Source organism: Lupinus angustifolius, chromosome LG11 (genome assembly GCF_001865875.1).
Source record: "Lupinus angustifolius cultivar Tanjil chromosome LG11, LupAngTanjil_v1.0, whole genome shotgun sequence".
NCBI lineage: Eukaryota > Viridiplantae > Streptophyta > Magnoliopsida > Fabales > Fabaceae > Lupinus > Lupinus angustifolius.
In genome coordinates, this window is record NC_032019.1 from 859182 (window position 1) to 929562 (window position 70381).

General features: G+C 32.3%; 11 protein-coding genes and 1 non-coding gene across 21 annotated transcripts in view; 5 read left to right on the plus strand and 7 right to left on the minus strand.

Annotated features, from left to right (window-relative positions):
* On the plus strand, positions 861 to 3819 carry LOC109359448 (probable magnesium transporter NIPA6). Of its 2 annotated transcripts, none has more exons than XM_019604118.1 (9): positions 861 to 1172; positions 1274 to 1330; positions 1663 to 1748; positions 1823 to 2015; positions 2105 to 2232; positions 2348 to 2485; positions 3047 to 3139; positions 3236 to 3356; positions 3431 to 3819. In XM_019604118.1, exons 1-9 carry the CDS (start codon positions 1043 to 1045, stop codon positions 3559 to 3561), a joined length of 1077 nt encoding a protein of 358 aa, XP_019459663.1. In that variant the 5' UTR covers positions 861 to 1042; the 3' UTR covers positions 3562 to 3819. The 2 variants fall into 2 exon arrangements, with proteins under 2 accessions (XP_019459663.1, XP_019459664.1); XM_019604119.1 differs by having other exon boundaries at positions 862 to 1172; positions 1663 to 1753; positions 1855 to 2015; positions 3431 to 3818.
* On the minus strand, positions 4560 to 6861 carry LOC109359598 (subtilisin-like protease SBT4.3). The gene has a single exon (XM_019604300.1). The coding sequence runs from the start codon at positions 6778 to 6780 to the stop codon at positions 4594 to 4596; it is 2187 nt and encodes a 728-aa protein (XP_019459845.1). The 5' UTR covers positions 6781 to 6861; the 3' UTR covers positions 4560 to 4593.
* On the minus strand, positions 8616 to 10805 carry LOC109359619 (subtilisin-like protease SBT4.3). Its single transcript, XM_019604320.1, has one exon. It carries the CDS (start codon positions 10803 to 10805, stop codon positions 8622 to 8624), a length of 2184 nt encoding a protein of 727 aa, XP_019459865.1. The 3' UTR covers positions 8616 to 8621.
* On the minus strand, positions 14964 to 17141 carry LOC109359620 (subtilisin-like protease SBT4.3). Its single transcript, XM_019604321.1, has one exon. The coding sequence runs from the start codon at positions 17139 to 17141 to the stop codon at positions 14964 to 14966; it is 2178 nt and encodes a 725-aa protein (XP_019459866.1).
* Positions 22823 to 22894, minus strand: TRNAE-UUC. Its single transcript has one exon. It is a non-coding gene; the product is annotated as a tRNA-Glu (tRNA).
* LOC109360575 lies at positions 23608 to 32371 on the minus strand. 2 transcript variants are annotated; one of them, XM_019605559.1, is made up of 10 exons: positions 32017 to 32371; positions 31852 to 31903; positions 30943 to 31029; positions 29907 to 29996; positions 29331 to 29411; positions 28985 to 29179; positions 26753 to 28894; positions 25349 to 25495; positions 24545 to 24933; positions 23608 to 24083 (listed from the first exon to the last, which is right to left on the minus strand). In XM_019605559.1, the coding sequence occupies exons 1-10, from the start codon at positions 32028 to 32030 to the stop codon at positions 23951 to 23953; spliced, it is 3330 nt and encodes a 1109-aa protein (XP_019461104.1). In that variant the 5' UTR covers positions 32031 to 32371; the 3' UTR covers positions 23608 to 23950. The 2 variants fall into 2 exon arrangements, with proteins under 2 accessions (XP_019461104.1, XP_019461105.1); XM_019605560.1 differs by lacking the exons at positions 30943 to 31029; positions 31852 to 31903; positions 32017 to 32371 and adding an exon at positions 30359 to 30508.
* On the minus strand, positions 34483 to 39770 carry LOC109361332. 3 transcript variants are annotated; one of them, XM_019606787.1, is made up of 8 exons: positions 39581 to 39770; positions 37926 to 38045; positions 37181 to 37840; positions 36266 to 36345; positions 35660 to 36103; positions 35471 to 35551; positions 35263 to 35351; positions 34483 to 34817 (listed from the first exon to the last, which is right to left on the minus strand). In XM_019606787.1, the coding sequence occupies exons 1-8, from the start codon at positions 39585 to 39587 to the stop codon at positions 34748 to 34750; spliced, it is 1551 nt and encodes a 516-aa protein (XP_019462332.1). In that variant the 5' UTR covers positions 39588 to 39770; the 3' UTR covers positions 34483 to 34747. The 3 variants fall into 3 exon arrangements, with proteins under 3 accessions (XP_019462332.1, XP_019462331.1, XP_019462330.1); XM_019606786.1 differs by having other exon boundaries at positions 35471 to 35554; positions 37926 to 38042; positions 39581 to 39763; XM_019606785.1 differs by having other exon boundaries at positions 35471 to 35554; positions 39581 to 39763.
* Positions 41155 to 43812, plus strand: LOC109360546 (pentatricopeptide repeat-containing protein At5g01110). 2 transcript variants are annotated; one of them, XM_019605513.1, is made up of 2 exons: positions 41155 to 43471; positions 43572 to 43812. In XM_019605513.1, exon 1 carries the CDS (start codon positions 41204 to 41206, stop codon positions 43403 to 43405), a length of 2202 nt encoding a protein of 733 aa, XP_019461058.1. In that variant the 5' UTR covers positions 41155 to 41203; the 3' UTR covers positions 43406 to 43471; positions 43572 to 43812. The 2 variants fall into 2 exon arrangements, with proteins under 2 accessions (XP_019461058.1, XP_019461060.1); XM_019605515.1 differs by having other exon boundaries at positions 43612 to 43805.
* On the plus strand, positions 45358 to 48359 carry LOC109360548. The gene is made up of 4 exons (XM_019605517.1): positions 45358 to 45546; positions 45664 to 45779; positions 46435 to 46539; positions 47414 to 48359. Exons 1-4 carry the CDS (start codon positions 45466 to 45468, stop codon positions 47997 to 47999), a joined length of 888 nt encoding a protein of 295 aa, XP_019461062.1. The 5' UTR covers positions 45358 to 45465; the 3' UTR covers positions 48000 to 48359.
* LOC109360547 lies at positions 50733 to 52552 on the plus strand. Its single transcript, XM_019605516.1, has one exon. The coding sequence runs from the start codon at positions 50998 to 51000 to the stop codon at positions 52327 to 52329; it is 1332 nt and encodes a 443-aa protein (XP_019461061.1). The 5' UTR covers positions 50733 to 50997; the 3' UTR covers positions 52330 to 52552.
* On the plus strand, positions 61181 to 64812 carry LOC109359055 (hydroxyproline O-arabinosyltransferase 3-like). Of its 2 annotated transcripts, none has more exons than XM_019603565.1 (9): positions 61181 to 61497; positions 61815 to 62285; positions 62738 to 62805; positions 62890 to 63091; positions 63242 to 63339; positions 63479 to 63548; positions 63664 to 63735; positions 63859 to 63972; positions 64458 to 64812. In XM_019603565.1, exons 2-9 carry the CDS (start codon positions 61896 to 61898, stop codon positions 64527 to 64529), a joined length of 1086 nt encoding a protein of 361 aa, XP_019459110.1. In that variant the 5' UTR covers positions 61181 to 61497; positions 61815 to 61895; the 3' UTR covers positions 64530 to 64812. The 2 variants fall into 2 exon arrangements, with proteins under 2 accessions (XP_019459110.1, XP_019459109.1); XM_019603564.1 differs by having other exon boundaries at positions 61182 to 61535.
* The window catches only part of LOC109360455 (protein SMG7-like), a 6483-nt gene continuing 1577 nt past the window's right edge, over positions 65476 to 70381 (minus strand). The window contains exons 3-9 of one of the 4 annotated variants that reach the window (XM_019605371.1): positions 70099 to 70381; positions 69851 to 69973; positions 69115 to 69347; positions 67322 to 69000; positions 66541 to 66864; positions 66319 to 66439; positions 65476 to 66053 (exon numbers count right to left, since the gene is read on the minus strand). The exon at positions 70099 to 70381 is cut by the window's right edge and continues 320 nt beyond it. In XM_019605371.1, coding sequence (XP_019460916.1) covers positions 66563 to 66864; positions 67322 to 69000; positions 69115 to 69347; positions 69851 to 69973; positions 70099 to 70381 — 2620 coding nt within the window. In that variant the 3' untranslated portion in view covers positions 65476 to 66053; positions 66319 to 66439; positions 66541 to 66562. Of the gene's footprint in view, positions 66054 to 66318; positions 66449 to 66540; positions 66865 to 66892; positions 69001 to 69114; positions 69348 to 69850; positions 69974 to 70098 lie in introns of all 4 variants that reach the window. The other 3 variants (XM_019605368.1, XM_019605369.1, XM_019605370.1) reach the window with 3 other exon arrangements.

The following is a 70381-nucleotide window of genomic DNA, read 5'->3' on the forward strand; positions in this document are numbered from 1 at the left end:
TCTTTCTCTATTTTAATCAAGGAGACACTAATTTTTAGGGGGTTTAAGCAAATATCTCTTTCACTAGTATTTTAATAAAATCAATTGATTTAGTTCCTCTAAAACTTCATCTTAAGTCAATGACCCTAAATTAAAATAATTTGTGTGTATTTTTTTTAATAAAAAAGGGATAATCCAAAACAGAAAACAAACTAATTATATGTAGAAAATGAGGTGTTTGTGATATCAAATAAAATAATAATAACATGGAATACTATCAAATATTTTAGATATATATGTATTTTATCATAATCTTATTATTATGTCTATAATTAATAATTTATATTTACTATCTACCCCTTAGGGTACATCTATATATCCTTTAAATCATCTGAATCAAATATATGAATACTTTATATTTATACTATATTATTTTTCCCCTATATATTAAATGGGGCATTAGAACTTGGCAATATTCACATTAATATGGATATATTGTGTAAAGTTTTTTAAATACATTGTATACATAAAAGTGATCAATAATATTTATTTATTTAATATACAGATGATATGGTAATATTAAAGTGAATAAAAAGTGGATTCAAATTTAGACTTTGTGACTACAAATGAATATTTAGTTTAAATGATGAATGTTTGATTCTCTTTAAGTAAGGGTTTGAGTCTTGTAGACAAAAAAAATATTCACGAAAGAGTTAGTCCCATTATATAAATTACTTGTGTGAATATTTCTAGCTCGAACATGATTTCTCTGAGAGAATACACGTAGAAAGAAATAAAAAAAAAAGTTAGACTTTGTGACTGCAACTTGAGAATATATAATATAGAAAGTTGATGAATAATGGTGAGTAAGGCGTTAACATGTGCTCACATATACTTAGTCTGTGCTCTTATTACACTCTGTTCTTTACACATTTCCATGTCACAATCATCATTATCAAAATGAACAAATTTTATGATCTGAAAAACCGGGTTTATCTCAGAGCTAATCAATGAAGAGAAGAAGAAGATATCAAAAATCAGAAGAAAGATTCGATTTTTCGAGATGGGTTTTTCAGAGGAGAATCTAATAGGTGTAACTCTAGCATTGGTGTCAAGTGGGTTTGTTGGGGCAAGTTTCATTATCAAGAAGCAAGGTCTCAAAAGAGCAGCTGCTATTTCTGGTGTCAGGGCTGGTAATAATTTTTCAATCTCTCTTTCTTCTTTTCAGAATTTATAATTTATAATTCAGAGCTTATTTTGATTATGCATGGTTCTGTTTTTCATAATTTTGTAGGTGTTGGGGGATACTATTATCTCTTGGAGCCACTCTGGTGGGTGGGGATGATAACAAGTAAGCTTCAGTTTCCTTCTGTTTTGTTTTAATGTTTTTGATCTTGTATAGTTTTCATAATTGGTTTTGATCTGAACCTATCATTGTATGAAACCAATTGGATTTATAAAAAGATGATTTTTTTAATCCTTTAAGTTGGTTGGATTAAATTTGGTTTCCATTGTTTTGCTTGAATCTGGATTTAATGGTTTTCTGAAGTTTTTTCAGTTGTAGTAGATTCAGTAATAGTAGTATAGATGCTTAATTAGAATCTGCAAATTTTAGTTTACCAGGGGCAATTTTTCTTCAACTGATTTCTTTCAAAACCTGTTTCTATGTGGTTTCATGTTTAGTGATTGTAGGGGAGGTTGCAAACTTCGTTGCGTATGCGTTTGCTCCTGCGGTTCTAGTTACCCCTCTTGGAGCATTAAGTATTATCGTGAGGTCTTTCCTTTGCTTTTCTTCCTCGAGTGAGAGTTAAGACAGTATTAACTTGTGACATTGTTAACACAGCATTTCAATGATGTTTACATGGTATCCTGTAGTGCTACTCTGGCTCAACTTGTTCTGAAAGAGAAGCTACACCCGTTGGGGATTTTGGGCTGTGTAATGTGCATTGCTGGTTCTGTCATCATTGTTGTTCATGCTCCTAAGGAGCAACCTATTAAATCTGTTCTAGAAATATGGAATATGGCTACTCAACCAGGTTTGAATGCACCAAAAAAATTTACGAAAAAATTGAAAATGCATTTTATTGTAATTCCTTGATGATTTGGGTAGTTTCCTTGCATGCAGCATTTCTAGCATATGTGGGTTCAATAGTAGTCTTGGTTTTCATTCTAGTCTTCCATTTTGCACCAAGCTGTGGATACACCAACGTGCTAGTTTATACTGGCATTTGTTCATTGATGGGTTCCCTCACTGTATGTAAATTAACCGTCCCTCTCTCCTGCTCAATTTTCTCTTCATGATTGATTTAACCTACAAAGATTTGTTCATTCAAAATGCATTTGTTAAGTAACTATTGTAATTTTGCAGGTGATGAGTGTTAAAGCCCTTGGAACTTCTTTAAAATTAACCTTTGAAGGGGAAAATCAGTTACTCTACCCAGAGACGTGGTTTTTTATGTTAGTTGTGGCTATATGTGTCATCATGCAAATGAATTATCTTAATAAGGTTTTTCACTCAATGTCTCTTAAAATTAGCGTGTTGGCCTCATCCTGCATACATTTTTGTCAGTGAATTATTTCGGTGGTAGTTCTTTTAGTTGAAATTTAGCTGTTAATTGTTATCTGTTAGTATAAAGAAGAAACTTATCTCCTTTCTATTGTATGTTTTGCTTCTTTGCTATCTTGATTCGTTGTCAGATGATAGATCACGAGTTAGACAATGACAGTTGCATTTGAATCTTGACTTTTTTTATTCTCATCCTTTAATTTCTGGATATGTGACTTGAAATATGCATCACATAAATACCAATAGCAACATAAATACCAATAGCAACAACTTTTTCACATAAATGTTCGTATAGTTGCGACTATTGCTTTTATCTGAGATACACTAGGTCTTTCCCTTACAAGTAATCGGAATGATTATGACTTTATTTTTGAAATACGTAATGTAATCTCATCCGGGGTTTACTTTTGGCTGATCTATCGACCTTTTATGAGAAAAACTAGCATATCAATAGCAGGAAAATGTTGGCTAAGCCTTACTAGATATACTTTTCTGTTTCAGGCTCTTGACACCTTCAACACTGCAGTTGTATCACCTATATACTATGCCATGTTCACAACACTCACAATCCTGGCCAGTGTGATAATGTTTAAGGTATTATCAACTAATTATGGCATTTAATGTAGGATGGATATGATGTTTCTGTTGTTCATGACTTGTATAATGACATTTTCAAAATAATGCTTACAGGATTGGGATGGCCAAAGTGGTGTAACTATAGTGTCAGAAATATGTGGTTTTATTGTTGTGCTCTCTGGCACGATATTGTTACATACGACCAAGGAATTCGAGAGAATCTCTTCTTTTAGAGGTGTGGTAAATTTGACTAGCCAGATTACTATATAGAACCTTAATTGATATTGTCTCATGTTGAAAAAATTGCAGGTAGTGCACCTTCATCGCCTTCATTATCAGTCCGGCTCTATAATGGAAACGATGACTTCGTTGTTCAGCATGATGAGGAAAATGGACCCCCCTCTGAGAGTATGTGCTCAAGAAGACAAGAATTATATTAGATGGTTTTACATGACACACAAATTTCTTAATTCATCTAATCATGGAGGGAAGGTGGATCATGTTTGTCAGGGGATAACATGCAGCAGCAGATACTAATGAAACCATAGAATGATGGGAAGTTTCTGAGCCATTCTTTGATTATGAGCATCTCAGGAATTTGTCACAGATTTTTTTGGTTCTGGAACTGATTTTCCTTGTAAGTTGTATAATGTACAGTGTATTCAGTTTTTGGTAGCATATGTGCTTTTTTTCATGAGTAGATATATTTTTATGACTAACAATGCATCGGTCTAATCGTATAAGGTCTAGTTACAAAAGTCTGATTCATGTGAGCGACATTTGTCGGTAATACCAAAAATAATAATTGTTATGAATAGAAGTACCTGGCTTTGAAAAGGAGGTTCTATAACCTGGCTTTTTTTGCATTGTTCAAAGAATAATTCTAATATTATGAGAGGATTATGTAAAGTATATTTCGACAAGAACTGTTTTTATTTATTTATGTCAAAATTTTCATATAATTTTTTGTCACTTGGTAGATGTATTCAATAGTTTTTATTTATTTATGGGCGAGCAAATTAAAATGATAGTTTAATAATAATGTGGTGGAAGCAATTTCTGTTCAAGATTTCTCTTTTTTCATATTATTACATATTACTTTTTTTCTTTTGATCTATTGGTCAATCATATTTCTATTTTTTATTTTATTTTTATGTATTTCACATTAATCATTCTTGCAATACAATTACTTAAGGTTGAATCCAAGCCAAAGGGCCTTCAAAACCTTGAATGAAAGTTATAATAATTAGGAGTATAAAGACAAGAATCAAAATTCAAAAGTGCTTCAAATGATATCAGATTCATTTATTATTAAGACATGATGGAAGAGTTGAATAAGAAAATTGGCAACCCAGTAAAAAGGATGTGAGGAAGGTAGATATATGCAGTCTTAACCCGACTAATAGAAAGACTATTTCCGGAATATAAGAGCTGAATATTCAATTTTATTTAGATTTTGACATGAAATCTGATTAAGTCCGCCACTTTGTGACATCGACAACAATGGGACACCTTACATTATGTGTGCCATCAGTCCATTCTAGTGATGAGGAAGGGACACTACCATCAGGGAATTTTCCTCCAACAACTTTGACAACAAAAGACTGTTTTTCATTAAGAGATTTGAATGAGATAACTCGAGGCACCACTTTGATCCTAAGGTGTAAACTTTTTCGGACACGTACCTTATAGGTTGAGTTAGCAAAGCCAACATTTGTGACAGTTCTTGTAAAATTGAACACAAAAGTTTGATTTGGCTGAACATGAGTTGCAAGTGCAGGATAGTTAAAATCTCTCACTGTTGATCTTTGAAGATTTGATGAAGGGCAAGAGCTATTTTCTCCAGATATTTTTCTAATCTTTGGGGTATCATATCCAATATTGCATAGCAAGTTAATATAATCATCCTTAGAGATATCAAAAACTAGGCCAGGATTGATGGCTTTTACTGGATTGACCAAACCTGAGCCATAAGCATATTCTTTATCATCAGTGCCCTTCATTGGTGTTGAAGTGGTCATGATAGAAGATTTGATGGCTGCTGGAGACCAATCAGGATGAAAGCTCTTAACATAAGCCGCTATAGCCGCAACATGAGGGCATGCCATTGAGGTTCCTGATAGAAAAGTATATTTTGAAGATCTTTTATCTCCAACAATCCCTGAGGGTGATGCAATAGGTGGATAGGCAGCTAAGATTTCAAGTCCTGGGGCAGTTATGTCTGGCTTCATAATTTCTGGAATGATAACATTTGGTCCGCGAGAAGAGAAATCGGCAATGGATGGAGCGTTAGGATCATTGATGGTTTCACTTTTTAGTATTTCAGCTTGAGGACTAGTAGTAGAATTAGCATATGAAAGAGCAACTGTGTATGTATTTGTATCTAATATTGTTGTAGGGATTGGAACAACAAGAGATATATTTTGATCATATTGTATAATTGATCCATATGCACCAGATTGGAACCCGGTTTCAAGAGCAGCTGGTGATGAACATAAAACAATTTTTCCTTCAACTTGTTTGGGATCAAGACAACCCATAAAACAAGATGCAGCAAGGGGACCTTTACAATTTGGTTTTGAAACATTCTCTCCAAGAACTAAGGGAACTTTTGTCCCATTAGGTGTGAAAGTATTCACTGATTGTCCTGTTAGTGTAACTCCATTCCCAAGTGATACTTTGTCAATAATTCTACGGTCAGTGCTGCTAGCTGCTACACTAAACAACCATGGTGCTAAGCTAACTGTGGAACCTTGAAGAGGACCATAATTACCTCCAGAATTGACAGTGAGAATACCTTTTTCCATTGCATGAAAAGATCCAATTGCGATAGGGTCTTCGGTGAAATTCCTCGGAGTATTACTTCCTAGTGAAATTGTGATGAGGTCCACACCATCTGCAATAGCATCATCAAAAGCGGCCAGTACTGCAGCATCACTACATCCATTAGCACATACTTTGTAGACAGCTATCCTAGCAGATGGAACTCCTCCTCTTGCAGTGCCTTCAGCAATTCCATAAAAACTTGTACCCTTTACTTTGTTTCCGGCTGCAGTCGATGCCGTGTGAGTCCCGTGACCCGCGACATCTCTTGCAGACACATTATTATCTTTGCTGTAGTATCTGGCTCCAATGATCTTGTTGTTACAAGTGAAGTAGTCTCCACCAGCACATGTTCCTTTCCACTTTTTTGGTGGAGGACCGAATCCTTCGTCGTCGAAGCTCTCTGATTCTGGCCAAACTCCAGTGTCAAAAACTCCAATTATCATATCACTTTCAATTGGACTAGTCTTTGTTGTCTCTTGTAAACCAAGAAAGTCCCAAGACCTTGTTGTATGAAGTTCTAATTGTTTACTTTCAAAGACTGAGACTACTCCTCTCATTCTACCAATATTCTTTACTTCTTGATCTGTTAGTTTGGCTGCAAAACCATTGAAACTTCTTTTGTAATTTCTAACCAAGTGATTTGTGTCAAAATCATCACCTAAAACTTGTTGCAGAATATTTATATGCTCAGATTGAGGAGAGTAATTTTCCTTTGGAAGTGAGCCCATATAAATGATATAGACTTTTCTATCTTCATTAGCACCATTAACCAAAACATTGTTTGTGCCAAGAATCACAAACATGCAAAACAGAACAAGTTTCAAATTGGTCATGGTTTTGTGTTGACACTAGTTCTTACACAAATGTCTCCTCTCAATGACTTTATGTATGAATAAATTGATATAGACTACATTTATTTATTGCCTCATTGTTAAATGAATAAACTAATAATTGACTATATTTTTAAAAGGAAAAAAATCTTGATATAAAATTTCTATTTTTTTTATTTTAAATTATGTATTTTTCTTAGCAAGATAAATATCTGGTCGTTGGATGGAATTTAATTCTTCAAATCAAAATAAGAATAAGTTTTAATAATTTACATAAACAAGCAACCAATAGTAGAAACTAGTACAAAGTTTGAGAAGTAATAATTTTTCAAAAGGAATTTACGTGAATAATTTATTTTGGACATTGTTGAACTTTTTTTGGGACATATGTGAAAATATGTTAGGTCATGTCAAATTTTGTCACCAGATAGAGCCTAAATTGCATATAAGAGTCTTGATTTAGCGTGCTAGTTGTTTATAAAATTTTCAAAGGCTAAAGCCTAGATTGACATGTTAATTTGTTTAAAGACATGTTATAATGTATGATCTTGAAATATACTACTATGTCTATTTTTAACTAGTTTTATCTATCTCTAACAATTAAATTATCTTTTCGTATACATTTTTATATTAAAATTACATATATAATAATATTACTTACATTAAAATAGTATAATATGAACATTATTATATAATATAATTAAATATGTCATACTGTTAAGTTTGATATGCCTTTTAGGAGGCCTAAAATCTGGTCTATTAAGCAAAATATATTTTTTACTTTGTTTGAGGAATATAATTAATATCACTTATTGGAGTTGACTAGTTTATTGTTACAAATGTAATCATTTTATAGAATTGGACTTGCATTGGTAATACGAGTAACACGTGTATATTAATAATGTGAACGAATGAATAACATATATGTTTTAACTATACAAATGTTTGGGTAATATGTGTTTTCTTAATAATGCAAATGTACAAGTAACATATGTGTTTTAACTATTAAAATACATCGGTCACTATTTGTTCTTACCAATACGAATGCACGAGTAACACATATATTTTTAACCATATACGAATGTATGAATAATATGTGTATTCTTAACCATGTGAATGCACTGAAATATATGCATTTTTAATCATGCGGTAAAAAAATACTTTTCGTGCAAATACACGGATAATTATTTAAAAACTTGAGCTTTTAATTGAAAAAGGATAGGATGTTACAAGCATATTAATTATAAAATTAGTGGTGTATTTAAAAGTTATAAGATATAAATTGTATATATACAAATTTGTAGTAAGCTTTAAATACACATGACAAAGTTAGTCAACTGATTTCCAATTATGCTAGCATTATACCTATGCAAATCTCACTTAGGTGTTTGCATTGAAAAATGTATTTAAAAGTTACAAGGAAAGATTTAAGCTTTTAGTTAAATAGAGTCATATATTAATTTAATAATACAACATAAATATTAAAGTTATATGAGTTGAAACCAAAAATAGATATATAAGTCAAAATAGTTAGAATAAAAAAGTATAAAATAACTTTAAATCAACAATTTGAAGTGATAAATCTTAATAACATAAACAACATTATTAAATCTCACTAAATTAAACTTTAGTTTTGAAAATCTTTGTTTTTATTTTTAATATTATATATTTATTTTATAATTTTACTTATCTTTATTTTCTAGTTAGTAAATATATTTTTTAATAAATTAACATTTTGTAACTTAAATTTAAATCTTTATTTTTAAACTTTTATACGATATTCCAATGATTACGAGCTGAATATTCAATTTTATTTAAATCGGCATGAAATCTGATCAAGCCTATCACTTTGAGACATCGACAACAACAGGACACCTTACATTATGTGTGCCATCAGTCCATTCTAGTGATGAGGAAGGCACACTTTTATCAGGGAATTTTCCTCCAACAACTTTGACAACAAAAGATTGTTTTTCATTAAGAGATTTGAATGAGATAACTCGAGGCACTACTTTGATCTTAAGGTGTGAACTTTTTCGGACATGTACCTTATAGGTTGAGTTAGCAAAGCCAACATTTGTAACAGTTCTTGTAAAATTGAACACAAAAGGTTGATTTGGCTTAACATGAATTGCAAGTGCAGGATAGTTAAAATCTCTCACTGTTGATCTTTGAGGAGTTAATGAAGGGCAAGTGCTATTTTCTCCAGATAATTTTCTAATCTTTGGGGTATCAAATCCAATATTGCATAGCAAATTAATATAATCACCCTTACAGAGATCAAAAACTAGGCCAGGATTGATGGCTTTTACTGGATTGACCAAACCTGAGCCATAAGCATATTCTTTATCATCAGTGCCCTTCATTGGTGTTGAAGTGGTCATGATAGAAGATTTGATGGCTGCTGGAGACCAATCAGGATGAAAGCTCTTAACATAAGCCGCTATAGCCGCAACATGAGGGCATGCCATTGAGGTTCCTGATATAAAGTTATATTTGGAAGATCTTTTATCTTGAGGATTCCCTGAGGGTGTTAAAATAGGTGGATAGGCAGCCAAGATTTCAAGTCCTGGGGCAGTTATGTCTGGCTTCATAATTTCGGAAATGATAGCATTTGGTCCGCGAGAAGAGAAATCGGCAATGGATGGAGCGTTAGGATCATTGATGGTTTCACTTTTTAGTATTTCAGCTTGAGGACTAGTAGTAGAATTAGCATATGAATGAGCAATTGTGTATGTATTTGTATCTAATATTGTTGTAGGGATTGGAACAACAACAGACATATTTTGATCATATTGTATAATTGATCCATATGCACCATTTTCGATGGCAGTGTCAAGAGCAGATGTAGATGAACATACAACAATTTTTCCTTCAACTTGTTTGGGATCAAGACAATCCACAAGACAAGCTGAAGCAGAGGGAGTTCCTACACAATCTGAACCTTGTCTTAAAACATTCTCTCCAACAACTAATGGAATTTTTGTCCCATTAGGTGTGAAACTATTCACTGATTGTCCTGTTAGTGTAACTCCATTGCCAAGGGATATTTTGTCGATAATTCTACGGTCAGTGTTGCTAGCTGCTACACTAAACAACCATGGTGCTAAGCTAGCTGTGGAACCTTTAAGAGGACCTTCATTACCTCCAGAATTGACAGTGAGAATACCTTTTTCCATTGCATGAAAAGATCCAATTGCTAGAGGGTCTTCGGTGAAATTCCTCTGAACTTTACTTCCTAGTGAAGTTGAGATAAGGTCCACACCATCTGCAATAGCATCATCAAAAGCAGCCAATACTGCAGCATCACTACATTGACTATCATCACATATTTTGTAGACAGCTATCCTAGCAGATGGAACTCCTCCTCTTGCAGTACCTTCAGCAATTCCATAAAAACTTGTACCCTTTACTTTGTTTCCAGCTGCAGTCGATGCCGTGTGCGTCCCGTGACCCACGGAATCTCTTGCAGACACATTCTCACTATAGTATCTGGCTCCAATGATCTTGTTGTTACAAGTGAAGTTCTTTCCACCAGCACATGTTCCTTTCCACTTTTTTGGTGGAGGACCGAAGCCTTCATCGTCGAAGCTCTCTGATTCTGGCCAAATTCCAGTGTCAAAAACTCCAATTATCATATCACTTTCAATTGGACTAGTCTTTGTTGTCTCTTGTAAACCAAGAAAGTCCCAAGACCTTGTTGTATGAAGTTCTAATTGTTTACTTTCAAAGACTGAGACTACTCCTCTCATTCTACCAATATTCTTTACTTCTTGATCTGTTAGTTTGGCTGCAAAACCATTGAAACTTCTTTTGTAATTTCTAACCAAGTGATTTGTGTCAAAATCATCACCTAAAACTTGTTGCAGAATACTTATATGCTCAGATTGAGGAGAGTAATTTTCCTCTGGAAGTGAGCCCATATAAATGATATACACTTTTCTATCTTCGTTGGCACCATTAACCAAAACATTGTTTGTGACAAGAATGATAAACATGCAAAACAGAACAACCTTCAAATTGGTCATGGTTTTGTGTTGACACACAAATGTGTCCTCTTAATGACTTTATGTATGAATAAATTGCTATAGACTACATTTATTTATTGTCTCATTTTTAAATGAATAAACTAATAATTGTCTATATTTTTAAAAGGAAAAAAATCGTGATATAAAGTATGTATTTTTTTATATTAAATTATGTAATTTTCTTAGCAAGAGAAATATCTACTCGTTGGTTGGAATTTAATTCTTCAAATCAAAATAAGAATAACTTTTAATAATTTATATAAATAAGCAACCAATTGTAGAAACTAGTACAAAAGTTTGAGAAGTTCTAATTTTTCAAAATGAATTTACGTGAATAATTTATTTAATATCTAATCGTTGAATGGAATTTAATTTCTTCAAATAAGAATCAGTTTTTATAATTTACATAAATGTGAATAATTCTTTGTTTTTATTTTTAGTATGTATATATTTATTTCATAATTTTACTTATCTCTATTTTCTAGTTAGTAAATATTTTTTAAATAAATTTACATTTGTATCTTAAATTTAGAATTTTATTGTAAATTTTTATACGAATTTTTTTAATCTATATTTAAAAAATATGTGTAAAACATGGAATATTTGGTGTTTTCTCTAACTTTAAATCATTTACATGTTACATTATTATGAAATAAATATGATTATAGTTCAGTTCTTATAGTAATTTATTTTTTAAATCCAAATATAATTCTTTCAACATTTTTAGATTTAAATAGCATAAAATAAATTACTAACATTTCTCCGATGAAAAATTCAATTTTTATAATTATTGAATTGCCAGTAGTTATTGGTATGTGTGTTTAAGGCCCGACTCCAAGTTGTTCAAGAATAGTGGCATTGAGTTTCTCGATCCTTTGCCTTAGGATTAGTCAGTTACATTTCTCGATGGGGCAAGAGAAAGAAGGGGTATAACTCAGCGGTGTATTAATTATTTATGCAATATGACATTGCATCTGAATTACTACATATTATTTTGATATACATAGTTTATATTGTCCCACCATTATAGAAATTAAGATATATGTGTATTACTGAAATTGAATTTATTAGAAATTATTGTCTTATCTTTATTGAAATTGAATTTTATTTTATTTAATTTATCACAATTAACATACTCATCTATTACTTTATTATATAACATTAAAACCTTAAACCTTGGCTTATTTCTTCTTGTCTTTTTCGAATTCTCCGTTACCATTTTTAACCATTCTCATTTTGAAATTTAATTAGAATTGGCAAATAATATAAACATATTTCATAAGGTCAATAAATAATTTATTGATTTATTATATTCTTTTACTTTCATAATAATTATTATATAATTCATATATAGAATGATATGTAATTAGTTGTTAGCAAAAAAAAAAATATATATATATATTAATAATATATAAATAGTAAACTACGTAAAAGATAAGTAATCTCTTAAAATATTTCCTATTTATATTTTATTTTTAGTATTATATTTATTTTATAATTTTACTTATTGTTATTTTCTAGCTAGTAACTATTTTATCTTCATTTTATATCATTATTTTTATTTTTTATGTGGTTATTTTTATTTATGTTTTTTCTATATTTGAAAGGATTTAATATGTACACACTGATATTGTAAGTGTTTTTTACACTGTCAGCAAATCTCCACCATTCATATGTTAGCTAGTATTGACTTTCAAACAAAATTATTACAAATCAATGGTAGATGATGTGCCGACAGTGTAAAAAACTTTACACTGTCAGTGTATAGATTTTAAACTCTATTTAAAAAATATGTGTAATACATAAAATATTTGGTATTTTTTATAACATTGAATTTCTTATATGTTACATATGATTATGTTTCAGTTATAATAATCATTTGATTTTTAAAGCCGAAAGCATTGATAGTAAAAATAAATTAATAAAAAATTCCCAATGCAAATTTAATATTTATAATTGTGTAATATCAAATATATAATATATTTGAAACACAATTACCTGAGTTTAATTCTTATTATAAAGTTAATGCTAATTCTTATGGATATATCTAAATTAATTAATGGTTTATTCTAAGTTAATGGTTGACTCCCAAATTAATTTATGATTAAAAGAGAAACAATGATTTATAGAGTTAAAGTTGATTCCTAAAACACATTATAAAATTCATTTTTATCCTCTTTTTACCTATACTTTTATATATATGTACTATTAATAAATGCAAAACAAATAATAACTACTAATATGATCATTATATTTTTCACCGTTCGATTTATATTATTTTTATTCTAGAATCAATGATGATTAAATATAAATGATTGATGATACAACGACAGTATAAAAAACTCTTATACTATTAATACATATATTTTTTTATCTTTCAATAAAATCCATTGATTTAGTTCTTCTAAAACAATGAACTATAGTTGTCTATCCTAAAGTCAAGGGTTATAATTTAAATAATTTTATGTGTATTTTTTTAATAATGAAGAGACAATCCAAAACACAAAAAAATTAATCATACGTAGAAAATGAGGTGATTGTGATATCAACTAACAAAGAATAAAAATAAGTCTAGAATAATATCAAATATCTTAGATATAATACATAATAATCTCACTTATTACATTTATATTTACTATTTACCCCTTAGGTACATCTATATCCTTTAAAACATCAAAATCAAATATATGAATGCTTTAAATATGCCATATTAGATGTGGCATTAGAGCTAGGTAATATTCACAATAATATCGATATATTGTGTAAAAGTTATTACACACATTGTATACATAAAAGTGGTCAATAATATTTATTTATTTAATATACAGATGATATAATAATGTTAAAGTGAATCAAAAGTGGATTCAAAGTTAGACTTTGTGACTGCAATTTTGTTTCTTGTAAATAGAATATATAATATAGAAAGTTGATTAATAATGATGACTAAGGCGTTTACATGTACTCGCTGTACTCGGATTACACTTTGTTCTTTAACAAATAACCCTTATCTTTATTAATGGAGAAATACGTGAGTGTTTTTCCTTATATTTTCTATAACAAACATATGATTTTATAATAAATAATAAGATAAAAATGTCATTACATATTATTTTTTGTATATTATTATATGACATTCTATTAATGGAAAAAAAATTTACTCGTTTGTTACACATTTGCATGCACAACCATCAAAAATGAACAATTTTGCAAGTTGATGAGTGTTAAAGCCCTTAGAACTTCATTAACGCTTTGTATAGTTAGAGAATGAAAGTAGAAGGAAAGAAAATAGAAGGAAATAAAACTATAAAAAATGAATGATAATTTTATTGTTTAATATGATTAAAAATAAAAGAAAAAATGAGAGGAAAGAAAATGTAAATTTAAACATATTGTAACATAAATATCTTTATTATATAACTAAATTACATAACTAAGTAATTATTTAAAATGACAATACACAATAACTATATAATATGTCTACTTTTTTAATATTATTTTTTTAATCGCAAATTACATAAATAAATAATTTATTTTTAATAATATTGATTAATATTTTTAAGTCACATATAAACTAAGTTTAATATGACAATTTGTGTTTATAAAATAAAAGTCATTAACATCTTATATCTTTTATTTTCACTAATGTATGTTGTAAGTTGCTTGGTTGACAAGTTAAGATAACATTCCTTCTTCATTTTCGATCTCCTCCTTTCCTATGTTGCAAGATCTTATTATGAATTTCCCTTGGGAGAAAATTCTGTAAAGTGTTTTTAAAATAACTACAATACTGATATTTTGACAAGAACTATTTTTATTTCTTTATGTCGAAATTTTCATATAATTTTTTGTCACTTGGTGGATGATTTTAATAGTTTTTAGTTGACTCCATGGGATCATGATGGACGAGCAAATTAAAATGATAGTTTAACAATAATATGGTGGAAATAATTAGTATAAGTTAGAATAATTAGCAATATAAAGAAAAGAATCACAATTGGAAAGTGCTTTCAAAATGATATCAGATTCATGTAGATTAATTAATTTTAGCGACCCAGTACAAATGACTCTCACTTATTAAGATCGGGGAAAGGATAGATACTATAGTCTTAACCCTGTAAATGGAAAGGCAATTTCCGGGATGTAAGACATTAAATCTGATCAAGTCTGCGGCCTTGAGACATCGACAACAATGGGACATCTTACATTATGTGTGCCATCAGTCCATTGTAGTGATGAGGAAGGGACACTACCATCAGGGAATTTTCCTCCAACAACTTTGACAACAAAAGATTGTTTTTCATTAAGAGATTTGAATGAGATAACTTGAGGCACCACTGTGATGTTGAGGTCTGAACTTGTTGGGACACTTACCTTATATGTTGAGTTAGCAAAGCCAACATTTGTGACAGTTCTTGTAAAATTGAACACAAAAGGTTGATCTGGCTGAACATGAGTTGCAAGTGCAGGATAGTTAAAATCTTTCACAACTGATTTTTGAGGAGTTGATGAAGGGCAAGTGCTATTTTCTCCAGATATTTTTCTAATCTTTGGGGTATCATATCCAATATTGCATAGCAAGTTAATATAATCATCCTTAGAGAGATCAAAAACTAGGCCAGGATTGATGGCTTTTACTGGATTGACCAGGCCTGATCCATAAGCATATTCTTTATCTTCACTGTCCTTCAATGGTGTTGTAGTGGTCATGATAGAAGATTTGATGGCTGCTGGAGACCAATCAGGATGAAAGCTCTTAACATAAGCCGCTATAGCCGCAACATGAGGGCATGCCATTGAGGTTCCTGATAGAAAAGTATATTTCGAAGATCTTTTATCTCCATATTTACCTGAGGGTGGTAGATTAGGTGGATAGGCAGCCAAGATTTCTAGTCCTGGGGCAGTAATGTCTGGCTTCATAATTTCTGGAACGATAGCATTTGGTCCGCGAGAAGAGAAATCGGTAACGGATGGAGAATTAGTATTATTGATGGTTTCACTTCTTAGTATTTCAGCTAGAGGACTAGTAGTAGAAGTAACATATTTATGAGCAAGTAGGTATGTATTTGTATCTAATATTGTTGCAGGGAATGGAACAACATGAGTAACATTTTGGTCATCTTGTATGATTGAGCCAAATGCACCAGCTTCGACCCCGGTATCAAGACCAGCTAGTGATGAACATAAAACAATTTTTCCTTCTACTTTTTCGGGATCGAGACAATTAGGAAAACAAGATGAAGGAATAGGACAATTTGGTTTTGAAACTTTCTCTGCAAGAACTAAGGGAATTTTTGTCCCATTAGGTGTGAAAGTATTCACTGATTGTCCTGTTAGTGTAACTCCATTCCCAAGTGATACTTTGTCAATAATTCTACGGTCAGTGTTGCTAGCTGCTACACTAAACAACCATGGTGCTAAGCTAGCTGTGCTAGTTTTAATAGGACCACCATTACCTCCAGAATTGACAGTGAGAATACCTTTTTCCATTGCATGAAAAGATCCAATTGCGTTAGGATCTTCGGTGAAACTCCTCGGAGTACTACCTCCTATTGAAATTGTGACTAGGTCCACACCATCTGCAATAGCATCATCAAAAGCAGCCAATATTGCAGCATCACTACATTGACTATCATCACATACTTTGTAGACAGCTATCCTAGCAGATGGAACTCCTCCTCTTGCAGTACCTTCAGCAATTCCATAAAAACTTGTACCCTTTACTTTGTTTCCAGCTGCAGTCGATGCCGTGTGCGTCCCGTGACCCACGGAATCTCTTGCAGACACATTCTCACTATAGTATCTGGCTCCAATGATCTTGTTGTTACAAGTGAAGTTCTTTCCACCAGCACATGTTCCTTTCCACTTTTTTGGTGGAGGACCGAAGCCTTCATCGTCGAAGCTCTCTGATTCTGGCCAAATTCCAGTGTCAAAAACTCCAATTATCATATCACTTTCAATTGGACTAGTTTTTGTTTTCTCTTGTAAACCAATAAAGTCCCAAGACCTTGTTGTATGAAGTTGTAATGTTTTACTTTCAAAGATTGAGACTACTCCTCTCATTCTACCAATATTCTTTACTTCTTGATCTGTTAGTTTGGCTGCAAAACCATTGAAACTTCTTTTGTAACTTGTAACCAAATGATTTGAGTCAAAATCATCACCTAAAACTTGTTGCAGTATATTTATATGCTCAGATTGAGGAGAGTAATTTTCCTTTGGAAGTGAGCCCATATAAATGATATACACTTTTCTATCTTCATTGGCACCATTAACCAAAACATGGTTTGTGACAAGAATCACAAACATGCAAAACAGAACAAGTTTCAAATTGGCCATGGTTTTGTGTTGACACTAGTTCTTACACAAATGTGTCCTCTCAATGATTTTATGCATGAATAAAATTTCATAGGCTATATTTAAAGGAAGGGAAATTGTGATAGAAAATATCTACTTTTTTATATTTTAAATTATTAATGTTATCTTTCTAGATGAAATATATAGTATTTGCATAGAATTTAATAGCATGATTTCTCCATATCAAAATAAAAATTAGTTTTAACAATTTACATAAATGATTTTATGTATGAATAAAATCTCATAGGCTATATTTAAAAGGAAAAAAAAAATTGTAATAGAATCTATCTATTTTTTTATTTTAAATTATGAAAGTTTTCTTTGTAGGTGAAATATATAGTTTTTGGATAGAATTTAATACCATGATTCCTTCATATCAAATTAAGTCAGTTTTAGCAATTTACATAAATGATTTTATGTATGAATAAAATCTCATAGGCTATATTTAAAAGGAAAAAATTGTGATAGAAAATATCTATTTTATTATTTTAAATTATGAAAGCTATCTTTGTAGATGAAATATATATTTTTTGCATAGAATTTAATAGTATGATTTCTTTATATCAAAATAAGAATCATTTTTAACAATTTATATTTTATGTATGAATAAAATGTCATAGGCTATATTTAAAAGGAAAAAATTGTGATAGAAAATATCTATTTTTTATTTTGAATTATGAAAGTTTTATTTATAGGTGAAATATATAGTTTTTGGATAGAATTTAATAGCATGAAATCTTCTAGAACCAGTTTTAACAATTTATATAAATATTTTATCGTATGAATAAAATGTGATAGGCTATATATATTTAGAAGGGCGAAAATTGTGATAGAAAATATCTATTTTTATTTTAAATTAGGAAAGTTATCTTTGTAGATGAAATATATAGTTTTTGGACAGAATTTAATATCATCATTTCTTTATATCAACATAAGAATTGGCTTTAACAATTTAAATAAATTATTTTATGTATGAATAAAATGCCATATGCAATATTTAAAAGGAAAAAAAATTGTGATAGAAAACATCTATTTTTTATTTTAAATTATGAAAGTTCTCTTTCTAGATGAAATATATACTTTTTGCATAGAATTTAATAGCATGATTTCTTCATGTCAAAATAAGAATCTATTTTAACAATTTACATAAATGATTTTATGCGTGAATAAATTGTCATAGGCTATATTTGTTTAAAAGGAAAAAAATTGTAATAGAAAATATCTATTTTTTATTTTAAATCATGAAAGTTATTTTGTAGGTGAAATATACAGTTTTTGGATAGAATTTAATCGCATGATTTCTTTATATCAAAATAGGAATCGTTTTTAACAATTTACATAAATGATTTTATGTATGAATAAAATATCATAGGCTATATTTAAAAGGGGAAAAATTGTGATAGAAAATAACTATTTTTTATTTTAAATTAGGAAGTTATCTCTCTAGATGAAATATATACTTTTTGCATAGAATTTAATAGTATGATTTCTTCATATCAAAATAGGAATCTGTTTTAACAATTTACATAAATGCTTTTATGTATTAATAAAATGCCATAAGCTGTATTTAAAAGGAAAAAAATTGTGATAGAAAATATCTATTTTTTATTTTAAATTATGAAAGTTTTATTTGTAGGCGAAATATATAGTTTTTGGATAGAATTTAATAGCATGATTTCTTCGTATCAAAATATGAATCAGTTTTAACAATTTACATAAATGAGCGACCAATAGTAAAAATCAGTGGAGAAGGTCATGAACAAGAAAATAAATAAGAGAAACTAGTACCTGAATAACTTATTTTGGACAAGAATATGTTGAATTTTTTGGGTTGAACATGTCAGATTTTATTTAAATAGATCAAACCAAACCTATATAGTATATAAGAGCTTAGGTCTGACATGTTAGTCTGTCTAAAAAAATTCAAAGCATAGGTCTATCATGTTTAAAACTCTAGTCTGCTCTCTTAGTTTGTTTAAAGATTTGTTATACTATTTGTACTTGAAATAGCTTAAGGGTGACAATTGGATGGATTTGGATTGAATTTTGATCCTAATAGATGGAGGAGAGTCATCCATCAACTCATACTATCCATTACATCACATTTTAACATTTTAAAATCATTCAATTCATCTATATCTAATCGATTCTAATCCATTCATGTATCTATCTTTATTTGAATTAAACATTTTTAATAAAGCATTATTTAAAGGGAAAAACCAAAAATTAAAACTGTTTTAAAAATCAATTGAATTTTTTTATAAAAGCCAATTAAAAAATATTTTTAAAAATCAATTTATAAAATATTATAAAATGATTTTTTTCTTCAAATAATGCTTTATTAAAAATTTTATTTTAATAAACACTTTTTAATAAATGTTTTTGTAACAAACTTTTAAAAAATGAATTTGTGGAGTTTTTTCCAAAAATTTAAAAGAGTAATGAACTTAAAAAAAGTAACTTTTTTGAAAAAAAGAAGGAAGATGTTGAAAAAATAAATCTCCATAAAAGAAGAAAACCTTTTAAAAGAATGTTTTGTTGAAAAGGATAATGATGTGAATCATTTTGTTAGAAAGAAAATCTGTTATAAATCTGTGATTGAGATATATGAGAAACTGATAAAAATATTATTAATTTATTCCAAGCCATATGTATCTTGAGAATGAAGAATAAAAGGTTCACTATACTATTGATAAATAATATCAATATAATATTGTGAACAATTTGATTAATTAAGAAATAATTGCTATTTTGTTAGTAATAAGACTTCAAAACTTTTTTTCACGTTTGGTTCACATGATGTTTTTTGGGAAAATATTTTTGTTTCTATGTTTCTGAATGGAATGAGTATCCATTCAAATAGATATATTCATGAGACATAATCGATAGATTTAAATTTATCTATTATCAACAATTCTATTAAATTATATCCATTTAAATCTATTAATTCTAACAAAAAAATTTAGATTATTTAATTTAGATGGATTTTGAATTGTAGATAATTTTGTCACCTCTTAATATGCTACTATGTCTATATTTAAATAGGTTAATACACCTAATTTTAACTAGATTCATCTAATCTAACAATTAAATTATATTTTTGTATTGAAATTACATATATAATAATAACACTCATATTAAAATACTATAATATAACTAAATAGGTTGGTATGTTATGTTTAATAAGTCTTTTTAGACCTAAAGTCTAGCTTGTTAAACTAAATAAACTTTTTAAAAAAACCACAGACCTAATCACCTAACTCGTTCATGAAAAAAACTTGGTCTAGCCTAGCATGTTATAAGTCAGGTAACCAACCCCTCATAATTAGTTGTAAGGATAACTTGAATTAATTAATGATTAAAAATGATATGTGATATTATATTTATTTAGGAAAAAATAATATATTAGCTATTTGACACCTAGTATCATGTAATCCAAAAAAAAATTATTTTTTTTAATTTGTTAAATTAAATATTATGGACTAAACTTATGCAATTAAGAGTTATATATAATAGAAATATATTTGTTGTATCAAGAAGTGTTACTTCATGTAACACTTCGTATGAGTATTTATTTTTTTGAAAATAATTAATATTACTTGATATTATTGTCTTTGATAATTTTATCCTATTTTAAAATAGTATAATATAAATATTATTATATGATATAATTAAATAGGTTGACTTGTTAAGTTTAATAAGTATTTTAGATAGCTTAAAGTATGGTTTGTTAAACTAACATATTATAGACTACATAATAGGCCCATGATAAATAATTGTAAGGATAATTTAAATTTGTTAATAATTAAAAAAGATATATGACAATATATTTATTTAGTAAAATAATTAATATGTTAGCTTTTTGACAGCTACTGTCATATAAATCCCAATTTGTTTAATTTAATATTATGAATTAGACTTCAAGTTATATATAACAGAAAATATATTTATCATCTCAAGAAGTGTTACTTTATTTAACACTTTGTGTGAGTATTTTTTTGATTAATATTACTTGATATTATTGTCTTTTATAATTTTATCTTATTTTTTATTTTATTTTCAACAATAGTATTTCCTTTGAATACATTTATCTTATTTTTTATCTCACTTATATTAAACTAATATAATATGAATATTAATATGTAATATAACTAAATAATCCGGCTTATTAGATTTAATAAGTATTTTAGATGGCCTAAAATTTGATCACTTAAGTTAAATAACTTTTTTAAAAATCTTCACTTATTTACAAATAAAAGTCTGGTTTGACCTAACATATTATTAGTCTAGTAATTAGCTCATGATAGCTAATTTTGAGGATAATTTAGATTTGTTCATATTAAAAAATATATTAGGTGTTTGACAACCAGTGTCATGTAAATCCAAATTTGTTTAATTTATTATTAATTTAATAAATTAAATATTATGAATTCAAACTTCTACAATTAAGTGTTACATATAATAGAAAATAAATCTACTGTCTCAATAAGTACACTTGGTGTCATTATTTATCCTTTCTAAAATAATTTTTTAATTAACATTACTTAGTATTATTGTCTTTTATAATTTAATATTTTTTTATTTTGAATAATATTATTTTGTTTTGAATAATTCTATCTTACTTTTTAAATTACTTATTATAATAGTGCAATATGAAGATTATTATTATATAATATAACTGGACAGGTAAGTCTATTAGATTTAATAAATATTTTAGAAGGTCTAAAGTCTTGGTCCAATAAAATAAGTTATTTTGGTCCAATTAATAATAAAGTTAAGTTAACATTACTTAGTATTATCTCTCTGGTAACTTATTGTAAGGTTAATTTAAAGTTATTAATGATAAAAAAGATATGTGATATTTTATTTATTTATGGAAATAATTAATATATTATATTTTTTATAGTTGTTGTCATGTAAACCCAAATTTGTCTAATTTATTTTTAATTTAATAAATCAAATATTTTGGATTAATCTTATACAATTAACAATTATGTATAATAGAGAATATATCTATTGTCTCAATAAATGTTACTCCATATGACATTTGGTGTGTATATTTATTTTTATTTTTAAAAATTTGATTTATATTGCTTCATATAATTGTCTTTGATAATCTTATCTTATTTTTATTTCGTTTTTAAACATTAAAATAGTATAATAGGAATATTATTACATATTATAAATAAATAGGTCTGTTTGTTAAGTTTAGTAGGTCTTTTATATGATTTAAAGTTTACATTGTTAAGCTAAGTAGGTTTTTTAGAAAGCATGAATGGCTAGCTTTGTAAAGGCCAAGTAATCATCCTTTGATAGCTAATTGTTAAGATAATTTAAATTTGTTAATGATTGAAAGAAATATATTATATTTTATTTTTTAGGAAAATAATTAATGTATTTGCTTTTTGATACTATCATGTAACTTAATTTATTTTTAATTTGATAAAATAAATATTATGGATTAAACTTCTACAATTAAGAGTCATGTATAATAGAAAACATAATTATTGTGTGTTTTCTCTTTAGAATTTAAAACATAATTTTCTACAACGTTCCTCTTTAGAATGGGCTTATCATTCAAAAGAATAATATTAATATAAGATAGGTTGTGATACAATGCATAAAATGGATAGTTACAGGAACCAAAATGAAAGAAAAAGTCATTCCGTTGCCGGGAATCGAACCCGGGTCCCCTGGGTGAAAGCCAGATATCCTAACCGCTGGACGACAACGGATCTTATGCTATTGTTTTACTTGTGTACTTTAATAATTTTATTTCACCAATCTTTCAAATGTTTTGGACAGCACTTGAATTTTGGCCATCAACTAATACGGGCATACCGCACCCGCTTAAATTTTTGCGGGCATTTGCAGGCGCGGGCTAAACGGACCGGACGGCCTGTTTTGTCATCTCTAAGTAAAAGTATGAAAAAAAGAATTGTGTGGAGATATATGTATAGAGATAACTAATAAAATTGTGATAACACATTAAAATTTAATTATAAATGATGGCACAAAAGAACATAAATACACTTGTCTAATGACATGTTGTATATATGTTATTCTCATGAACAGATGATGATAAAGAGAAATAATGGTTTTCAGGATGAGGTGGAGGACTGTTCCAATAGTTTACTTCATTCTCTCTAACTACTTACAACACCTTAACCAAAAAAATTGCATTGTAAATCTTTCATTAATGGATGAATTTATGTATCTTTCATTCATGGATGATGTAAAAGGTAATTTGTTGGATAGAAAGAAGTTAGAGAAAGATGATATCTGTAGAACAAGTATGTGACCAATTTATATTTTGAAGAATGTTAGGAAAATGCTCCCTTATTTCTGGAATTTATGTAGAATTTGCTAAATCACATGGATGAGTATCACATCATAGCACTGATTATAAAATTGTTTAGGTAAGAATGAGAATGATTAAAACAGAGCATTTGGCAAAGCTATCTATAACAACTATTTAGAGCCACTCCTCCATGGGGTAGAAGAAAATTTGCAAATGTATTTGCTTATGAAATTTACACTGCATCTATTTTCAACCAGAACCTGCAAACTACTAAGAATTTACATTTCTCACCCTCTCAATCCCCACACAAGGTACATATAGGGGGTAAAATGTGAAATCAAATAGAAAAAAAGGAATTACAAAACCACAATCAATCCCTATTCTCCTCATCGACTATGCCATTATATTAGATGGAAGCTAAATGTAATTGATCAGTAGGATATTGCTGCTATTCCAGCCAAATATATGGAAAAACAATTCATTTACAGGTTCAACGGGCCAGGTCTTCACTCCCAACACCAACAGATGACTTGTCAATCATGCGTACATTATATTTCTCGTATACTCTTGCGCGATTCTCAGCCCACCATTGTTCAGCTTGCTTCTCACTAAACCGCTTCCGACTGCAATCACAAATGTAAAATTTCAAATTCATGTTATAATATGGCTATCTGAATTGCTACTTCATTTCCTACAAAACACAAAACTATAGAGAATAAAGCATTGTGGTGGGAAAAAGCTCCTTAGTTACAAGATAGATAAAATATGAAATTGTTTAAAGAAAAGAAACATGACAAAAAACAGTCCTGTAATAATTGCTGACAGTACATAAGCAAATAGTTCGGTGGATTGTTTCATACACTAACGAATAATATAACTAACTCATCTCTACAAGTCAACCACTCTCAACTGCATCAAAATGTCTCAGGGCCTAAAAGAGACTAAATTGCCATTACAATCAAAGGTTTTCAATGACCTAGGACTAATTCTTCAAGGCCTTACTAACATGCATATCATACTCTACACTTCATGGATTAACTTCAGTAAGTAGAAAGAAAAGTAATTTCTAATGTGCATTCCATACCTGAAGCGAACTCTCTTAAGCTCTATTATGCTTCCTGGTAAGGTGGTGAGCGTAATATATACACCAGATTCATCTTGTTCAACCCATTCTGTCTCATTATGGGAATCACTATCCTTCGTTCTGCTCCCATTTCTATTAGTTGCATCTGACTGGATCTGTTTATTGTGACCAGCACTACGGTTACTGATGGTACTTGATCCATTAGAAAGTAACCGGCTATTTGGTCCAGTTAAGTCTGCTTCTGGGCTTGTTGCTTGAATATTCAATCGATCAATGGAAGCATGGTTAACTTCATTGGAACCAGGTGTTGAACCAAATGAAGCAATAGAAGAAGGTGATTTGACATTCCTAGCTGCTCCTACAGGTAGCCTCTCAGCCATGTCCTTCAACTGTTAAGTGCAAGAAATATATAAATGTACAATCAGTTAGGCTTATATAAGCTTATATATTAACAATTATACTAATTTATTAAGCTCAAATCCATTAATTTGGTTTCGAATTGATATTGAGCCTGATTGTAACATCTATGGTTTGCAATTTATATTTGTACTTTTTAGTAGTGTTAATTCAGTGAATCTTGAATGCTTATTGTTTTCTCTGTGGTAATATCTTCTTAGAATAATAGCTGATTTGTTTCAAAAGGAAAGGATTTACGCCCACCACTAGTTTATAAACCCAGTATAATGCAAGGAAAGTTCAATTCTTTAGCTTCTTCCTTTCTCTGTTTTGTGAGCATGTAGGAGATTCAGTCCATGATAGCAGTCTAATTTGTTAAAGTGGTTTTCATGGTATAAAAATTTCTACCTGGGAAGTAAGCGACTTGATCACTTCTTTTGCTGCTTTGCATTTGGCTGTTTCCTCCCCAGCAATTGCTATGGCATCTTTCAGCTGTTTAGTTGTTCTTTCCAACTCAATTTCTTGAAGTTGGGCTTTCCGAGTCAGGTTTTCCACCTAAATGAGAGGAAAAATCAGGCTTAATACAAATAAAATGAGTTAAACTTCCATGGCAGACCTTCAAAAAAATTTGTATAAAGGAAGAAGAAAGAAATAGTTCCAGCCTATGAAAGTAAATTTTAGATGTCAGACAATGCAGAAGTCATTAAAGTTACACGAGGCTCTTACCTATTGAAGTCTGGAGAGGGCAGTTATACGCAATCTTACCCTCACAAGCAAAAGACTATTTCCAGAATTTGAATCCAAGAACTCTAGGTCACAAGGCAAACAAACTTACCATTGTGTCGAGGCCCACTCTAATTAAAGTTTTTTGCAATTAATATGCATCTTGTTTCCAGGATCCTATTTCTTATTCTTTTTACATCCACCTCTTACCTATTGAAGTCTGGAGAGGGCAGTTATACGCAATCTTACCCTCACAAGCAAAAGACTATTTCCAGAATTTGAATCCAAGAACTCTAGGTCACAAGGCAAACAAACTTACCATTGTGTCGAGGCCCACTCTAATTAAAGTTTTTTGCAATTAATATGCATCTTGTTTCCAGGATCCTATTTCTTATTCTTTTTACATCCACCACACCCCTCTTCTATTTTTTATCCACAATTATACTTTACCCCATTTTTTGATCTTGTCTTACATTACCACAACTTAAAACCTGAAACATCTAAATCCCTTGCCTTTTCACCAACCCACTTAATTTCTTGTAAGTACATAAAATTGATCCTCCTCCCATTGTGTCTACTATTTTCATCGATTTACCTGTAATAGTGCCTATATTTCATGTTTTGGTTCCTATCCTAGACTGATTAACTAGCTTCTTTACCCACACCCATTCGTGAAATGTGGGAATCCTTGCTTATTTTTCACTACACCCTGATGGCGATGCGGCAGCCCTTGCTTATTTGACATTGTATTCGAGCAATACATATCGTTCCTTTTGGGCAACAACTTAGCATTAACATTTTCACATCTTGGATCCATATCATAGAAATTCACAAAAAAATTATGTTCACTGTCGACAACCTAACACAATATTCACCTTTTATACGAGCTTAGGACCGGGTATGTATAGAGCATCAAGCATACATAGGTGGGTTTTTCTTCAGAAATAATTCACATAAATTAATGTCATAAAAACAGAATACTTGAAATACTAAAAATGGTGCTACTTGTGAGCCCACTTCATTAAAATTAAGTTCAAACATTAACAGCAAGAAAAGAATTACTGTCAGCCATTGCACAAAATAAGATACCTGTGATCTTAATTTAATAACCTCCTGACTGAGGCTATCATTCGTCTTCTTAGCATCATCCACAACTATCTTCGGTGAGGTAAGACCTCCTAGTGTTGGAGTTGGAGTAGTTGAACGAGGTGGACTAGGCCGTCTAGATGTTGGGGATGTTGCTCGGGAAGCAATTCTAGATCCAGGAACAGAAGCTGAGAAGAACTTCTTTGATGATCCAAAAACAGGATTTAAAGATTTAGAAATATTCAGTGCTCCCCATTGTGAACCCCCATTTGGAACAGGTGAGACACGGCTACTGTTAAATTCCAATTTCTTGTTTTTCTTTGAAGACTTGCTTTCCACTTGTTTAAAGGATTCCATTGAAGAAAATCTGGCAAGTTGATTATGAGATCTGGAATCCAATTTATAGTCCTTATCAATTAACTCAAGTGACCCCTGATTGATACTTCCTCTTCTGCTCACAGACGAATGAGATGAAGAATCAGTTTCTACCGCTTTCCTTAGTTTATTAAAACAATTATCACATACGCGATAGGGTTTGTTAGGGTTTGGTGCCATTGAAGCCTTAAGACACTTCTTACAGCTACATGAATGGCAAAATACAAGTCCACAATTGTAACAATTATGACGTTTTCTTTTGAAATTAAATGGAAGACGACAACCAGAACACATAGACTGGTCAACACCAGATACCCACTTATGCAGACAGATAGCTGCAGTGAAATTAGTACCACAAGCAATACTTTTGACTTGTTTGTCTTTCAGAGCTTCTACCAATGTTGGGGTATTTCTATCATCAGTATCCCCATGGCCTAAACGACCATTGGCACCCTTCCCCCAAGTGTAAACTTCAGTCCTCGATGTTAAAACTGCAACATGATAAGCACCACAAGCTATCTCCTCCACAAAACTCTTGGAAAGCTTTCCTTCTACACGGTTTGGTAGCTTCCCATTGGCTTGAGGATTCCCTAACTGGCCATAAACAGGACTGCCCATTGTATAGACATGGCCTGAAGTTGTAAGTGCAACAGTCAGACTATGTCCACAAGCAACTTGACAAAAATTGGGTTCAACGAGAGCTGCAACACAGGTTGGAACAAGTTTTGCTTCCTTATCACCATGCCCAAGTCGACCCTTGTCTCCATCACCCCAAGTAAACAGCTTCCCTGAAGAGCAGTTGCTTGAACTTGAATTCCCAACCATGACTTCAACAACTGCAGCAGTATGCCAAACCCCACAAGCAGCCCGTACAGTACGAAGACCTTTGAGGGACTCTACTTCCCTTGGTAAAGATACATTTTTTCGGTCTCCGTGACCCAGAACACCAAATGTACCATCACCAAAAGTAAATAATTCCCCAGCAGAGGTTACAACAGCAGTATGCCATGGTCCACAAGAAATAGATGAAACACGTATGCCCTCCAAAGGTCCATTTACTCTTTTTGGGACCCAGTGGCTCACTTGATTTCCATGTCCCAGAAGACCATAATTGTACGTGCCATCACCCCACGTATAAAGATCACCAGAAAGTGTCACAGCACATGTATGATACTCTCCACAAGCTACAAGTTCGATATTTGTATTACCTAGAGATTCTATAAGCTTTGGAAGGAGAACATCAGATTCAACACCATGCCCAAGCCTGCCTCCTGATTCCTCCCCCCATGAGAAAAATTCGCCTTGTTTGGTCACCAAAGCTGCATGTTGCCCACCACAAGCAATGTTCTGTACGTCAAGAACTACTGCAGATTCCAAGGCTTTTGGAAATAGAGAATCCATTTTTACTCCCAAACAACTCCCAACTCGGTGAGTCCCACCACCCAAAACACCATCATCACCTGTGCCTTCCCCCCAAATGAAAACATCCCCTAAAGCATCACCATCATCATGACCAGAACCTTGGCTAGATGAGCTAACAGCGCTTGATAGACTAACTCTAAAAGCATCCATTCCCATTGTTTTCATGTGACCATGCATACTATCTGATCCTCCAGATGATACAGAGTGGACCGAGCCACTGGCAGAATCTGAAGGGAAGAAACCCTTTGGAGGAACAGCATACAGAACCACATCAGAAAATGCTTTGTCCAAACCATTCTTAGGGGGGCTCTCATATGGGCTACGAAGGCGAATGTGATCCCCGCTATCCTGAATAGGACAATCAAAATCCACTAAATAAACATCAACCGAAATGGGGTGAAATAGGTAGAATGTGGGAAAGGGCATAAGAACATATACCTTTTGCAAGCTGTCATTACTACCAAATGGAGAATGTAAAGGTGAACTTCTTCTAGTGTATGTTCGAGGACTACTAGCTTCAGATGGAACACCATCACTTCTTGGCTCGGCCCTCCACTTTCGATGATGGCTACGTGAAATTAATGCTTTCAAACCACTGAACCAAACCTCAGCTTCATCTTTATCCTTGCAAATCTAGTAGGAAAAAATCAGATCACCGGATTATGTTAAGATTCTAAAGACAAAATACATTGATACTGTTCACAATAATAATATATGTACAACCAAAGCAACAAACCAACAGCAGCCAAAAATACCAAAAGGAGGGGAAAGGAGAAATTCATACCAAGTCCAGTGACCTATCATTGTAGATAAGAGAAAAAGACTGGTATTCCTTCTCAGGTCGAGGGTATCTCTGAAATATGGGCTGAAAAAAGTAGGGGCCATGTCTTATCAAATCATACTTGAAATAATTCATTTTAGATGCCCAAAGTCAAGAAGGAACCACAAATATATTTTGATTATTAAACCATACTCAGAGTTCATGCATTTCTAATGTCTTATTAAATAAATATTAACTTACTGGAATAGAGCACCAGAATAGCACAAACATCAGCGCATATATAAATTCCTTAAAGTAAAACAGGACCCAATAATTTGCATAAAAAGCATGTTGGAAAATATTCATAATTCAACAACAGAAACAAAGCCTTTTACTAGTGAATGGATACAAATGATGTCATATTTATATATTTTGACTTTAAGCAAATGGAGGTTACAAGAGTACATATAGAGATATGTAACGCAAACTGTATTAATCTTAGAAACATCAATATCAGAAGAAACATTGTACTGTTTGGCTAAATATGAGAACCAAAACAGTATCAGGATTCCACTAGATATGGCTAAATATTTTACCTACCGTGCGTTGTCCAGATATAATTCTAGAGATATGGCTCAGTTTAAGGTGCTTCTCTTCTTTCCCCGAGAACCATATCAAAACAGATTCATCCTGAAAGCAATAACAAATCAAAAAATTTCAAATTTTGGAAACTGGAATATATCTAAAAACTTAAATGTAATGGAAAAATAAATGCATATAAAAATTGCAAAATAAACTACATGCAATATTATGGATATAACACAAAATCATATCTTATCCTATAAAAGGCATGCATAGCCACCAAATAAGGATATGGTATGTATGGCCAATAAGGTAACTGTTAGAATATTAACATTTATGTTATGATAATATTTAAGCCACAATATTAGCACTTGATCAATGACATTAAGTTGAATATAGAAAGTGGTTGGGCTATAGATTAAGTATTCGTTATTAGACAATAAGTTAGCCACTAATTAACTCATAATTACCATATTGATTACTCTGTTGATTGATTGTGATCAAACTATAAATAGCTTCCTAGCTGATATTGGTGCCTCTCTCAGATGATTCTCCATATCTGATCAAGTTGCAATCATTCGAGTTCAACTAATCCTTTGCCAGCATGTGAGGGCATGTATCACACCATTTCAGCAATTATGGCAAGGATGGTCACCGGTACGTCAAGTTGCGACCATGTGTCCTTCTCAACTGTGCTTTTTTATACACACATGAATCCAGGGGTCTAACCCAGGACCTCATGGTACATTTTTTGTTAGAGTGTGCAATTTTCGAATATCCATTTTTCCACTATTATCTTATAAATTATTAACCGACTTTGGTATTCAGCTTCAAGGACCTTGACTATCTTTCTCCCTACTGCTTTTAGAAGATATGTTTTTACTGTTATGAATAGAACAAAATATAAATAAAGGACAAAATTAGAATAGGAGGCTTTGACGTTGGTTTTGAAAAGAAAATAGGGGCAAAGTAATGCCAAATACAATGTAAAAAATAAAAAGAAGACACACTCTAACAAGGGTTAATTTAAATTTATTATAAGGACAAAACTCACGTTGGAAAGCCGAAAGGGGCAAAACTTGGGCTTTCCCCTTCTTCCATACTTGAGCAAGTAAGCCCCTTTCTTTAAAGCGGTAATGGCCTGTCATTAAGATCACCAAAGGATTTCAATCAGCATAGGGTTTTTATAAACAGAACAATTAAACATGTTGCACAAGACCTGGTATAGCATTGAGCAATCATTCCCTTCGCCCTTTTTATTGGTACATGTTATATAACCCATGTACAAAAGAGTAGTGCTATTTGGTATGAATTAGATTTGTAGGAAAAGCAACAAAATTGTGAATCACTCCACACTTGAAGAGACATGTAATGCAATAAAAGGAGGTTTTAAAGATGATAACCTAACACAATAGTTTTGGATAAATTCGCCAAACAAGGTTTCGTACTTGCAAGTATTTCCTATATAAAAAAGATAAAGTTACCAACAAATAATTAACTAACTTACGTTGGTTATGCACTCCTAGCTAGAAGTTGAAGCAAAATAATGAGTCAAACTACCTTTTTTGGCGAAACTAAGGAAGTTAATTATTTCCACCCTCATCTCAAACTTTTACTAAGCCAATTAATTACCCCCACCCCCTTCATCTGAAGCTTCTAACAAGTCAATTAACTAATTCCTCCCTCGACTCAAAACATCCAAAAGGTTCCACAAATAATGCCCCCTCAACAGTTACAGCAACAACAGCCAAGGAGAACATTGTTAACATCAGTACACTACGTAGATAGACAATCTTCAAATCAAACAGAATAATAGCAACAAAATGCTAAGAATAGCAATAAAATGCCAAGAATAGCAACAACTTAAAACGTTATTAAATCTCTATGATATGGATCAAATGTGAAATTCTAACAATAAGAAAAAAACAAATTAAGATGCTATGAATTCACAGTACCAAAGTACCTGCTCAATGTCTCTTTCAACAGTACCAGTTCTGTTAAGATCCGAACTCATTCTATCACCACGTGAAAAAACAATTAAAAACAAAAAATAAAAATAAAAAAACGCTAATAAGAAAGTTTTTTTCTCAAATCTAAACACCAATCTTGTATTCACCCATTTTCATACCCGAACCTTTCCATTCATCAATTCGCACAAGAATCAACTCAAAACCCTCACTCAACCCCAAATTGACACGCTCCGACAACACAAAACCTTCACCGGAGCTCAAATCCACCATTACTCACAGCTTCATCGTGCACTCTCCCGCCGGTGCTTGACACAGAAACTTCCACGGATTCCGGTGGTAAAGAGGTCTCTGAGCTCAGGACAGTGCATGAAAGATGAAATGGAGAATAGAAGGAACAATGATCTGTCGGAATCAGTTGCAGAAAGGGAGAGGTTTTAGAGAGAGAAAGTGAGAGGTTTTAGAGAGAGAAAGCAAAGTGAGAATTATATATAAAAGAAATTACAGTGTGGTCTATGGCTGAGAAGTGAGAAACAACTGTGAGATACAGAGAGAGAAGAAAAGCGATAAACAAACTAAAATATAAACTTATCAGATTGGACATCATGTTGCTCCAATTTTCGATTTTGCCACTGCTTTTCTGCGTTCATCCCATCTTTACTTTATTTGGTTCACCGCATGTATTCTTTCCGACAGTAGGCAATCATGTCTAAGCCGGCAAACATTCACTTGTATGTGGATTCAGGAGACTCGAACCTAATATCTTATTTAAGAGGAATCAAATCAAACATGGAAAATGACGTGGATAAATAAAAAACAGAGAACGCTTTTTGTATAGATAAAAATCAATATTTCTGAAAATTGGGATAATGGCTATGAGTATTTAACTAAATATAAAACGCATTTTTTTTTTTTTGCATAGATGGATATAATTTACAAAATGAATCATCCTTAGTAATACTAAATATTTCACATCAACTTAAGGATTATATCATAATATTGTGATTCAATAATTTCTTCTAATATGTGCCTAGACACATATCGACCATTGTTATTATATTGACATTATTATATGATAATTTGTGATTACAATTAAATCTACATTACTAATTTAGAATAAACTTATTTCAATCATATGCCTTTACCATGTTTCTTTTGAGTTGTTCATCCTATGTTATAGGATCTATCACAATGAGTTATGATCATATGGTTTTGCATTGATAATAATAAGAATGTGTTATTTAAAAGAAATATTTTATTGGGAAGTTGTACATTATCATTGAATTCTACTCTAACTATTTTTCGTTTGGCTTATAATGAATTAAATTGCCTTTCACCATAACCAATACGAAGAAGTCACTTTCCATTGTTTTGGCTTGTTTTTTCTTAGCCTTGTTTTAAACTCACAATAAATAAATAAAAAGAGTCACTTTCCCTTTCCTTAAATATAATTTGTCATTGACTATTTTCCTGTTCTTTGTTGTTCCAAATGCAAACATAATATTTATAGAACAATAATCTATCCAGATGTTTTGAACTAGAAATTCTTTTATCAAGGAATGTTAAAAGCTTTATAAAAGTTATTAATTTCATAGGATATTTTATTTGATATCAACATATCCATTCAATACCAACGAGTTGTTGATAAAGTGATATGAGACCATATGAGACCATACTAGATCTCTAAGTATCAAACTAGACCAAATGTAAAATGTTCGATTCATGAAAACGACACTTGTTGTGGAGACGATCGTGAGTGCAGTGAGTGGGTTGGGTTGGCTTCATACTCTTATAATTATATATTCAATTATTTTTGGGTAGCTTTTCCTTGTATGATGAGGTTGATGTGTCTGAAGTTATAAAAACTTCACAAGCAAATAAAGTGAAGTAACAAGATTATAAGATTTGGCAATGGGGACATGCAAAAACATGCTATTGGCTGAATACAAAACTAACTGAAAATTTATGCATGTGCAATGTGATTCAAGTTAACAAACGCCCATGATGCCCTTAGCAATGCCACTTTGTCTTTACAACCCTTGTTAGTGATTGAGAGAGACCAATACTACTGTTGTTGTAGGACACTTTTTTACAAAAGTTGGCCTTAGCCATACACGAGTCTCACAACTTATGGTCCCCTCTTCCTTAAGTGGTCCTAATTTTCCTAACTTTCTAACTTCTTTAGTCCCACACTTAGAACTCATACTATAGCTGTATAATTTGGTTCAGCTGAAAAACTCAAATACGTTAGCATATTTGAGCGACTCAGTACATGAGACTCCTACTTAATGAGATATAGGGAGATAGATGTACAAAACATAAATGGGAAAAAAAATTCAATTTCTAATCTCTTTAATTCAACCTCTTTTAATAGAGCAAACTATTCTATTTTAATACTCATGACATGTTTATTTTACTTATAAAATATTATGGCATATATAATAAAATGCATGTGTTATATTTTATTCCATTCTAACATCTTTACATAATCTTATCTAAAAGTTTGAACTACTTAGGTTTGAGAAAGACAATTCAATAGGTTGGTGGAACTGCCTCAAGGAGCTTGATATGAGATTTTATTTCATCTCATGATAACTAGCATATCTCCCTTGTTATTGAAGAAAATATGAATGAAAAATGATATAATATATACATATTCAAAATAAAATAGTTTTTCAACAATAAGCAATAAACTTGTATCTATTCTATATAAAATGTAACTAAATTTAGTTAGAAATTTAAACTCTAGAGATCCACAGTGACCTGAATGATAGACATGTGACAATTCTTGCTGCTACAAACAGTGCTTCCCAAAGTGTATATCTTTGTACAGTGTACATATCCAATGTCTTATAGAAATCCCACACATTTTTCACCATCCACCAAGAACACTTAATCCAGTGAGGAACTTGTATCAGCAGTTTCATCCTCGCTAAAGCTAGATGGTATCTGTACAGCAGATCTACATAATCATATAAGATGATGCTGTTACAAAGGATGGCTATAACCAAATATCAACTTGGATAAAAAAACATACCAGCAACAGTAAAATGTTAAAAGAAAAAACCAGCAAAATTTACCTGTTGCACAAATACTACATCCCTTAACCCTATCCCGAAAAACAACCAAGTTATTTCCCCTACATAAGGTTAGTTACATGGATGAAATCACATCATATAAAATTCATGACACGGGCAAAATTCATTTGAAAACAAAATCTAAATTATGAAAATAAATGCTACCAAATAACTCACTAAGAACAAAATCTAAATCATGAAAATGAATGCTAACAGCCAAAAATACATGAGAAACAAGCATAGACATGCAAAGAAGCTTGCAGAATTCTAAGAGGGCCTGGGTAAGCATGTATTCATTAGAAAGACAAAAGCTAACAGATAAATGCCCACCTCTGAATTTTCCTTTGGTCAATCTCAGCAATGGGTGCTTGTTTCACATGGTATTGTTGAAGTGGATCAACTTTAATTCTCTTTGCATCCTGTACAAAGAGCACAGGGAAAATCATTCGCACATGCATGGAAGGAGTGGAGTATCTCAACAGAAAATCAAATAATCCCGTAGTGCATGGACAGGTTAGCTTACACGTCTAAAACTCACCACGATTTCTTTTGAAAGCATCCTTGCTCCATCTGCATTGCGTTGTTGGTTTTTTGCCTTCCTGCTCCCCTTAAACATCTCCTCCTGTACATATGAAACCAAATATGAGCATTTTCAGCAATCTATAAGCAGAATGGACTGATCATTACATATAGAACACACGAAGGAAGTGCAAATAGATTAATGAACCTTTGACATCCTAGTAGGTGTCCCTCTTTCTTCAGTATCAACAGAAATTTGAGAATTACGGACTGAATGTGAAGGCTTGGACTTGACATGTCCACTCCTTTGGACATTCTTCAGATTGAGATTATCATAGCCATGTGGCAGCAAGTCTGTCTGCTTAACCACGAGGTTCTCTTCATAGTGATCGCTATGGTTGGAAGTAGAATCAGATCTCATCCCCTCAACACCAAGCATAACACCTATTCTATGATTCTTAGTGCAATTATAAGCAGATGCTTCTCCATTATCATCTTCAAGCAAATCCAGGGAAGAGTTCCTGGCAGGAAAGTGATTGATACTGTAAAAGGTTTGCCTTTGTTTTATACTGTGCCGAGCTTTCTTATCCTGGAAACCAGAGCCGCCGTGCAAGGAGCCAAAGTCAATCCCTTCTATATGTGAAGGATATCTCTGCAAATACACAAGTGAAAAGAGAGTTGTAAGATAAGACTGTAACATAATTAATCAGGTAGCTGCCCAATCTTTCAAACATGCATCATATATAGTTTAAATATACTGAGCTCTTTAACTTGGCTCATCAAATACAAGAATACACCAGAAAGATCAACTTACAGAGCTAAGACCAGGTTGCCTTTTTACAGGGGAGATATCTGGAGAATTTGGAAGAGCAGGATTTGCAACACCGAACGGTTCTGCCATAGTATTCATTAGATTAGAAAGTAATAATCTCAATCTATTCATAGTTAGAAACAAGATCTAGGATTATGTGAGAGAGAAAATAAAATCCTCACAGCTTAGCTAAGAGGAAATATTTCCAGCAAAATGTATAAAGAGCAAAAACAAACTCTCTTGACCTAAACAAGCAGAACAGTAAACTATATAGAGATTAAAATTTTAACAGCAAACTACATAGAGGTTAAAATTTTAAGGCCCAGCTATGAACTTTGACACCTATGAATCACGGCCACTTTCAAATAGCCGTTGTGTTCATGTCAGGCTCGTACTCAGATCAGATGCCGTACGGGTACTTTTGGATAATCTTAGATGCATTCTACAATTTTTTCACTTTCACTTTTTGAACTTTATACCAATATAGATGGAAACATTACAATAATTCGATAAATATTAGCATTTTATTATGTTTAGCATGAATGATGCTAATTTTCAAAATATTATTTATCTTACTATTTAATATTTATGTTTTTTATGTTAACCTTATACTAACTTTATATATTGCATATCAAATAACCATGAGTCAGGTTTGGTGTGAAAACATTTATTAGCTTATTCTAGAGAGAAAAAACCCTGTCATGCCCAGTTCTATCCTTCTTAAGCATTCACTGCCTATTACATAAAAATAATGCCAAATATAACCTTTTTCACAATGTGACATATGTGGCATATTCCTTTAGTACAAAGAAGCAGCTATATAATGTTTCAACACTAAACAACATTTTAGTGTATCAGAACAAAATGAATGAGTATGAGACTTGGAAAAATGGGAGAATAGAAGATGCTACAACATACCATGAACCGGACCTGCATTTTGGCCTTCAAATGCCCTTGGAGGGAGAGGATCAAAGTCAACACCAAGTAGCGGACCATCTTCCCGATAATTCCTTCCTAATTGCTTCTTAACGGCAGTTATAGCAGCATTTTCTATCTCACCCTTCACTTTCAAATATCCTGATGGTTTATGTCTCATGTTAATTGCACTCTTGGGATTTAGGGGTGGAAGAGCTCTCGTAGATGTTAGATATCTAGAAGACTCCATATCATATGGATCCTGGCCTTGAGGGAACATCATATCTTGCAAATATGAGCTACTCTCAGATGAAGTGTCCTCCATTTCAGTGACATTTTCTGTAAATTTGTTCCTATGTCCATAGGCCATATCTGCAGCTGAAAAACCATTATTGTGTATGCCTTGGCTCTCAACCTCTTTGGGATCCAGATACTTATAATCACCATGTTTAGTGCTTCCACATGAATCTTGGCCAAGTCCACTACCACGATCCTGGATGACACCGCTGGAACGATCTTGTCGGCAATTAACAACTGCTTCATCTTTCAACAATCTTTTATCTTTTAACCTTCTGTGGCAAAACCATCCAGATACTTGTTTTTCTGTCAACCCTAACTCCACAGCAAGTTCCGCTTTCATTTCTTCTGTGGGATATTTATGCTCTGGAAACAGGTAAAAATAATTCCTCAAAAACAATAACACTTAGCAAGATGAAGTAAAGTCGACGTGACAAAATAGTACACCTACCATTATAAAATTTCTCCAGGCCTGCAACTTGGACAGGTGTTTTGAGCTTTCTTTTCTTATTTTTCATAAGTTTCCACTTGGAAACATTATTTTCTCCTGATTGCAATTCACATGATTCTAAACACAAATAGACAGGAAGTTGCACGTGTTAGAATGGAAAATAATAATTACCATATGCAAGAAGATACAAAAACCAATCAACATCTTATGCAATATCAGGATATCAGCCGCTGAATTTGATCCACAAATGTCATGAAACCACATATTTGATCATATGCTTAACAGTGGTGAGTGATGACAACATGAAAAGGAAGGATGCATGGGCAATTGAAGTCAAGCTACTCGAGAAATTTTCATAAGAGCCACATAGCTGTTTCCTCTAAATATCGAATAAACATCTACTTGTCTGGATAATCAAATATTTATAAGAAAATATTTTTCAATTAGATTTTTTTTTACAAGAAACCTGCATAGTTCAAAACCAGCTTCGATGATATAGATCCTCCGATAACAATTTCAACAGGATGGGAAGTTGTCACATAAGATTACCAGTGAGTTAATAAAAGATAGCTATTGAATTGCATCCTTAGCTGCGAAATTCATGGTCTCAGTAAATGCAACAGTTCAGTGTTTACTTTCATCAAATCAGTGATTCATACATGCACTGTGTATTAGTGTGCAACCCCACATAACCAGTTTATCATATGTCGACAATCAACATATTGACATCAAGCAATTTTTGGCAAAAAATTAAATGGTATCTCCTGCATAAAGTATATATATTATTGAAAGAAATGTCATTCAGACATGTGACTTAACTTGTGTGATTGGGTTAACATGTCAATGCAGAGAGCTGCATTCTTAGACTGAGCATTGGCAATTGTAAAATTATGGCCAGACCCGCAAAGTACAACCAAGCAGTTCAAAATATTATTAAGAATGAAAATGTATATCCATTCATCCAAAGTATTTGTGTCTATTCTGGATATGAACACATTCCATTAAAAATCTATGTCATGCAAATGTTCACCATATATTGAAAACATTTATAACAAGAAAAGTTGGCATTTACATTATCCATATACAACCAATGGTAATATTTCTTGTATAAAAATTTAACTGTGATTTTCCTACATCAAAAACCAAATACAACCAGCTAATTTCTAACTACTAATCAGTTAATCTGTTTCCTATAACATTATAGTTTTCTAATCTCAGCTCAGCAAAAATAAGAATAGAAATTTTCTAATCACATATAGTCTTTCATAAAGAAACCATGGTTTGTGAACAACACCAGTGCAAATGGTGGAACAAAAACAACAATAACAACCAAACCATGTCCCAAACAGAAAGCAGATCCAAGCTTAGACACCATTCATGGTCATTGAAAAACCAAACAAAACGTGGAACAGAAAAATGTATGATGAAAAACATCAAACATAAAATTTCAATTATGATCAAAATTACTCAAACGGGTTTTTGACCCAAACACAATGACCCCAGATTGAAACCCTCGGTGCCAAATCCACCATTGCAACAATCTCCTTAATAATGCTAACAAATCATAATCTAGGGTTTTCATCAAATCATTCATTCAACTTTTTATTTTTTTGAAGAAACAATTAAAGAGCGAAATTGGAGAAATAAAACAATACCTTCCATGGGTTTGAGGGATTGTGGTGAATCTCACGTCTCTGTGCAAGTTTTGGAGGCAAAGGTGTAAGAATTTTTCAGTGGCTTCTTAGAAAATCGATGCGCCAAAACTAGTAGCAAATGTAACATTGATATTAATATATTTATTTTTATTGTTATTTTATGTGTTTTGAAATTGACTCTCTAATAAGGCTTAGGAACACATGAAGGAGCTTCTAGTTCATGAACAGGAATATCAAACAAAATATCAATTTGTCCTATCCTAAAAAACCATAAGTTATACTTGAAGTGTTATAAAAATCGACTCACACTAATTGACTTGATTAGATTAACTATGAATCAGGTACTTGATCGCTCTGAGCTTCTAATCGGTTTTGTATTCATATTGAAATGACTCGTTCAACTCGATCGATTTAAACATATAATCGATAACTTAGATGGTCGAACCGGTTGGATCTGTCAAGTTAATCAAAAAACTATTTTTTTATAAACAATCAAAACGATATCTTTTGAGATGAAAGAAAAGTGGTTTGAACTTATTTGTAGTTATATTTAATATTTGTTAGCTTATGTTCTAGCAAGACTTTGTTGTTTAATTAGATTTTAAACTTGGTTGTGAGTTTTTGTTTGTAATAACATTATAAAACCTAGGTTGGTTAATAATGTTTTCAACTTTATTTGTGATGTTTTGTAGTATTGAAATCTTTTTCAATCATTATAATATTTTTAATGTAAGTTGATTCAACGGGTCCAATCACTAACTCAGTGATTTAATGAATGACTCATTAATTGAGTACTATGACTAGTCATTGACTAGCTCGAATTTAATAACACTCGTTATTGGTATCTTAACATGTATGAAAATATAGATTAAAACAAGAGAAAAAAATAAAGCATAAATAATATGGTATAAAAGTTTATTTTAAATTTTTTGTATCATTTACTATTGATATTGATATTTAGTCATCATTACTAACAACAATATAATTAATAATTATATATTAATTATATATAAATATTTATACTAACAATATATATATATATATTATTAAAATAATATCATATTTTAGATATTACATATAAAATGCTATTAACATCAAGTTTTTTGATGTCGATAAGATACTCATTAGTTCATCTATCAATATTTATTTACGAGTATCTAATATTTTTTCAAGTATAATTATATATTTTATAATAATCAACATATATAAATTATTATATAATTAATATTATATATATATATATATTTGTTAATTTAATAACTAAATATTATTATAAATTATTTATCATAAATAAATTTATAAATATTTTTGAGAAGTATATCATAATATTTTTGCTCATTATAGTATTTTTTACATATATTTTCTCCAGCCATTCCATAATTTGTGTCACTCTTCGTGTTATGGGTTTGTGATTGATCAAAAAAATACTTAATAGTTAAAATTAACTTAAATAAAAAAAATTTGACCAATCACAGTCTATGGCACATTGAGTGATACAAATTGTGTGATATATCGTATATTCCCATTAACCTTGACCCTATGAAGTTAAGGTAATATCGGGTCGGGTGAAGGGTTATAACCCAACGACTGTGATGTTGCATCCCCAACACTCTCTCGACTTCAATGGCGACACTGAAACTGACACAAAACCAACACCAACACTTTTTCACACCCTTCTCTTCCTTACACCTTTTTCTACACTCTTTCTCCTCTCTCCCACTCCATAACCCTAACCCTAACCCTAATCCCAACCAAAACCATAACATTTCTCTCTCACAAGAGTTTTTGGTCGAAAAAGTTATCTTCGCATTAAACCAAAACAACCCCACCTCACTCCGCAACCTCTTTCTCCGTTCCACACCCGACCCATCATCACTCGTCCTTCAAATTCTTCATCGATGCCGTCAAGATCCAATTTTGACCCACAGATTCGTCCAATCACTTTCTTCCACGTGTCCCAATCTCAACCACTCGTCCCTCTCCTTCTCCGCTATGATCCACGTCCTCGTACGGTCCAAGAAGCTTCCAGAAGCTCAGTCACTCGTTCTCAGAATGATTCGAAAAAGCGGCGTTACCCGTGTTCAGATAATTGAATCATTGGCTTCGGTTACTGATTATGGGGATTTGAATTTGAATTGTGTTTTTGATTTGTTGGTAAGGACTTATGTTCAAGCTAGGAAATTGAGAGAAGGGTCTGAAGCTTTTCACATTTTGAGGAGTAAAGGGTTTTGTGTTTCTATAAATGCTTGTAATGCTCTTCTTGGTGCACTTGTGAAGGTTGGGTGGGTTGATTTGGCATTGAATGTGTATGAAAGTGTTGTCACTAGTGGGATTCATATGAATGTTTATACTCTAAATATCATGGTTAATGCTTTGTGTAAAGATGGTAGAATGGATCATGTTAAGGGTTTCTTGTCAAAAATGGAGGTTAAAGGAGTTTTTCCTGATTCTGTTACTTATAATACTTTGATCAATGGACATTGTCGCCGAGGGCTAATGTCAGAGGCTTTCGAGTTGATGGATGCTATGTTGAGTAAAGGGTTGAAGCCTGGTCTCTTTACTTATAATGCTATTATCAATGGTTTGTGCAAGAAGGGTGATTACGAGAGAGGGAAGGAGGTTTTGGATGAGATGTTGGGGATCGGGTTGAGTCCTGATGCAGCTACTTTTAACCCACTGTTGGTGGAAAGTTGTAGGAAGGATGATATTTGTGAGGCTGAAAAGATTTTTAATGAAATTTTGCGACGTGGGGTTGTTCCTGATGTGATTAGTTTCAGCTCGGTTATAGGGGTGTTCTCCCGGAATGGATACCTTGATCGTGCATTAGCGTATTTTAGGAATATGAAGGGCGCTGGTTTGGTTCCTGATACTGTGATTTATACTATTCTTATTGATGGGTATTGTAGAAATGGCAACATGTCCGAGGCTTTGAAAATGAGGAATGAAATGGTGGAGCAGGGTTGCGTTATGGATGTGGTTACATATAATACTCTGTTGAATGGTTTGTGTAGGGGGAAGATGCTTGTTGATGCTGATGAATTATTTAAGGAGATGGTGGAAAGGGGAGTTTTTCCCGATTTCTACACTCTCACCACTCTCATTCATGGCTACTGTAAGGATGGAAACATGACTAAAGCGCTAAGCTTGTTCGAGAGTATGACACAACGGAACCTTAAGGCTGATGTTGTGACTTATAATACCTTGATTGATGGCTTCTGCAAAATCGGTGAAATGAAAAAGGCTAAAGAGTTGTGGAGTGATATGATAAACAGGGATATATTACCGAACTACATATCCTTTAGCATATTAATAAATGGATTTTGCAGTTTAGGCCTTGTCTCTGAAGCATTCAGGTTGTGGGATGAAATGGTAGAAAAAGGTATTAAACCCACCATGGTTACTTGTAATACCATTATAAAGGGCTATTTGCGGGCTGGCAATGTGTCGAAGGCAGATGACTTCTTGAACAAGATGAGTTTGGAAGGAGTTTTACCCGATTGTGTTACATATAATACTCTTATAAATGGTTTTGTGAAGGAAGAGAACCTGGATAGAGCTTTTGACTTGATTAATGACATGGAAGAACACGGGCTACTGCCTGATGTTTTCACTTACAATGCAATTTTGAGTGGATATTGTAGGCAAGGCAAAATGCAAGACGCCGAAATGGTTTTACGGAAGATGATTGACAAAGGCATCAATCCTGATAGATCAACATACACATCATTGATGAATGGGCATGTCTCTCAAGACAACCTGAAAGAGGCATTTCGTTTCCATGATGAAATGCTGCAAAGGGGATTTGTGCCAGATGACAAATTCTAAGAATTTACTGTTGCACAGCAGCTGTTGAAACGGAACAATCTTTGTTCTAAATTCCCCAATATAAAAGTAGGGTATTTTATCAAAATTTGCCTCATTCTATTATAAGCCTTGGTTTTGTATCCTTGTGATGATTTACTCATGTTAATGTATTTTTGTTATGTGCTAGGTCTAATTGTGGACTATGGCTGTGCTATTCCTTGGTCCAGGTTCTGCATATCCAAGGAAGCTGAACCTCGGTGCATGCCTGCTGCCCTACCATAACATATAAGGCAAACCTTGGAACCTTGGTTGGTAACAAATAAAGAAAAAGGAGATGCTTGTGTTCTATAAAGTATAAACTACGCAGTTATGAACGCCTCAATGATGTTTCCTTCATGCTCATAAAGCTAATATTTTCTATGTTGGAGAGGCACCCTCTGTTGAACTACCAAAGAAAAAGGGTACCTTTACATGGAATTTATAGTTTCTTCTTTATTGATGTAAATCATGTGATTGCAAATTGCAATTATAAAGCATACCAAGATTGTGAGTTAAAGCATTCTTTGTTGCTGACCATGTGAGAAATTGGCCACAGTCACCACCTAAGGGCTTCTCATGTTATATTGTGAGTTAAAAAAGCATTCTTGATTAGGAATGAGTGGATTTTAGCAATAATAATGGTGCTGCCTTGTACTGAGTCTACATTGTGAGGGACCATTCTAACACATGCCCTGTCTCCCCAACAAATAAACTTGTTCTCAAAACAGTACATACAAACAAATTCACCCTATACTAACTGGATATCTAATGTTTTGAATATAATCCTCTCAAGTGCTGATGAGAAAGTGTTTTAAAAACAAAGGTAAATTTAACTTATTATAACACATTCATATTCATGTTTCTAATTATAATGAAATAATATTTTTTCATCTAAAACAAATAAAGAAATAATAATTCTTCTCTCCTCGTCCAATGTTTTATTTAATATTGTTTTTTATACTCTTAGCAAATCATCTATCATTTATATCATAATCACTATTGACTCTCTGATAAATTGATGGTGATTTTAGGTTTCACTAGGAGTTACACAGAATGATGTGATAGATTGATGGTGATTTTATAGGAATAACAAGAGAATTTTAGGTAGCCTTTTAGGCACCAAAGCATGCAACCATGATGTACTACTCTTATACCCTAGTATATGGGCTACAAAAACAATCCAGAAATTGTAGAAAGGAAGAAGATGATGATGGTGATGAGAAAGAAAGGTAGGGAACATGAATAACAACATACATTCATTGATTGGAGTAAGGATCCTCGTTATTGCATGTTTTCTTATTCACTGCTCCATTCCTGCACTCAAATATCTCACATAGCTAGCTTTTGGGTGGAAGGACAACGATCACCTGTCCCCAACCGTGTTTTATTCCTGTTATAAACCTATCATATTTTAACTTATGAATAAAAGAAAATTTCTAAAAATAAAACATAACAAAAAAGTCATAATTTGATTGGCTTGAGATATAGAATGAGACATCATTCAAAATAGGTGATCCCGGTCCTTGACATACATGTGCACCAATGCACAAGTACTACTCATCACTATATTAAATATATTTCATCCATTACAATCATTTTACTACAAAGAAACACTTTTACTATTGAAAACACATATAAAATTAGATATTTGTCTATCCATTAGTAGAGAGGATCCTTATTCATAAAATATATCACCTTAAGTCAACGTGTGGGATTCGCATTTCCAAATGAGACAACATAAAAAAAACATCAAAAACAAAAAAAAACACAACAATTTCTTATTCTTCAATAATAATAAATATTAAATCATGATCCATAGCCCAATTGTGTAATATGTTAAGTAGGCCTAAGCCCAATTATATTGGGCCAGTGCAACCGAAAAAGCACAGAAAATGAGAAAAAGAATAATTCTGGAGCATCTGCGTTGTTCCATTTTCTCTTTCTTTTTGTTCTTCCCTTTATATGTCACGACATGTTTGAATTGTGAAGCTGCAATTTCATTTCCCAATCTTACATCTCTCTCTCTCTCTCTCTCTCTCACTATGTCTTCACTTGAGGAAATTCATGACCAACAACAACTCCTCCTTATCCACGATCTTCACGATCTTTCCCTCAAACCTCAGGTATTATCAATTTTATCAATTTCATTTTTTTTGGGATTGTCGGTGGAATTAGGTTTTTTGGCGGTGGAATTAGGTATTTGTGTTGAATGATTTTGGTGATGTTATTTTGTTAATCAGAGTGAGATGGCAGCACGTGAATGTGAGAAACAGCATGAAGGGATTTGTGCGATTTGTTTGGATAAGATAGTTCTTCAGGAAATGGCTCTTGTAAAAGGTTGCGAGCATGCTTACTGGTTTGTCTCACCCATTTCTTCTTTACTTACTTACCTTTTCAATAATACTTTTATTTATATAAAACAATTTGATAAAATTGTAGAATTATCAGAACATGACAATGGCATACATGTGTGGCTAAAATTCTATGTTTGGTCTTTTATCTAATACTGAATCACACATATTTAAAATATGAACAATGAAGTTATTTGAACAATAAAGAGATCAAACCAAAGAGAACAGAACATTATGTTCCATTCGGTTATACTCGTGTGCCCCACTGCCCCTGTAAGTTGGGAGTGATTCATTTAATCATTGATGGTGTATTTCATTTCTCGAAGTTGGGAGTATTTCATTCTCGGGCAGTACTCATTTTTGTCCTATTGTGCAGTATTTTGTACCTAGGATTGTGTGCATGTGGGAACTTGTTGGTCCTTATTTCCACTGCTTTAGAATTAGAAAGACTTTTTGCAGAGTAATATCCCATCTCGCCGTATATTTTGTTCTGACGAGATCTCTGTTGTGCATATGTCGATTTTTATTTGACTGTAATGTTGTTCTTTTACCTAGACTAGGTGCACAACCTTTTTATTTGAATGACTATTATGATCTTGTTTGTAGAAACCTGTAACTTGTTTTTTACTTATTTGTGGATGGCATGTTTATGTTTTGTAGTGTGACATGCATCCTTCGCTGGGCCACATACCGTCAGAATGCCACTTGCCCTCAGTGTAAGCATCCATTTGAGTTCCTCAATGTTCATCGCTCACTCGATGGAAGGTAATAACTGATGTCTTTGTTTTTCTGCTCTTAATTTTTATGGATTTATTTAGCCAATGATTTTGGGTCTATCTTTACTCCCATTGAAGAATGTAAAGATGAATATGGTATATCTGGTCGTATTTTGGAATAACTTAGACATTGGTGTCTAGTTGTTTAATATGGAAGTTTTTATCTGTCTGGTTGAGATTTCACTGATAAATAATTATAGATAAACTTAGTTTTCCTGATCACTGAAATAATATACAGCTGGCTTGCTTGGCTGCCTTGCAACCTATTGCTGACCAATTTAATTTAAGCTAGATTTCTAAATTGGTTTAGGCTCCAAAATGCCAAAATAAAATGATATTCTGGATTCTAAAATGTGCAATCTTATTCTTAACAATGAAGGTATTCTTTCATATTGGCGTCTTTAACGTTTGTCAAATTCATCAGCTTCTATAATAATGTTTTGGTACAGGAACTTCTATTAATTTTTTAAGTCCAAATATATGGATGTAATAAATGACAGATTAATGTAGCATATGAGACTACTTTATTTTTAGCAACTAATAAGGTATGAGAAGGAAGCACAATGAATAGCATGGTATGTTACATTGTTCAGTTACTTATTCAAAATTTTCACCATCCGATTCATGCTTTTGTATTGGTCCAACTCATTCAATATCACTTCGTAACTAAAGTGTTCTTATGTATTAGGCTATTGCCATTTCTCTATTTTATTGGTTAATATTGTCCTGTTATTTCTTTTTGCCTATCATTTCTACTGATGCTTAATTGAAAGGAATGGTCAAGATTGTATTGTTTGTCTTCTTTGTAGTTTGGCTGAAAGCTAAATTTATGTGCTCACTGCTTAACCTTGATACTTTAACAGCATCCATGATTACATGTTTGAGGAAAGTCTTTGCCTACTACTTAGAGCTCCTTGGTTTAAACCTTTAGTAGTTGAAGATCATGTGCATCATGAAGATGTATATGATGATGACATTGGAAACTACTATCAGTATGAGTATGGGTTTGATTATGAAGATGACGATGAAGATCTAGATGAAGTTTACTTTGGTGGCTCAGCAAGTCTTCGCATTGGTAACCGTAGATGGGGAGATAATGGTTATGTTAGGGCTGGCCGTCTTGAAGCTAGGCCGGCCTACCGAACAAACTTCCAAGAATCAGGAGCTGGTTCATCTCGTGGGGCAAAGAAGAAAGCGGCTCGAAAAAGTACAACAAACCTCCAAGAATCAGGAAGTAGTTCATCTCGTGAGCCAAAGAAGAAAGAGGCTGTAGAAAGTGCAACAAACCTCCAAGAATCAGGAGCTAGTTCATCTTGTGAGCCAAAGAAGAAAGAGGCTGCTGAAAGTACAACAGGGCGACGAGCCAAGAGGGCATTGAAACGCGAAGCCGCTGATATAGCAGCTGCAGCAAAGCATCAACAGCATTTGGTAAGGTTGGGCAGGAAATGATTCAATACTTTGTTTTAATATGATACCAGAACTTGAACTCCCTCTACTGTACAGTGTTTATGGGCTTTACTCTTTGAAGCAATGTACCATAACTGGGGGAAATATTTTAGAATAATTGCTTGGTAGGTGGTTGGTTCCTTGGGTGTAAAGGTGGAGGGAATTTCTACCTCACTTAAGCATTGAACATTTTATGTTTTCTAATTAGTTGACTTACTCTGAATACAGTTAGTTGCATGTAGTTCTTTGTGCTGATCAAGTTGATCATGACACTATATGATATTGATGTATGTTTCTAGTCTCTACGTTCAAAGTTGCTATAAATTTGAAACTAGCAAGTGGAAGAACGAATTGTAGTTGAGTGAAAAGTTTGGGTGAATCTTGTAATCGAATTGCTTAGCTGATTAAACATTACAATTTGATTCATGCTAATAAAAGGTTGAGATATAGACATGTTTTAGCAAATGCAATTGTTCAACTTAGTTCTTATTGTTAGGTTCCAGTTTAATTTTAAGCTTCACATCCCTAAAGAATCATGAATCTAGAGGTGCAGTTAAAGAATAAATCATATAAGCACCTTCTTTTTTAATTTAGATGTGAGACACTATTTATTTATTGGGGGATAAATGTGAGATTACTTGATTAGGTGGGACCGTGTCTATATATGAACTGACTGTATAAGAGTTTTATACATTAACTTTTCAAAAAAGTATTATATATGAATGATAGATGATATATTAACGAGGAAGTGTCATATATTGCAAGTAAATTCAATAATTTTGTAATCTTTGGCATTCTTAAGAAATCTTCTTTAGAAAAATGCTCTCTTGGTATGGATCAAGTAACATGTATTGCAAGTCAAGTTGAAAAGGTAAGCTCTTGTTCAATTAACTTGGAATTATGCCTATGACCCGATAGAATATATAAACCTTATTTATGCTCTGCCGAAGAATATGTCAGTAAATCAAATTTTACTATAAAGTTCAAAAGATTAGGACTTGTAAATTAATGAATGATAGTTGTTCATGATGAAACCAATGCACTCTATTGCTGCTTCAATAAATGTGCCTCATTGAGATCTTATATTCTTATACCTGCTAAAGGGAGTTTTCCCCTGACAAGTTCAAAACTTTAAACTGACTTTGTTTTAATTTGTAATCATTTACTGAATTAATTGATCGTAATAGGAATGGTGAGAGAGTTTGCTGAAGAACTGTGGAATAAGTTTAAAATTATTTGATAGTATATCTAATGAAAAGAAAAGTTGTTTTTTAGGACAAACTTTTGGGACATTTTAGTTTTCTAATTCGACCATCTTTTCAAATTTTTGAGGATCAATTTACGGTTTTTCTATTTTGAGGATCAATTCTCTTGTTGTGATTACAAGATAGACAAGACCATAAAAAGTGGTAGAAAGAGGATTTATATATGACTTCTGTTAGGACTTACATGAGGAGAGTTTAACCCAAAAAATCAGTCTATTAGGTGAGAAAACTTTATGACTTAAGTATCACATTAAATATACTATTTTACTTAATATGAGATTCCTCGTAGTTTCTAAGTCCAAAAATGATAAGTTTGATGTAGTGAATTCCTTTAATGGTTTTATCTTTTAAGAATAGTAGTTCATCATATACACCTCTAGTTGTGGCTTTAATGACTCACAAAGTAGGTAGGAACGAGCCATTTGACACAATTGACACTGATGTGTTCTTTTTCTACCCATTCCTATAATTTTTCTCTTTCTTCCTTTCTACCCTTTTGCAATTGAATTTGGTGAATGGCAATTACCAAAATGCTATTATTAGCACTCAAAGATTATGATGTTGCCAAAATAAGTAGTACATCATTAACAGTTAAAAATAAAAGAGAGCAAACCCCTCTAAAAAATTGTGGGGACAATCACTTTTATTCATGGTGTTATATGCTTACATAATGTTATCTAGTTTGCATGCAGCATAATAACATTTCATATTCTTTACAATGTTTCATAACATAAAACCAATAATTTGTTATGCTAATAATACAACATCTCATTTTTTGATAAAAGAAGGATTCTAATTTCATTCCAAAAAATAAAACAATATCCACTTCCCTTCATAATTTCTCCACCACCATAACACTGTTAAGTCAATTTGCCTTTAGGCCCTGAAGATAGAAAGAGAAAGAGAGAGCAATTGATGTTGTCTCAATATTTGAGTGATAATGAAGATGGTGGCAAGTGGGTCCTCCAATACCAATAGTGTGATTGTAGCAAATTATACGAATAATGATCCTCTCTATTAACGAAGAGACAAATACTTAATTTTACGTGTGTTTTTAATGACAAAAATGTTACTCTATTGTATATAAAGGATAAAAATGTCTTATCATATTATTGTTTACTTTGTTTTTGCAGTATTTATCTTTCCATTAATAGAGAGGATCCTTACTCAGCAAAGTACTGAGTTGAAATGGAAGCTGTATTGTCAAGCAAAGCAAAACCCTCTATCCCCACCCAACACCCAAAGAAAAGTGGCACCAAACAACCAATACATCATTCCCTTCTCTGTTCATTTTCATGCTTCATCCTTCACTTTTCACCTACTCTACCTCAAGGTCTTTAAGCTACTTTTTCTACTTCATGCAACCATTTAAATTCTCCACCTTTCTCTTCATGCTTGTGACTTAATTCATGGATTGTTAACATCTTCAACCACCACAAGGTGAGAAAAATCTCTTCATGGATTTTACTGCTACTACTACTACTATTACCATTCATCTTGCTAGGTGAGAAAACTCTCTTCATGTTATCCTTTATATTTTTCTTATCTTTCCAACTTTCCACTTATTTCAAGCTTGCCCTATAATCAAATATTGTATTTTTATCATCTATGCCTTCAGTAGTGTGATCATTGATGAACCAAATATCTACACAAACTCTGTTTCTGTTCTGTTTCATAATTCTGAAGACCTTCTGATTGGTTATAAAACAAGATTTGAAGCCATAACACAGGTTATTATGGATTCATTCAATCATAGTCATCAGAATACCAGGTTTAGATACAATCCAAATTTCAGCACTGATGGAGATGATGGTGCTGAGTTCCAAGGGATTCTTGATATTTTTGTTCATCATGCTAGGAATATTCATAACATATGCATCTATGATAATCAGGATGTATATGCCAAATTCTCACTTACATACAACCCGGACGAGACTCTCTCCACAAGAATCATCAATGGAGGTGGAAAAAACCCAACATTTAATGAAAACTTGAGGATGAAGATTACTCAAATGGATGCTGTTCTGAAGTGTGAGATTTGGATGTTTAGTAGGGCAAGAAATCACTTGGAAGACCAGCTATTGGGATTTTCTTTGGTCCAAATTTCACAAATTTTTGGCAAAGGAAAGGTGACTGAAGATTATAGTATTTCCTCCACTGATCTTTTCCATTCTCCTGCAGGAACTGTCCAATTAACACTGTCACTAGACACATCTTTTGCAGCCAATTCCTCAATGAACTTGGTATCTGAATCAGCAAAGAACTCATCTATATCTTCAGAAGTTGTTTTGCTTGATAGAAAAATCTCACAAGTTATGTTGGACTCAGCTGAGACTGAGTATTCTAGAATTGAATTTCCTGATCTTAGTGTGGTAAAACAGAACCAGCAAATGGTTGCTGAGTACTTCAATTTGGCTTCTCATGGTTCTATGTCCATACCATTTCTCCACCTAGGTGCATCTTCTCAACTTGATGATTATGAAATGACTATGAGTTCACCAGCTGAGTCCATTTCTCCGAATGATAGCATTCGGAATTCCGGGTTCTTAAGCTCTACTACAACAAGCTTAAGTGGTGATAGAAACTCAGCTGATTCAGTTGAGAAAAAGAATCATTTGGCATCAAATTCTGTTGATGTGTCAGTCACAATTGAAACTAGTCATAACTTTGGTGCTTGTCCAGATACACCAACTTCCAAGAAAGAAGTTGAAGCCAAAGATGACACAAAAGCAAAGTTCTCAAGCAAGGAAAAGGAAAGCAAAAATGATAGGAGTAACATAGAAGCTGCAAAATTTGGTGAAGTTTTTTCAACACCATTAGGGAACATTAATATGGAAGCTGAGCAAAATATTATGCAGAAGCAAATAGTGGACATGTATATGAGAAGCATGCAACAGTTTACTGAGTCATTGGCAAAAATGAAGCTACCAATGAACCTTGACAAATCTGAAAGAGAAAAAGATCATGGTGATGTGATTCAAAATCATGAAAACAGAAAATTAGACAATGATAAGAACAAGAAAAAAGATGGATCACGTGTGTTTTATGGTAGTCGAGCATTCTTCTAATGAACTCTTGTTGCTGAAACATGGAAATGGTTTTGTTATAGCAAGACATGAAAGTTTAGCCTATAATAATATAATAACATAAGGTACCTTAATTTCCTCAGTGATATTTATGATAAAGTTTAGTTTTTTTTTTTCGGTCGTTTATTTGACATACCCTTTTGTTGATGACTGTAATCTCTACATTAGATGTGCCTTTATTGTTGTATGGTTTTCTATAATGTAATCAACTCAATGTTGACACTATAAAGATGTAATGCTTAGTTATCCTTCTCAATAATTATTTATTTTTAGGAATCGAAATCTCTAACCTCGAATCTAGTGGAGTCTTATACTACTAGCCTAATGTTATGATGGTAGACTATTTATTGTTTTCCAATTAAATCTATTTTATGCACTTCAACAATAGCAATTCTTATAATCTTTCTGGGATATCATGTAAATGGTTAAAAACTGATCATCCAATACTCTGTTCAACAAAATCTCAATCTCTTATTTTATTTTAGATTGGTATACTATCACCATCCTCAAGTCATATATACAGGCACAAAAAATCTTCCCTTTAATTTGAAAGTGTAAATGTTTGCATTTGATATACTGAAAAGGGTTTGAGATTTGTAGTAAATATTTGTGATATGAAAATTCTAGGAATTACTTTATAATTCAAAGAATTTTAATGAATAGGAAATATTATGACAGAAAGAGTTTGGAGATATAAATTTATTAAGAGAATAAGAGAGTTTACAAAGGAGAAGTTATAGGATGTATCAAATTTTAACAAGTAATATAAAAATATTACTTTTAATTTTTTTAATTTTTTTATTTATATGGAAATATTTTATTGGTTCATTACATGAAATGAAATAGTCTGAGACATGTAATCTTTATTATTCACATATATTTTTTTTTTCATGGCTTACTTTTTTCTCAACCACGGGAGTGAAAAGTTCACTTTCTTTATGTTAAAAATGATAATTTAATTATTCAAATTATTTAAATGTGTTAAATTAAAGAAAAAAAGATGAAGAACTTAAAATGTCATGAGGAAAAAGAATGATTTTATGATTTTTTTTAAAACTTATTTTATTCGAAAATAATTCAAATTTTGTACACTTAACAATTTATTTATACTACATTAACATTACACTATATATATTTCCATCTTAATTTGTGACTTATTACCTGTACGTTTAAAATGTCAATAATATAGCATGTGAATTAATGATGTAAGGTGACTGAAATCCAATAACTCTACACTCTTAAATATACAATCCCAAAACAACATAACAAAAAATGTAATATGATTTAATATTTTTATCCAGATACATAAATGCAAAAATAATTACTTACTTTTTTATTAATAGAGAGGATCCTAACTCCATTTTTATGCGTAATATATAATATTGTAACACATGAGGTAAGAAGAGAATTCACATACTGAGGCGAACATAACAAGCACATCAATTAGTTGATGTCATGTCCAGAATAGCATCAGTTGGGACACACCATACGTTCATTCCCAAAACAACCAAAGTACAATGACATCAAAAATGGGATATGGTTTGTCTCTGTTGCTCCAAATATGAATAATGGAAATCAGACTCCTCTCCATTTATTATAATAAGACATGTTTATCCTTCAAACTAAAAGAAAAAACTATATTTTTCTTTCTATTAATGAAAATGAGTCTAACCCGTGATTGAAATAGAGCCCCCTAGCTCAGCATCTTATTTCAATGCTAGAGCCTATACTATAGTCTGGCAATTAGAGCCAATTACATTGATAATGGAAAAAGTGTGATTATAGTGTGATTATACTACTTTTCACATCCTCTAATTAATCGAAAATCGGAGTTTATTTAGTTTTTTCAAATTGATCTCATGCTACTACTTATCCACATTTATTATATTTTTCTGAGGATGCAACAATTAAGAACATTTAATGGATTTGGAAAGTTACAACAAGTTTCAGATCCAAGTTAATTAAATATTTTAAACAAAACTTGGAGAGTCTTTAACTCACAAAAGAAGTTTGTGATATAGAACTGAATAATGATTATTGATAAATGAATAAAATAAAAGGAACTCACTTTCATTCATAGATCAAGATGAGCACGTTACAATGCCTAGCTTGGTAGAGAGCTTCTCTGCTATTATGTGAAAAGGAAAATAAATATCAAAATGAAGACAAACATAAGAAGAAACTGCAGAAGAAGCAGAAGCATAGGCATTATATTATGACTATTATTATTCAAGCTGATTTTGCAGGCGGTGGCTTCTTTACGGTGGCCGGAGAAGGATGAGTGGTGGTAGGTGCATCTTTGGTGGTGGATTTTGCATCTTTAGTTTCTTGATTATTGGCAGTGATATGAGAGAAATCAAATGATGACTTAGCAAGATCTTCATCGCCGGTGAGAATCTCCGGTGGCAGAACTTGGGAGTTTTGGCGGCGATGACGAGACATGATGGTTCAGTTGTTAGAGATAGTGTGTGTATGAAAGTGAGTGATATTTATATATTTATGGAGAATGGAAAGGTGCAGTTCACATCTGCTGTCACACTTTGTGTCATTTCATATTTTATCGGCATGTGATTGGTTTGTCAGAAAAATATATTTAAGTTAAAATTTAAATATTAAATATTTTTCTGATCAATCACAAACGTATAGAGTGACACAAAGTATGGTATAGGAAAAGTGGGGTTGATCTGGATTACACATAAGACACTACCCATGCCAATCTCTATCTTCTGCTTATCTTATCTTCCTTTATTATTCTCTCAAAATGCTTACAAATCTCACACCACTTTCTAAATAACTATATTTTGTTAGCACTAACCATAAACAATTACAAAAATTAAATACCAAACCTGATTTAAGTTGATACAGTAGTGATATAATGTTTTATTAGATTATCAAATAGATTAAAAGGTCAAAATGTTGATTATTGGAAACAACGTTTATTAAGAATGACCGTAATGTATTTCAAATAAAATTAATTCCTTACTTATAGGGTTAAGGGGTGCGGAAAAAAAACAATTACAAAAATTAAAATTGCATTAATAATGACATGTTTACTGTATACTGTCTTGAGCATTATTGGTTTAAGAAAATGTTTTTCGTTTTCATTTTTTATTGTTATTGTTGATAATTACAACTTTTTAGGTATAAAAAATATACCATTGCAATGAAAATCATATCATGAAAAGCCAACATTCTTGGTAACATGGGAATTTGTATCTCACGGAGAATTCATTACCATGTTGAGATTATGACCTGTGAAAAAAATAAAAATCCAACAGTCATGATTTTAACTTATTTTTTAATAAAATAAATTATAATTCTTGTTTTCCCTTAAGATCCGGTACGTACTAGACTTCCAGTATTAGAGATGAGTTGGGCTCCTAACATGCATCCAATAACTAATGATGATAATGAATATAGAGAGTAAAGAGTTTAAGAAATAGTATTACTATAATAAATAGTAACATTTGACTATAAAAAATATATGTTTTTTTTTTTGTTTTGTTTTCAATATGACCTTAACATATTACACAACTTAAGTCAGCAACATATTTATGCAAATGGTCCAATATAGTCCTTGTAAGGAATCTGTCTTGAATTATTTTCCAACTGTATATTGCATGTAAATTATAATTTCCCAGTAAAGTTTTAAGTTTAAGTCTTATTAATAGAAAAAATATATGTTTGAAGAGTTAGTTCCACATATTTATAGATGTTCTCGGCTTGAACATAATTGTCTCCGGTACAAGATTAGCTGTGAGAAACCAAAATAAAAATATGATAGTCCCAAAATCCTCATTTCGGAAGTTATCGCTTAGTTTAATAATTACAACACTCACAATGTGTTTTGATTTTATTTTCAATTAATTATGATAGTACTCACATGTTTTTAGGTACGTTGAATGATTTAATTTGTATCGGAAAAATGAAAAGAATATAGGTAATTATCATTGACATTTCCTTATTTTCTCAATATACATGTACATTCTTAAGTTGTTTATTCTCGAGATTAAGGTACAAAACCTCATCTGAATAGTGTCAATTCTATATTGCATTATATTATTGTGAAAATTTAAACCTTGCATATAATTGTAAATAAAAAATTACCAGTAGTGACTACAATGATATTGTATAGACAAAATTATATAAAGGTTAGCATTCTAAGGAATGTTATATTCCCATTTAAAAATAAAGCATCACATAATTCTCTTGTATTAATATTGAAAAATATAAATTTCCATATTATATATATACGAATCTGACATTCTGCATGTTTTTAGAAACACAATGAATATTGCGCATCATGTGCATTTCATCATCTTCAATAAGATAAGATTTCATGTGTTCCACAACAACATGATTACATATACAACACAACAAAGAATAATTTTGTTAGTGAAATTTTTAATTACCTTTATATGTAAATAATAAACTAATGTGCTATCTCGATTTTTAAATTATTATTGAAAATTTCACTACAAAATTATTCATTGAAAAATATAAATTTCCATATTATACATATATCAAACCTTCTATCTTTCAACAAATAAAGTAATACATATAAATAGATACATATAGTATAAATCATTAATGGACTTGATATATGCATTTCATAGATGTATTTTGGTAAAATTTAATCAAAGTTAAGTATATTTAAGCCTTCAAATTCTAAATCTTCTTACTATATCCTCATAATTATTATCTTTGATGTTTTTTATATCCCAAAAAAATAATAATAAAAGACACACTTATTTTTAATTTAATATTATTTTTAATGGAGCATCGGGTCCTGAGTCTTTGGAGCATCCTATCTGCACAAACAAAACGATGCCTCAAATAATTGATATAACATATTTTATTTCTCACAAAGTGTATCACTATATATATCACATGTTTTGATTGGTTAAAAAAATATATTTAAGTTAAAAATTTAATAACTAAATATTTTTTAATTAATTATAATAAACAACACATAAAATAACACACTTTTTGGAATAGTAGACATGTCGATAATAATTGATTTGGGATGGTGGAGCAACCTCTACCTCTGATATCATTTTGTTGGTTTCTAGTTCTTTTTTTGGTTGATGATAAATGTGAAATGAATAAATGAATAATCATGGGGCACGTGGGGTGCATGTCAATCTGAGTTGAAGACACTTCTTTTTGTCTTCATGCCAATATATTTTTCGACAAAACAAAGTGTACCATAATATTCTTCAACATTATTGTTGAACCAATTTTACTTTTCCGAGAAGTAACATGCTATATTTTCTGCCCTATCCATTATCATTTACCACTATGCATTTTCTAATTATTTTAAACCCCTCAAAACTACATAACATGTTATAAATGTATTTAAAAACACATGAAACATTGTCTACAATTTCTCTACAATTCCTTTAAGGAAGGGATGGACTTTTATTCAATATGGAGCCAAAAAATACCAACCTATACCCTTAAGGCCTTAACCAATATCCCAGCCCATTTCTACAACCTATGGGCTGGTTCATTCAGTTTACTTTTTTTGTTAGTAATATTAAGAGTATTTTCTCACCTATTTTAAGTAAGGAATTAATTTATTATGGGATTCGTGACTGTCTCTTTTAATAAGTGACGCTCCCAAGAATCGAACTCTTAACATTTTAGTTATCTTAAAGATCTAGTGTGGCCTTACATCATTAGACTAACATCTTGTTGGTGTTTTATTTTCTTTCATCACTCTCTTTGCAATCAGATTTAATTACAATATCCAACCAATCATGATAGCCAAAGCTTTAATCAGATTTAAAACATCCTTCATCATATATTGCTGTTAGATCAAAGCAACACCAATGAAGTATGCACCATCAACATAAAATAGTTTGAAATTATAATGTTAACTGCTATCTAATTTCATAAACAAAATTTTGAGGGGAAATGTATTTAAAATTTTAATGAGTACTAATTCTAACCCACGTCTAACTTAAACATGCGAGAATACAGGAGAAACATCATTTATTAATTAATTAATTATTTATTTATTTATTACATTTCAAATAAATTAGATAAGGTCAAATTTATTTTAATGATCATTTACTCTGAGAAAAAAATAATGTTCAATGAAACTCCATAATTAAAAAAAGATATCTTGATCCCAACTTAGTAGGAATCCATGCATCAATGGTCCTTTTTTTAATTTTTTTAATCGTGAAATGAAAAGCACACATAAAGCCAGACCATTAGGATGTAATAAAAAGAAAAGGCTAGAAAATAGGATTAATAGAAGAATATAATACATATCATTTTTAAAAGTTTATAACAATCAATATATTATTAACTACTTATTTATAGTATTTTTATTTAAGAATATTGATAATCTATCAATAGTATATATAAAGTCAAAACTTGAAATAATTATCATCATGATTCTATTTTTTTATTTTGCCTTTAATATTTTTTATTTACAAAATAAAACCATATAATCTAGATGTATTTTGGTAAAATTTAATCAAAGTTAAGTATATTTAAGCCTTCAAATTCTAAATCTTCTTACTATATCCTCATAATTATTATCTTTGATGTTTTTTATATCCCAAAAAAATAATAATAAAAGACACACTTATTTTTAATTTAATATTATTTTTAATGGAGCATCGGGTCCTGAGTCTTTGGAGCATCCTATCTGCACAAACAAAACGATGCCTCAAATAATTGATATAACATATTTTATTTCTCACAAAGTGTATCACTATATATATCACATGTTTTGATTGGTTAAAAAAATATATTTAAGTTAAAAATTTAATAACTAAATATTTTTTAATTAATTATAATAAACAACACATAAAATAACACACTTTTTGGAATAGTAGACATGTCGATAATAATTGATTTGGGATGGTGGAGCAACCTCTACCTCTGATATCATTTTGTTGGTTTCTAGTTCTTTTTTTGGTTGATGATAAATGTGAAATGAATAAATGAATAATCATGGGGCACGTGGGGTGCATGTCAATCTGAGTTGAAGACACTTCTTTTTGTCTTCATGCCAATATATTTTTCGACAAAACAAAGTGTACCATAATATTCTTCAACATTATTGTTGAACCAATTTTACTTTTCCGAGAAGTAACATGCTATATTTTCTGCCCTATCCATTATCATTTACCACTATGCATTTTCTAATTATTTTAAACCCCTCAAAACTACATAACATGTTATAAATGTATTTAAAAACACATGAAACATTGTCTACAATTTCTCTACAATTCCTTTAAGGAAGGGATGGACTTTTATTCAATATGGAGCCAAAAAATACCAACCTATACCCTTAAGGCCTTAACCAATATCCCAGCCCATTTCTACAACCTATGGGCTGGTTCATTCAGTTTACTTTTTTTGTTAGTAATATTAAGAGTATTTTCTCACCTATTTTAAGTAAGGAATTAATTTATTATGGGATTCGTGACTGTCTCTTTTAATAAGTGACGCTCCCAAGAATCGAACTCTTAACATTTTAGTTATCTTAAAGATCTAGTGTGGCCTTACATCATTAGACTAACATCTTGTTGGTGTTTTATTTTCTTTCATCACTCTCTTTGCAATCAGATTTAATTACAATATCCAACCAATCATGATAGCCAAAGCTTTAATCAGATTTAAAACATCCTTCATCATATATTGCTGTTAGATCAAAGCAACACCAATGAAGTATGCACCATCAACATAAAATAGTTTGAAATTATAATGTTAACTGCTATCTAATTTCATAAACAAAATTTTGAGGGGAAATGTATTTAAAATTTTAATGAGTACTAATTCTAACCCACGTCTAACTTAAACATGCGAGAATACAGGAGAAACATCATTTATTAATTAATTAATTATTTATTTATTTATTACATTTCAAATAAATTAGATAAGGTCAAATTTATTTTAATGATCATTTACTCTGAGAAAAAAATAATGTTCAATGAAACTCCATAATTAAAAAAAGATATCTTGATCCCAACTTAGTAGGAATCCATGCATCAATGGTCCTTTTTTTAATTTTTTTAATCGTGAAATGAAAAGCACACATAAAGCCAGACCATTAGGATGTAATAAAAAGAAAAGGCTAGAAAATAGGATTAATAGAAGAATATAATACATATCATTTTTAAAAGTTTATAACAATCAATATATTATTAACTACTTATTTATAGTATTTTTATTTAAGAATATTGATAATCTATCAATAGTATATATAAAGTCAAAACTTGAAATAATTATCATCATGATTCTATTTTTTTATTTTGCCTTTAATATTTTTTATTTACAAAATAAAACCATATAATCTTAAATAACTATAATTAATACATCTCACTTTAAGTTGGATATTATAATAAATACAAATTTAATATCATAAAATAAGAATAGAAGTTGACATATACAAAGTGTTGTCAACATGCTAGTTAAAAATAAAGGATAAATAATACATTACCAATGCATTGGTCTAGTGCCATTGTATGATTCTATTAGATTCCAAAATAATCAAAACTTCAAATTCCGAGAAACATTATATGAAGAGAAACATTATATGAAGATGCAACCACACATCTTAAAAATGTCTAGTTCTTTACTCTACCGAGATAATTTTAGTCCTAACAAAAAAAATGATATGATATGAGTAAGACACTAAAAAGGCAACATAGAATAGGACAATGGTAACATAGAAGTGGATGTTTTGTATATTGAGATAGAGACAAATTGGGATGTGTTTGTGACCGGGATTTGCGTCAAATCCATTCCCAATCACTAACCTTTCTTCACTTTTTTCCTTTTTTCTTTCATTCCTTTTGTTTCTCACCACACGTTTCTCACACCATCACCATCACCATCACAATCCATTTCATTTCACTTTTGCTACTTTCGAATCAAATACATTAACATAATCATATGCATACAAGATCAACATTCATATACTTCCATTTATGTTATCATCATCATAGCATCATTCCAAACTTGTCTCTTCAAAACTCAAAACCCCACAATTTTCATTTCAACACTTCATTTGCTTCCTGCAAAAAATTTCCCACCCCTTTGTTTTCTCTCTCCAAAATTTGGTTCTTTTACACTTGTGTTCCGTTCAAAGTTTGCATCTTTCCACATTGGGTGCCTTGAATTGAGGTATAAGATCAGATCTGTTTACGTGACTTTGGATTCAGGTTCAACTATGTAATTTGCCTTATTTGGGTTTCAGTTTCTGGGGTTTTATGTTATGATTTTTATTGGCTTTTGTTTCATTTCCAATGGTTGTTGTGTATAGTGACCAAAATTTTCACCACTTTTTATTACTGTGATGTGCATTTTTTTCTTGTGGAGCAAAGACAGTAAATGATTGTTATTATAGCTAGTGCCTAGTATTGACTATAGCTATGAATTAGAGGAGTGATTTTGAAGTAATGGAGTGATATGAATGAAGGTTTAATGAGAAGCTATTGCAGTTGCAGATAGCAGAATTGGACTGATCTGGTTGACCTTTGGAGATTCAGAGAATTCAAAATTTCAAACTTTGAATTGAAAAAATGATTGTGAGGAAAAATATGGGACGTGCAAAGTCACTACTTATGCTGCTTATAGTGCTCGGTTTTTCCTTTGCAACATATAATCTGGTATCTTTGATCATAGAGCATAATAAGAATGAAGGTTTGGTGGCAGATGAATCTTTTGGTGGGAGGAAAGTGATGGGATCAGCAAAGTCTGGTTCAAAGTACCATGTTGCCTTGACTGCAACTGATGCTGCTTATAGCCAATGGCAATGCAGGATTATGTATTATTGGTATAAAAAGGTGAGGGACATGCCTGGATCAGACATGGGGAAGTTCACTCGTATATTGCATTCGGGAAGGGCTGACCAGTTGATGAATGAGATTCCTACTTTTGTTGCTGATCCACTTCCCGAGGGCTTGGATCGGGTAAATATGTTTTCTGCTTCTGCTGTCAGAATTTTTGGCTATCTTTTCAGCCGTTTCAAACTTGTGTTTTGGTCAATTTGTGACTAATATCAATTTTACAAAATAACTAGGCATAATAGTATTACAAACTCTTTTTACATTATAGATTTCAATCTGTTGCAACTTATGTGTGAAATAAGATGAACATATTTGGCTACTTCAGCTGTCTAAAAGTAGTGATAAAAAGGAGGCAAAAGAATTGATCATAGATGCATTTCATACTAGGTAAAAGTATTGTACCTTGTTCCAAAGAACCCAAAAAAGTTGGTAGACCAATTGAACAATTGCACTTCTCATATCAGTGAATTTTACCTTCACAGGTGCAAGTTTGTTAACTTAACATGTTACAAACTGTTGACAATCATCAATTTCATCGTTTCTGTATCGTTCCTTACAACTGATTTTTGGTCCAGGGTTATATTGTCCTAAATAGACCATGGGCTTTTGTTCAGTGGCTGGAGAAAGCAGATATTGAGGAAGAGTAAGTTCAAATTCTAGTTTTCTGGATTTTTTATACTTTACAATAACGAAACCTAAGAAGCAGTGCGTTTTGTGATTGTCGCAGATATATTCTGATGGCAGAACCTGACCACATATTTGTGAATCCTTTGCCTAATTTGGCTTCTAGAACCCAACCAGCCGGGTTTCCATTTTTCTATATAAAACCAGCTGAAAATGAAAAAATAATTCGGAAGTTCTATCCTGAAGAAAAGGGTCCTGTTACTGATGTCGACCCCATTGGCAATTCTCCTGTAATTATTCAAAAGGTGAAGTTTCCATTAATAGCTTGCACAAGGTGCTTGATTCATTTTAATTGTTATATGTGACATTCATAGCTTTTACTGTTACTGTAAGTTATTATTTTTGCTACAAGCAATATAGTCTTGCTCTAAGGCATTGATTTTGCTTTATATCAGTCTCTGATGGAGGAAATAGCTCCATCATGGGTGAATATTTCGTTGAGAATGAAAGATGATCCAGAGACCGATAAAGCTTTTGGATGGGTGCTCGAAATGTGAGTACTGCTTTGAAATCAAGGTTTCTATTTCTTATTAGTTTAATCAATGCTATTATTATATGATAGCTTCTCTGGGAGAGTGCAGACTAGCCATTAGTGACATTTCTAACCTGCTTTATTTCGCTCTTGAAATAAGGTATGCTTATGCTGTAGCATCTGCATTGCATGGTGTAAAGCATATTCTTCGAAAAGACTTTATGCTGCAGGTTTGATTTGATCATGTCGTCTTGTATTTTCATTTTATTCTCCCCTGTCTTTCCTTTGTTATTGCTGAAGCATTATATAAGTTCATACATAACATGCATTGTTAGAAAATTTCAGCCACCTTGGGACTTACATGTTGGGAAGAAGTTTATCATCCATTATACATATGGATGTGACTACAACTTGAAGGTAAGCTCATTTCTCCTACTTTGTACTCAAAAGAAAGAGAAATTGTGATACCTTAGTTGGTATTCCTTTTGGTTAGGTATCTTCCATGCTTAGTTATTGATTTCTTTTGACTTCTTCATCCAGGGGGAACTGACATATGGGAAGATCGGAGAATGGCGTTTTGACAAGAGATCTCATCTTACTTCTCCTCCTCCCAAAAACCTTTCCTTACCCCCTCCAGGAGTTCCTGAAAGTGTGGTATGTCCATACCTTCAAATTTCCCTTGTGTCTTGCTTTGAAATTACTAGTGAAAACCCTCTTGGTGAGTAGTTAATGTTGGAAATGTGCTATTTCTATGAGGTGTGGTGTTTAAGAGTTATGCATGGAATCACATTCACACCTAAAAAGGTGGAAATCTAAGTTCTCTTTGCCTGACTGAGATGCCCAGAAATTTAAGAATATTGTCATTGGCCTGAGTATCTTCTACTAAACATGGGAATAAGTAAAAAACATTTGATAAAACAAACACTACCTAACAATCTAAATTGTAGCACTCTTCATCTCATCTCATGTTTCTAAAATAGCCACAATAACAAATATTTATTGTCTATGAAATCATTAAAAGAGCATCTTCTTCAACCATTCCTCTTCTGTCATCTCATGTCATTTATCTTTGAGGCTAGCCTTTCTATTTCAGCCTCCATAATGTGTCAAATAATAGAAACTGCAATTATCATTTGCAGGTGCGGCTTGTAAAGATGGTGAATGAGGCTACTGCAAACATACCTGAATGGGACTCATTAAATAGAACCTGAGGAGAAAACATCACAAACCATAACGCCATAGGCCACTGTTGCTGGTGCTTTAGGAGGAGCACCACAAACACTAATTACATGCCAAAATAGATGAGTTTATGCAGAGAGGAATTGCAATGAATACAAAGGATGTTTTTTGTGCTTGCTCTGAAAATAGGATTTGTTCTTCTTAATACCCACTTTATTCCTTGCATGCTAAACATGTTACAAGACAACATTGATATATTTATTTTTGCCAACTGATTGTTATCAGACTGCACTCAATACAAAAATCTCGTTCATTGTTTTTGTCTTACAAGATTTAAACACTCTTGGGGTGTTAGGCATGATACCAAGACTGTTCTCATCCTTGTTTTCTGTTTGCAAGCTGGTAGAGTCATAATTACAAGTTTGAGTTAAATAAATTTCTAAACAACGTCTCCTACTTGTTAAGGATTTGGTTGGGAGTTGAATTTTAGAAGGGAAGGAAGGGAAATAAAAGACTTGTTATTTTACAAGTGTATTTCATGGCTCTCAAATCTTCCATTTTTTCTATTTCTTCCCTTCCAAAATACAACTCTTAAACTAACTCTAAGCTAAGAAAATAGAATATGTTTATCAATCGATAAAAGAATTAAAATGTTCAGAATTTTATGAGTGGTACTTCTCAAATAATATATGCAATTCGAACGCATCACTTGATTCAAAAGTGGATGTAAAAATATTTCTAGGATAATGTGTTACAATTTTACAAGTGCTCTTGAGGATGCATATTTTAAAGATCAAAAATCTTAAAATATTATGCAAGAGAAAAGCATAAATGAAGAACTTCAAGAAAGGCGAAAGAAGCTTCAACAACAATACCAATGGATTACCCACTTTTTCAGTCAAGTAGAGCATGAAATGTAGCTTCGAAGAAAATGAAAATAGACAAGTGAGTAGGAATCAAAGTAGACGAACTCTCTAATAGCCAAAGTAAGCAATAACTATATGTTACAATTTGTAAATATATCATTCATATAGAGACCATGACATAGCCACAATCAAACATTCCACCGGGGCTATTTATTTGAAACTGAGCAAATAACAGAAAATGAGCCACATATGGTCTCATATAATAACACATTATAATAAACTTAACGAAGTTGCAAATGCAACCACTACAGACACATGTACTTACTCAAGTGTGGTCCACAATTTCATATTTTATTGTTATCCCATTATTATCAAACTTCCAACCACTTCGTAACTACACCAAACTAGTCTGAAGCAGTTGTAGGAAAAAGGGTAGCACAATGCATCACCGGCACAGCTAAATGATGCAACAATTCTTACAGGTGCACATTTATGACATTTCCACTATAGAAGTGAACAAACCATAGTCATCCCACCACCAATCCCAGAAGATATATGCTCCAATATGACTGGATAATATTGTCTACCACCTTCAATCCACCCCAAACCAGACAAGGCTTACTAAGAACTTTGAACTGTAAAGATGCTTGCTTTTTTTTCCTTCATCACAACCGGTTAGCTAAGCAAAATCTGCAATTAATCACAAGGGTAAATTCTCACCAGCCAGCACAAAAAATCAACCACCAATTCATAAGTAAATAAAAGCAAGCATCGTTTCCAAGACTTATTAACATTGAGAAAAATACTAGGAGACCTAGAAAAAATAGAAGCATTAGACATATAGAAGATGAGAGATCAGAGAACCGAATGAAATTGGACAAGGGTGACATACACGATTGTCCAAATTTCAAAATGTGTAACAGATCATCATTATGAAGAATAATTTGGAACCCACCCTTTGTAGTAGCAAGTTGTTGCAACGAGTCTAAGCCAAATAAACTCCATTAACATTCAATGACAAGGCTTCAAGTGAGTTTTAATGAATAGCAAAGGATGAAGCATCATCCATAATAATCCTACATGACCTTAAAAAGATAAGCATGTCAGTGGTCCAAAAATTTAACAAATTAAAAGGGATCCATCAAACAACCAGCAAAAAATCGAGACCAGAACATACCAGCAATACTCTTACACAGACATCACACAAAGTAACGACCTGTCCAGATTGGTTGTCCTTGATATTGCTCAGGCAGTGTAGTAAACTGCTGGTTTCCAGCTGTCAGTTGATGCTGTGGATCCAGCTGCTGGTCATGGTGTGTTTTTAACAGCTCCGAACTCAGATAATCTTGCCAACCATTTTGTTTCTCCATCTGCAGAGCAGATGGAACATTTTTTCCAGGAAAGGGAAAGCTGGCTGTCCCACTCAAGCCATTGTTACTGACTTGTTGAAGATTCATCAGAGGGTAAGCAAGAGAACCATTGGGGTAAGCAAGAGAACCATCCAGCAAAAAATCGAGACCAGAACATACCAGCAATACTCTTACACAGACATCACACAAAGTAACGACCTGTCCAGATTGGTTGTCCTTGATATTGCTCAGGCAGTGTAGTAAACTGCTGGTTTCCAGCTGTCAGTTGATGCTGTGGATCCAGCTGCTGGTCATGGTGTGTTTTTAACAGCTCCGAACTCAGATAATCTTGCCAACCATTTTGTTTCTCCATCTGCAGAGCAGATGGAACATTTTTTCCAGGAAAGGGAAAGCTGGCTGTCCCACTCAAGCCATTGTTACTGACTTGTTGAAGATTCATCAGAGGGTAAGCAAGAGAACCATTGGGGTAAGCAAGAGAACCATTGGGGTGAGCAAGAGAACCACTGGGGTGAGCTAGAGAACCACTGGGGTGAGCTAGAGAACCACTGGGGTGAGCTAGAGAACCACTGGGGTGAGCAAGCGAACCACTGGGGTGAGCAAGAGAACCATTTGGATAAGCAAGAGAACCATTGGGATAAGCAAGAGAACCATTGGGGCCCAAACCATTGGTTGAAGGCAACTGATATCCATCTAACCAACTGTAACCATCCATAATTGGATTCGCGATAATCAAATCTGAAACAGTGGGTTCAGTATCTAGTTTAGGAGAAACACGACCGAAGCCAGGAGGGGGTCCGAGGTGCCTAGAAGGCCGGCTCACTGGAGATTTTTTCAAACCAACTTGCAATGCTGACGATGTCTTCACAACAGAATTATCAGCAATAACTCCAGATGGTATTATAGCATCAACTTTGGATGATATCACAAAGTCTTCAGCTTTTGAGAGACCGTCAAGCACACCAGTACCAGCACTTACAGGTTGTTGGGTAGGAATTGGACGTGCAGTATAGTTGGAGATTGCTACAGCTTCTTGTAGTGGCAGGTCAGGTTCCATTACCTGCCCATTCTCAGAGAATCTTAGACTTTTCAAACTGTTAGCAAGAGTGGTCTCCTCTAACCACCTCAAAGAATGTGGCTGATCTGATTGCAGGTGTTGTGGCCACATACCACTAACAGGAGGCAAAGAAGTTTGATGGTTCACATTGTTGATAGAGTTATTTGCAAAATTAGTATGAAATTTCATATCCCCTCCAGAGGCTGTTGGTACCGACTCCAAGCCTTCATAGGGTGCCCATGATGGGACAACCACCGTATCAACTCGTTTCTCAGCTACGATAGGTTTAAAAACAATAACCTCATCATCCTCCTCTCCTTCGATATGCTGGTGTTGGTCTGGCCGAACAATTCCCACCTTACTCCTGTCTGCTGTATTTTCTTTCAGCTTCTCTGCATCAGGTATGTCTGAATAGGAGACAAGAACAAAATCATCTGAGACTTGAGGCTCAAGACCAATTGTAAATTTCTTTCCTTTCGAGTCAAAATATATCATTTTCTGATTAATCCTAACAACATTTGCTAGAGCCTTTCCTGCAGCTAAAACCCTTTTGACCCGAGCTTTTCTTTCCTTTTCACCACCACTTCCAAGGGAATGCTTCCTTGAAAAATCCAAGATGATTTGTGCAGGAAGAAGAGGAACAAATCCACGTAACTCAATGTCCTCCCACAATGCAAGCCGGTTTTCAGTTTCCCCTTCTTCATACCTGCTCATATTATTAAAGCAAGTCTCATCTGCATCACTTTCAATAGATGTAGGCCCAACTGAGAGTAGCTTATTCAAGAAGGATATACAATGAACCCAAAATTTTGATCTAACAGTTGCCTGATTCTCATCCACATCATTGCCGGCAGCAAAATCTGGATGACAAGCTAACCACTCTACAAAAACCAAAATGCCAGGTAAAAGATAACTAGAAGAAGGATCCTGCAGCTGAATACACCTCTCGACTATGAAACCCATCAATTCAAAAGAAGCAGTGAATGCATTTTGAAGTAGAACAGCACGCTGTACAATCTCTGCATAAGTTTGACTTTCAGACTCCTTATTCACACTATGAACTGTAAATATGACTATGGAAACAATTCTGACAATGGCAAGTCCATTCTCAAGAGTATCCATTCCAAAATTCAGCTCTTCATCTTGCCCTGAAGATAGAAGTTCACGGAGGCTAGTGCTAACAAGAGAGAGAACTTCGCTGATGGTCTCAATGCTGTAGACATGAAAAAAATGAGAAACAAAGAGGAGGAAAAAAGTCAGAACGTATTAACTCTTAATGGTGCAATGCATAAAAAGCGAAGAGTGTTCGATAATGAATAATATATGCCTTGTACGAGTGAATAAGATTCCATTTAGACGGACAAAACGGGTACAGAAGGATTTCAAAGTCTCTTGTATGTTGGATGCTCCATCCTTTCTAGGACAGGCTTCCACACCAGTACCCCTTGTTGCAAGTTTTGCTTCCTCTTTTCCTCTTCCTTTGCTGGTTAATTGGCCAGATGATTCTCTGGCTGCAAGAGCTTTAACATCACCACATAGCTGAGAGTAACTTTGACGATTCTGTAATGGTATTATAAAAATAGCTAGTTATGAAAAAAAAGTATTGCCAATATCAACACCACACACAGCAGCAAGAAAAGAAACAGAGAACCAAGCCCAAGGGCATATTCTTCACCCCCAACAGGTTCAATGCCAAAATAACAGCCCTACTTTACACTAGAAGGACGCTGTGTTACATTCTATCAATAAATCAAATATAATTACCAATTATAATACATTCCGTAAATCCACCTCACACATGCCCACATAACATAAATCAATGAAGCCATCGGAAGTTGACAGCTTACAAACTTTTAATGCCTTTAACTTAGTATCAAACACTAGTAGTAGTAGAAATGACTTAACTAGAGGATCACAATTGTACATCAGTTTGCAAGCAATAAAAAAACATGGTTGAATAACACATAAGAAACAAAGAAGAAAATACATGTTTAAAAAATAATTGAGACTTGTGAATAAGAAAATTGTTGAGAATTTCAAAATCAATTTCATGTTCACATTACCTTCTCAAACGCAACTATCAAATTATCTCTAGCAGTTGTAAATGGACTGTCCACAGCCAGGCTTCGAAAGTAACGATAAATTGTTCCCAATTCGTCTCCAGAATATGAAGCCAATAAAGCAAGCTGAAAATAACGACTTTTCAAATCAAGATGGAGTGCAGTAGCTATGAAATACAAATAAACATGTGAGATGTCAAGCAGCCAAAAACGAAACAATAGATGCAGAACGCCAAAATAAATAAAAAAACCTGATGATGGGGATTCCCACTTGAAGGCCAAAGGGATGCAGCTTGTAAATAGTAACTTGAAGCTGCTGCGAACTCCCGCTTTATTGAGTCACCTTTCCCATACAGTCCCTTGTAGCGAGCGAGATCTCCCAAGTATATCAGACAACGGTGACAAGATATTAAACCTTTCTTCATATCGGCAGATTTCTTTCCATCTTTCTCCTTCACAATCTGATTCTCTGAATCCTCAAAGTAACCAAGAGGAAGCCCATACTTGGATCTGATTTTCATAATGAGATCATGG

What these genes read in the sequence shown, in the direction of transcription:
- LOC109359448 (XM_019604118.1), top strand. Translation starts at nt 1,043, where the DNA reads ATGGGTTTTTCAGAGGAGAATCTAATAGGTGTAACTCTAGCATTGGTG. An exon ending in TATTTCTGGTGTCAGGGCTG is followed by an intron (nt 1,173 to 1,273) that starts GTAATAATTTTT and finishes ATAATTTTGTAG; the next exon opens with GTGTTGGGGGATACTATTAT. An exon ending in GAGAATCTCTTCTTTTAGAG is followed by an intron (nt 3,357 to 3,430) that starts GTGTGGTAAATT and finishes AAAAAATTGCAG; the next exon opens with GTAGTGCACCTTCATCGCCT.
- LOC109359598 (XM_019604300.1), bottom strand. Translation starts at nt 6,780, where the DNA reads ATGACCAATTTGAAACTTGTTCTGTTTTGCATGTTTGTGATTCTTGGC.
- LOC109359619 (XM_019604320.1), bottom strand. Translation starts at nt 10,805, where the DNA reads ATGACCAATTTGAAGGTTGTTCTGTTTTGCATGTTTATCATTCTTGTC.
- LOC109359620 (XM_019604321.1), bottom strand. Translation starts at nt 17,141, where the DNA reads ATGGCCAATTTGAAACTTGTTCTGTTTTGCATGTTTGTGATTCTTGTC.
- LOC109360575 (XM_019605559.1), bottom strand. An exon ending in TTATATCTGGACAACGCACG is followed by an intron (nt 29,412 to 29,906) that starts GTAGGTAAAATA and finishes TACTTTTTTCAG; the next exon opens with CCCATATTTCAGAGATACCC. An exon ending in TTATTAAATTAAGATCACAG is followed by an intron (nt 25,496 to 26,752) that starts GTATCTTATTTT and finishes CCTCTCATTTAG; the next exon opens with GTGGAAAACCTGACTCGGAA.
- LOC109361332 (XM_019606785.1), bottom strand. An exon ending in TGCTTTCAAAAGAAATCGTG is followed by an intron (nt 35,352 to 35,470) that starts GTGAGTTTTAGA and finishes CTCTTTGTACAG; the next exon opens with GATGCAAAGAGAATTAAAGT. An exon ending in GACCAAAGGAAAATTCAGAG is followed by an intron (nt 34,818 to 35,262) that starts GTGGGCATTTAT and finishes ATGATTATGTAG; the next exon opens with ATCTGCTGTACAGATACCAT.
- LOC109360546 (XM_019605513.1), top strand. Translation starts at nt 41,204, where the DNA reads ATGGCGACACTGAAACTGACACAAAACCAACACCAACACTTTTTCACA.
- LOC109360548 (XM_019605517.1), top strand. Translation starts at nt 45,466, where the DNA reads ATGTCTTCACTTGAGGAAATTCATGACCAACAACAACTCCTCCTTATC. An exon ending in ATCTTTCCCTCAAACCTCAG is followed by an intron (nt 45,547 to 45,663) that starts GTATTATCAATT and finishes TTTGTTAATCAG; the next exon opens with AGTGAGATGGCAGCACGTGA. An exon ending in CATCGCTCACTCGATGGAAG is followed by an intron (nt 46,540 to 47,413) that starts GTAATAACTGAT and finishes ATACTTTAACAG; the next exon opens with CATCCATGATTACATGTTTG.
- LOC109360547 (XM_019605516.1), top strand. Translation starts at nt 50,998, where the DNA reads ATGGATTCATTCAATCATAGTCATCAGAATACCAGGTTTAGATACAAT.
- LOC109359055 (XM_019603565.1), top strand. Translation starts at nt 61,896, where the DNA reads ATGATTGTGAGGAAAAATATGGGACGTGCAAAGTCACTACTTATGCTG. An exon ending in TTCCCGAGGGCTTGGATCGG is followed by an intron (nt 62,286 to 62,737) that starts GTAAATATGTTT and finishes TTTTTGGTCCAG; the next exon opens with GGTTATATTGTCCTAAATAG. An exon ending in GAAAAGACTTTATGCTGCAG is followed by an intron (nt 63,549 to 63,663) that starts GTTTGATTTGAT and finishes AGAAAATTTCAG; the next exon opens with CCACCTTGGGACTTACATGT.